Source organism: Salarias fasciatus, chromosome 11 (assembly GCF_902148845.1).
Source record: "Salarias fasciatus chromosome 11, fSalaFa1.1, whole genome shotgun sequence".
Lineage (NCBI taxonomy): Eukaryota > Metazoa > Chordata > Actinopteri > Blenniiformes > Blenniidae > Salarias > Salarias fasciatus.
The window spans coordinates 20,874,843-20,946,931 of record NC_043755.1 but is presented as its reverse complement, the minus strand read 5'-3'; the positions used below and the strand labels follow the sequence as shown (position 1 = coordinate 20,946,931).

General features: G+C 45.7%; 1 protein-coding gene across 1 annotated transcript; it reads right to left on the bottom strand.

The window, feature by feature from the left end:
- Positions 1-22,146: 22,146 nt before the first annotated feature.
- Positions 22,147-69,017, bottom strand: LOC115396298 (zinc finger protein 516-like). Its single transcript, XM_030102100.1, is given in 6 exon segments — positions 22,147-25,544; positions 30,649-30,753; positions 33,554-34,894; positions 38,623-40,017; positions 40,020-40,829; positions 68,769-69,017. Coding segments are annotated over 5 exon segments (3,420 nt in total). The 5' UTR covers positions 40,387-40,829; positions 68,769-69,017; the 3' UTR covers positions 22,147-25,332.
- Between the last annotated feature and the right edge of the window lie 3,072 nt (positions 69,018-72,089).

Here is a 72,089-nt window from a genome sequence, read left to right as displayed (position 1 = left end):
TCAAGCACTTACTTCAGACAATGTGGGCAAGATAAGATAACCAGCCCTGCTATTGGAGGACAAGCTGTACTCCCCACCTGCTGCAAAACAAACCGTCAGGAAACAAACTGAACGAATCTGAAGTGATCTAAAGAGACACAAAGCAAAGGAAGGAGGCATTTTTATTCATGAAAATGAGCTATAAGTCTTTATATGTTTGAGCTGGAGCGTTTTGTTCTGTGATTTTCTCGTGTAGAAAAGCAAAGAAGAAGACGAAACTTTTCTGAAACGAAGGCTTGAGAAAAGGTTCGAAGGTCGAGTAGAGTGTACTAAGGACAGGTGTTGGTAGAGTCTGCTGCATAGCCTGTATTGATGATACATCTGCTGATGTTTCATTGGTATAATGTTCTCCTGGAGAATAAAAAAAACACTTGTGTTTCTGCTCCTTTCAGCAGATTCCCTCTAACATCCCTGTTTTGGAGCAGTGAAAACAATGTTACTTGGCAGCGCGAACACAAAGAGACAGAAAAGAGACGGGAAGAGACAAATACAACAAATAAGCCTTTGCCACAACACAACACAAACATGGCTGCGCGTCGTCCCCAGGAGGTTGTACACAGAGGCCCCCGCTGCCGGCCGGCCGGCCAGGTACGCCGCTCCGCTCTCAAGTCTCGGGGTGATTAATGAAATCTTAACGGCAGGCCAGACACAAATATTCATCACCTGGCTGCCCCTATTGTAATGCATGTGGAGAAGCCGGAGTGTGACAGAGGAGAGGGGAGACGAGAGCCGGCCCAGAGACAAAACACAACACGGGGCGCGGGGATTATTACCGGGCCCACTGAAACAACGCTTTTTGTTCTCCTCAACAAAATGCAGGCATGTGATTTATGGACAGCCGGCATCTGTTTGGAGCAAGGGGAGACACAGATTCATGTCTGCTATTATGGGCTGTCCATGTTCGCGGGGCGAGAGTCTGAAGGAAAAAGGGGCGTTCGGGGTGGGGAGGTGTGTGGTTGCAGCCAGTTAAGAGCAAGACCTGCTGGGAAAGAACGACGTGTGGATTTTTTTTTTTCGTGTCTGACACCGGACTGCTCCGCTGAGGTGTTGCGTTTCAGCGTATATCACAAACAGATGTGGGCCCGAGCCACCACCTGGGACGCCGCCGGTTTTGGAAAGAGTGACGAGTTTGTTGGGTGGCTTTGAGAGCACGATCAAACACACACACACACACACACACGGAAAGTTTGATACACCGGCTGATAACGTGTTGCCGAAGAGAGCACGAGGGAGGATGAAATCTATTGTATCATCACTCCTCGCAATAAATACGGCTTTGTGCGCAAGACTGATATGATCATTTTGATTTACGACTCACATGCAAGACTTCCAGGAATCCCTGAGACTATATCTGTGTGTGTGTGTGTGTGTTAATGTGCATGTGCACGTGTGTGAATTTCACTGTCTCCTGGAGGAGCAGAAGCCAAGGGACAAAGAGACATACATAAATACAGAGAGAGAGGAGGGGGGGGGGGGGGGGGGGGGGTGAAATAGCCAAGCGGCAGAAGAAGTGAGACAGAGTGCAGCAGACAGTGAGGGAGATTGTGTGTCGGTGTGTGCAGTGTAGCATTGACTCCTGCATGCTCCCCGTGATAGATAGTGTCAGGTTAGGCTGCTCAGTGGCAGCTCTCACACTGCCGACGCCGCGGCTGTGGGGAGAGCGGCGCCCTGAAATGTTTTAACACCCATCGCTGATCCCTGTCAACATACACACTAACACACACGACAACAGGCGGCCGCCGGCTCGCCCTCGGTCTGTATACGTGCACCTGAGTGTGTTCTTTCTTTCTTTATTTTTTTTTCTTATTGGAGGGAGCATGTGTAACAGACACACTTCACCTTCTTTTGTGCATCATCCCTGCTAAAAAAGAAACAATACTTAACATATCCAAATCCAAATCACAGCCTTAGAAAACAATTACACCAGCCCATATTTCCCTTTTTTCATTGTTGTTGTGTTTTTAAGGTGCTTTTTTTCCCCCCTTCAGGCGGCAACAGAGAGAGGAAAAAAGACCCTCATTGTTCCATTGTTCACATTGTGTCATTCTTTGCCTTGGAACGGCGATTGTTTGCTGCACAGTTAGGAACACAATGGTGTTCACATAAAAATGAGCCACTTAGCTCTCACACTAAATTAGCACTGCAGAGGAGAGTCGGGCTTTTCCAAATTCGCTTATTCACATTTTCCGCTCCTTACCAAGCAGCACCCCCCCCCCCCAAACTATAAAACCAGCTGCTTCTGCTGAGGTGGACAGAAACGGTGACAGCCGGAGCGTACGCCGTGTCTGTATCCGCCGTTTTGATAGAGTAAGAAAAGGAGGCGTTCGATTGTACGAAGGTGGGGGGGGGGGGTGTTATCGTTCGCCATAATCGTTGCAAATCGAAATCAATCGCCCGTTGCAAATCATACGCAACAACGAAAAGCGCGGGAGCTCGCCGAGCCACGCGAACTTTGAGGAGGAGGGATGTCGGCGCTGACAGATACGCCTCCGGTGGGAAATCGCGTCTGTTTCTCTGAGAGTCCTGTGCTCACTTTTACTGTAAATCTAAACCGGCAAGTGTACGTCCCCTCCCTCGCCTCGCCCGCCCCCCTGCCTCGCCGAGCAGAAGATGGCATGTTGCACCACTGCAGCTTTAAATCTGAGAAGTGGCCATGAGGTGCCGGCGGTGACGAGTGACTGGAAAGTATTGTGTCATCTGTAAAGAAGAGGGGAAAAAATGGTGCAGAGGAGTGGGTGATTTTTCCCGGCGCTGTTAAAAAATAGTTTTGCATGGGTGCCTTTGCTCTCCTGTTAGTAAAACACGTCTCTGAGCCCTCCTGCCGCCGTGACCAAGAATGAAGTACTCTCCTGGGCCAGACAAAATCAATTCCTCACTCGGGCAAATTTCCTCCTTCCCCGGCTTTTTTTTCCCCCCTCCTGTCCAGCTATTTGTTTTTAATGCTGGCACAGACTTATGGCTGGAGGAAGGCAGTTATGCCAAACAGTATAAACTGCAGCTCCTGACAAACATTCAGAGCACCATTGAACTTTCATTCATTTTTTTCGGAGGTGTCAGCCTCAACTTTCCAAGGCTTTGTTATGAAGAGGTAGCGTTGTGAATTCCGCCGTTCCTCAAACGCAGCTCACACCTTTTTCTTTTTCTTTTTTTTTTTTTTTCCAGGATGGCACATCTGTCTCTGTCTCTCCGACGCCTGCATTTATCATTGAGATCTGTTTATTTGAATGATCCCACGGATGAATCACTTGAGCTGGTACATGCCCGGCATTTACAACAGTTTTTTTTTTTTTTTTTTTTTTTTTTCCTGTGGGAAATCAGAGCCACTGATTCTTCACCCAACATCCCCATTAAATCAAGTATAATCCCATGTTTACAACCCAGCACTTATTTCTGAGGACAACCGCTGTGTGTTTAATTGATGGTGCTCATTCAGTCACATGTTGCACTGCTTTCGGCGTTTTTTTTTTATTATTTATTTTTTTACTTTTCGATATAAACTAATCCATGTGTCTTTCCTTTGTTTTATTTTAACAGAGCACATGATTAGGAGATGATTTAAGTGTCATCTCATCAACCTGTTCGCCAGACGTTTCCTCCACTCTGACCTCATCTGCCAATTTACTGGCTATAGATTCCCAATATCGAGGCAAACATTGGCGGCCATTGTGCCCGGCACAATCCTCTTTTTGATAGCATAAAAAAAAAAAAAAAAAAAAAAAAAAAATCCCCCTTGTGAGCAATCATCTCTGTGTATTTGGCCCGAGTCGGTTTCACACGGTTTTCGGGCTCCTCCTCCTCCTCCTCCTCCCTTTCTGCGTCGACCCCGGGTGATTTCCATGAGAATCAACTCGGTGATTAATCACAGTGTTCCCGCACTCCCAGATGTCATTCAGGGGCCTTTTTTTTTTTTTTTTTTTTTTTAAAGACATCAGCTCTCTGTGATGTTTATGGGAGGGGAGAGATATGAGCCCCGGCCCGGAGACCCTTGTGCGAGCTCCCTGTGGGACGTCCATACAGTCAGACGAGCGACTACTGTCCTGGATTGTCCCAAGCAGTCACAACTTCCTCTATACTCGCAGAGAGACACAATCAAAGCCAGACCTGACAGACAGCAGGCCTCGAGTCCCTGATGGAGGATGTTTACAGAAAGTCTTGAGAAAGACGAATCCCACATACATACTTTGAACTGTTTCCCAAAATGAGCTAAATTTACTGTAAACCGCACCGAGAATTTCAAAGAGTGGCACTTTTATTCCTGGAAAGGAAGACATGACGAGTCTCTCATTGCCGTTTTTATTGATTCAGCTGTCTTAGCAGACACTTTGTATATGAGAGACAGATTACTGGTCATTCAAACTCTAATTAATTGTAAATAGCCTCAAGATAAGATAACTTACAAATGACTAAACCTCTCTAGGATTCTCATTTTATACTTTTTGGGGAAAATGAGCAGCTACCCGCATTAGTTGTACTCAACTTTTACAGATTTTATCTGAAACATAAAGGTGAAATCTGACTTTTTTTTCTCGATTTGAACTTCTGATATGTTGTTTGTGTACAGTTCACAATGGAATATTGAGATGAGTCATTTTTAAATCAATTATTTCTGTCCATATTTAGGTTTGAGATCGTGTCCCATCTTTTCTGAAACTTAGGATGTTATTTAAGCCCTGTGATTGACTGATTCCACACTTTGCTTTACTGAGTCTTCTGGAAAGATGTCTGAGATGATTTAATTTACCTTTTCCCGCCTAAACTGTAATTTAACGGGTTCTCGTGAGGCCTGATGGAGGGAAAGCGGGAAAGCTGAGTTTGCCTCGAATCCATGGAAGTACAGCATGAAATAAGTGTGACAAAAAAAGTACGCAGAGGGGGAAAATTCCCTCGCAAGACGTGAGCTCAAAGGTTAGAGAAGCGGGAGCTGTAACAGGTCTGCGGTAATGAAAGGGAAAGCTCGGGGCCTGGAGTGACGTGGGTGGAGGGGTGAGCGCCATTTAAAGAGTCTCATGAAGTCAAAGACGTGTTAATAAACAGTTATGGAGGGCCCCTGGGGGTGGGGGGGGGTGCCTTTCAGGGGTCGCCGGGATGGAAGGAAGCGAGAATGGGGTGAAGACGCTGGGGAGGACGACAAAAAAAAAAAAAAAAAAACAGGGGGTGCTGCTGGAGAGGATGGGATGAGACGAGGGGTGGTGGTGGGAGGGGGTCAGGATCATGGTAGTCAAACGGCTGTTTCCTCCTGGGGAGAAGAAAGGAGTTAATGACACCCTAGCGCTTCCCACCCCCACCCGCCGCTCCTCCCTCTCCTTTATGGAGGCTGAGCGACGCACACGGCCTCTTTTCTCGGAGGTGAGGAGGCCAGGGAGACAGCCATGCCGTCCCACCGCCCCGCTAGCGGGAGGCTCTAACAAAAAGGAAGAGGGAGGAGGAGGCGCGATAACTGTGATTATTACTAAATATAATATAAAACAGTCAGTGCGGGGGCACGGCGAGCGGGGATCCACCCATCCGCCCACAGCCGCACTGTTCAAGACTGCAGCCAAGACGCGGGGACAGGTTTAAAGACAGCGCCTTTTCAATGCCAGGGAGTGGCGGTGGGGGGGTTAATGAGGGGCTTGGTGAAGGAGCTTATGGCAGGGTGAGGGGTGAGGGTGGCGGCGTGGGGGGGTGGGGGTGGGGGGGGGGGGGGGGGGGGGGGCGGCGCTGCCACAGTGTCAGCGCAGAGGAAGCAGACCTGGAGACAAAGCTGGAGACGGGGGTGACAGTGAGCGCGTCTTCCTCCCACCTGCAAATGAGGGACAATCAGCAACAAATATGTCAGCGCGCCTCCGGCTGTAATTTCTGTCAGCCTGCAAGTGTAATTTTTTTTTTTTTTTTTTTTGAAAAGGTGAGGAGCGTCGTTCCTCCGGGTTCCGCCGAGGGTGTCGGGTAGGAATCACGCGTGATGGAGAGCGCAACAAATAGCTGGTGATATTTTGAAAATACCAGAATGCGTTCGGCGTGGGATGATGCCTCTCGCTGTTTCTCTGACTCGATACATCACCGCCGCCCCCCTGCGCCGCAAGTTTGGTGGAAAAGTGGAGCAGTGATGACAAAAAGCCAGCGAATAAACAAATAAAGCGACGCGGGATGAGAGGACGAGGAGATAGCTGACCTGACAAACGCCCCGTTTACACAGTTTTCAAGTGAAAACGCAAAACTTTTCTGAAAACGCTTTGACTCCATGGATTCCAGTCAAGGTCAGGGGGAATCAGCGGAGGAGACAGCGGCTCGGGGCCGATGTGCTGTGGCAGCAGCTCTGAACAAAGGGGGACGGCGACGTATGGGACAGTCCAGGCCGCAGTCCCAGGGCTATAAATCCCTCTTCTCGCTGTCCAGAATTCATTAACGGCCACACAAAGTGGCCGGTGAAACCAGATGGAGGGAGAAATGAAAGGAGGGGAGGGGGGGAATAGGTGCGCTCGGGGTCCGGGGATAAGGGGATAACTGCTTCTACTCCGGTGTAGTGTGAAATTATAAAGCGTTACCTGCTTTAATTTTCCAAATACAAATTAAATCCTCAGTAAGCTGACTTTAAATCAATACTTTCATTTAAGGGGCCACGCGATTTAACAAAAATGAAAACTAGCTGGTCTGGTCAATGGAGCCAGGTCATAAATCACAGGGCTTTGGGAGGCAAAAAGCCGATTTGACTTGTATATGGGGTGGTCGGTGGGGAGGAGGCGGGCGGGGGGGGGGCAGCAGGGAAATGAACTCACGCTTTATTAGGACTCATATTGACCTGCCTCTCTCCCACCAGCACCACCTCCACTCGGTGGCATTACAGCGTCATGCGGCGTACTCCCTCCGATTAGAAACCAAGAGCTGTTCAGGTGGAAAACAGCTATTCCTAAATTCATATGCAGCGCCGGCTGGATTTTTCTGGTGACTTCTTCTGGTTCAAGAACAGAAAGAAAAAGAAAAGAGGCAAAAAAAAAAAAGAAAAAAAAAAGAAAAACAATCCAAACTTTTAAACAAAAGGGGGAAAAGGTAAAACTTGAATCGAATCCGGATACAACAGAAACAACAAATGTATTGTCAAAATGCAAGAAGGGGAAGAAGAAGAAGAAAAAAGAAAAAAAAAAACCCTCGTGTCTCACCGGTGAGGGTTTTATTTGTACATCAGTTGTGCGTGCCAACATCAAACATTTAATGTCAGCATTCTTCAGAGACGCAGACGAAAGGAAAGAGCGATGCGAGGCTCACATTGTCATCAAACAATCAAACAGTCATCCGCCTCTCCAAACAGCTTGCAGCTCAGCTCAGCTGGCACCAGACACTCACATTACAATAAACATCTCTGCTAATGTTGTGCTTTACGCCACGCCATGCTTACACAGACACAAAACACGCGCATGAAAAAATAATACGCCGTTTAATAGGTCAGGCTGACAGCTGGAGAACAGACGTCGGGCGGCGTCGACGCTAACGGAGCGCTCGCGCCCGGCGGAGTCGCCGCCGAGGCCGCCGGGAACGGATGGCTGCGAATCCATTATCAAGTTGTTATGTCATAGTTAAATTCTCCCCCAAAGTGTCCCCATATATCTTGTCAGCGGTTCATTAGCCGATCGGACAGGTAAAGCTTCCCGAGCTCGGCCCCCAGCTGACCCCCACATCCCGCCTCTGTGTTCCACTTTAAAGTAATGGACATCCCCCTGTCCCGCATCCATCAATCACGGCGGCGAGGATCCCCGGGCAAACGGTTCGGAGGGGGTTCGGAATTACACTTACAGTGGCTTTCTGACTGCGGATAGATTAGCCCGGCATTAGCAGTGTTTCATTAACCTTGCGTTAAGTGACGTCCTCACATGATTAATGGACATTATTAACAAAAGGGAGATTGTATTTGGGAAAATGAACCTTTTGTGGAATGTCTGCCGCATTGTTAATAGGTTTGTTTATTAATCATTCATAGCGGAGGGCCTCCATTTCTGAGCTAGTGATACAGAGAATGGCTATGAGGGAGACTGACAGCAGAACAGAGTGAAGTGTGCAGAATGCAGGCCGCCGTCCTCCAACACACACCGCTCGCATCCAGAGTGCACATCCGCCCTTTGCATGCAAAGCGAATCCGTTCATGAAGTATTTTCTCTAAGCTGTTGATTCTTTTGTGTGTTCGAGCTGGAGGCTTTACGTGCAGACAACATGATGCAGGAAGGAAAACACTTCGCTTCATAACAAGAAGTAAAATATGTTGCTTATGTGACGGACGGATCAAGTCAAGACAACTATGCATGTATATATATGCAACTATTTCTGCAGCATTTGAATCAGTTTCATAGAACAATGAGTTAACAGCAGAATTTTATCAATCAAACGCAGGCATTTTGATTCAAATTAAAGAAACACAAATAATCCTGTGCATTGAATTAACAGCTAGAGATCTCAAAGAGCCTTGACATAGATGTATTTAATCACCATGTGGCTCTCAAGAATCACATTTCTACAGTGCCCACATATTTAATCCGTTCTTGCTTTGTGATTTTTTTGTAAGATAAGTGTTTCTCTAAACTTTCTGTTCAACCTGTAAAAGTAAAAAAAAAAACAAAAAAACCCTGTTCCATTATCTCCCATATTTCCTTTCTTGTCCTCAATGCCGGTACCTTTTACAAAACTCCACCTGCAGTAGAGTTCAAAGTAGCTGTCAAATAAATTGGTTGATAAATAATCTGAGAACAACTTTTTAGAGATATCTAGGAAAGTTTCACTCATTTTGGAAATAATCTGAAAAGATTTGGACAAGTTAATCACTAATATAAGTTTCTGAGTACTTCTTAATCTGCTAAACATATATTCATTAACTCTCAATCAGTCAAACAACAAAAAGCTCAATAAAGATCAATATTTTAGATAACTGGAATAAATGAAGATTTACTGGGTGGATTTGGAGGATATATCTTCCACTAGTTTACATATCCCCCCTTACCCTGGATTATCTTTACAGGATTGAATTCATTTTATAGATTTTATTGTTTTCAAACAAACTGTGAAGTGGTAAAGCTTTGTGTTTACTTCAGTTCCAGCCTCTTCCTTCCAGCCCGTCTTTGAGGGTTTTGTTGTGAACAGTAAAAAAGACTAAAAGTGAAGTCAAAGTCATCCAGAAGTTGGAAAAGACTCACAAACAAACAAACAAACAACAAAAAAAAGCCCAAAGTATGTGGAGGATTACCACTTAGAGAGTGTTTCCTTCTCGGCTGCCTTCTGTCACAGCGAGCTGTCTGTCCGTGACGGGGCCCGGGGTCCACACCGGAGACGGCCTGTCCGTCAGCGCTCATCCCGCCCGGCTCTTCCGAGGGTTGCTGTCCAGGTGAGGAAGGAGGCCAGGCTCGGGAGGGTGTGTGTGTGTGTGTGTGTGTGTGTGTGTGTGTGTGTGTGTGTGAGGGGGCGAGAGGGCGTGAGGTGCTGCTGTCCAGGCCTCCTCTCGCCCTGCTGTCTGGAAGCTCTGCGGCCACATGGGAGCTCACGGCGCTGTCAGACCTCCTGACAAACCGGTGCTGCCGTCACACCGCCGGGCATGAGGCGCAGCTCCGTCTAACTGTACACCTGTGTTCCTCTACGTGTGTGTGTGTGTGTGTGCGCGCGCGCGCGTGCACGAGCCTGTGTGTGTGTCCTTGACTGTCATGTATGAGTGTTAGTAGCCGGCTTTATCTGCGTTCCTTCTGGCCTGACATCCTGCAGCTCAGGCTAAGAAAACATAAAAGGTAAATGTGAATAAAATGAAATAATAAAATGAAAGTGTGACTGGATAAGCTCAATCATCAACTTGCCAGCTGTCAAATCCTCGAGCACGCGCACACACACAGAGTCAGACACACACACCTTTCCATAGCTTCTGAGGACATTGCATTGATTTACATTAATTTTTCCTGCAGAATGACTTCAAACTCAGCGGTACTACTTGCTCAGATCTAACCCGTAACTCTAAACCTTGAGCTTAGCTTGACTTTAAAACTTCTCCTCTCTTCAGATTTTTTTTTTGTTTTTTTAGTTCATTCATCTTTTTCCTTTGTTTTGTCCCTGTGGTTGCAGGTGTCCCCACGGGTTGCTGTGCAATGAGCTTATGTCCCCACCAGTACAGATAACCAAGAATACACACACACAGATACACACACATATACACACCTTCCGGGGACATGATATTGACTCACTTCCAGCAGACTCGCTCTAAACTCGACCCAGCCTTAACCTTTGTCTAACCTCAGAAGGTGTCTCCCAGTATTTTCCTCCCTACATTGTGAGCATTTAAACACACTTCGGTTCCCAAAAGAGTAAAAAGCAGAAACATTCTCACACAAACACACACACGGAGAGATTAGTGAGCCACGATAGGCTGGTTTAAAGTCAGTTTGTGTTTGTAACGTATTACATTTAAAATTAGTAGTTTTGTGACATAAATGAATTAAATGCGAGCTCACCTATTTTTTAAAACATAAAACATCCAGAGGGCTCTGTGACCCCCGCCCCCCCCCCCCCGGTGGCCCCTCAGCTGGGACTCACGGCTTCAGAAGAGGCTGTAACCTGAATAATTTCAGCTGCAGAAATGCAACATGAAACGTGTTTGCTCTCTCCAGCTGAATCAGAGACTTCTGTCCCTTTTTCCTGGCGCTCTCATCCTCGCCACCTCCCAGTCAGCCTGGGGTGATCGAGGTCTACTCCCCCCCCCCCCCCCCCCCCTCCTTCCCCTCCTCCTCCTCCTCGTCTTCCTCATCTCGGTCCCGCAGCCTGCTCCTGGGCCTGGAGAGGATGAGTGACGCTGTCATAACGTCTGGCAGTCAAACAGACCCGCTTCTGACGGGTGGCGGCAAACGCAATGTGACACAGCCAGCAGTATCTGGTTTCTCCTGCACCGACTACATTTCATATGGCTCAGAGGGGCTTAGAGCGGCCACGGGGAGGGTGTGTGTGTGTGTGTGTGCGCGCGCGCGCGTGTGTGTGTGTGGCTGTAGGAGGTAATCGAGCAGATGTCAGGAGAGAGTCTGAGAGGGGATGTGTACACTGAGGGACGACTGAAACCTGTCACATTGATTTTCAGTGGTCTCGTAGCCCGGCGCGCGCCGCGTGTGTGTCTTTGAAGAGTGTGTAGCGCTCAGAGACGATGTCCACATCCAGCGCGAGTGCGTTCAGTGTTTGCACCACAGCAAATGTAATCACACACTTCCATTCACTTGTAGAGTTTGGGGAAGTACAATGAAATTTAGAAAGAAAAAAAAAAAAGAGAAAGAAGAGGGAGACGGCGCTGTGTGGCTGTTAGAGAGGGAGATAAAACACAAAGCTTTGGATATTTTTAAAACATTCATATCAGCTTGTGCTCATTACATGTGTGAATATAAACTGTAATATTGGCACATCATGAATCATAATCTATTCTAGGAGAGCCCGTTTCACATTCTCGCATGTTGTATTTTTGTGATAATGATAATGTAATGATTCCCAATTAACCCGCTCGGAGGAGGAGGAGGGAGGGCCGCTGCAATCGCTCACGTCTGGCAAAAAGAAATTGTTTGGTGGAGACATAAAACTGCCGCGCGGGCATGTGCGCAGATTAAACAAAATCAGAAGCACCCATAAAAAGACAATTTTTGCCAGGATTAATGGGGTTGCTCGATGACAAATGTGTTTAAAGATGATGTATGAAATGACTTTTTTTTTTTTTTTTTTTTCTGGAGATCCAAAAAAATTATAAACAGGCAGGACACAATCCATCCTACCTGCTGCGTTTATTCTCACTGTGAGTTGTTGGCGACATCAGAGCGGCCATTATTTTGAGGCGTGTTCACAGATTTGCGGCGTAACTCCACATGTTGTGCAGACAAAATGAAAGCGGGGGACCCTCGGATGAAATGTCACAGCTATATATCCCCGGGCTCATTCCGGGCTAAAAAGCGGCGGCGGTCGCTCGCTTGTTGGAGTGTGACATCCGCTCACCCTACCTGGCTGCTTCTCCTTCTCCCTCCACCTCCCCTGAATCCTGGAAGCTGAAGATTCCCAGCAGAGGAAACACAGGCGCTCTCCAGGTTCGAGGTTAAATACAGACAGCAGCGGCAGCCGCTCCCTCTCCATACATAGTGTGCCATCTGTTGGCTGCTCGCCGAACTGCCTCTTTTTTTTTTTTTTTTTTTCTTCTTCTTCCCTTTGCAGGAAAAGATCATAAAATCAGTGAAATAAAGTGAAATGGTTGTCTGGGGATGGATATGTCCCTTGCAACGTGAAGTGGAACTTGAGGAAATCGACGGATCTCCTGCAGCTTTGCGGAGGACTATTGCTGCGGGGCTCTTTTTTCCTTTTTTTTTTTTCTTTTTTCTCCTTTTCCTCCCCTCCTCTCTCCTCCAAACCTTACAATTTATGCAAGGCTGTCTAACCATAAAAAAAAAAACACACATTTCTGCCTTCTGATGTCTCGCACGCTCGCTCCTGATGAGAGGGCCGACTGAGTGACTGAGGCGAGAGTCGAGAGTAATTATGGCAGTTAAAAACAATTAGAGATAAATATTACAACTTTGTGTAAATTCGCAGGGACCCGGCGCGCGGGGCGCGTGCGCACACACACACATCTCCACGAGGCGAAATACAGAGAGAAATAGAGATATTCACCTTCCAAGGGTCACTCTCCTCTTCCTGGCTCATTAAAAACAGCCCCATTAGCAGTGTTCCTTCAGAGCCTGACTGCCGACAGATATGTGAGTGTGTGTGCGCGCGTGTGTGTGTGTGTGTGTGTGTGTGTGTGAGTGTACAGTGAATGGTAAAGACATGCAGCGTTTTGGAGGCCTCTGGGCTGCCGAAGAATACATTAAACAGCAAAGAGCCCCTCTCCTCTTCCTGACTGACTCCTGCTGGGACTACTTAGCATTTCTGGGGTGAAAACTTCTCCAGCAAGGTTGTCAAACACTATATACAAATTACACACACGCCAAGTCGCTCCTGTGTATAGTTACTTAACTTGTGTGTGTGTGTGTGTGTGTTGGGGTTTTTTTTTTGCATGTGTGTTTGTCTTGGCCTGATGAAGACTAGTATTCCCCCGATGCACTACGGGCAATGTCGCTAGAAGAGAGAGAGAGAGAGAGAGAGAGCAAGAGACAGAGAGAGAGAGAGAGATCTGTAAAATTGTGAAAGAGACATTCAAAGCTACAAATCCCACATGATCCCAAAACAACCTCACGATCGTTAGCTCATGAAAATCCGAGCTGTTTTAATGTGTTTTTAGGTCACAGATGGTAAGAGGAAGTTAAAGAAAAAAAAAAAAAGAAAGTCTTCTCTGTGTTTTTTTTCCTTCACTTTGCATCATGATCCGCAGAGAATTAAGCCTAAAAATGAAGAAATATAATTAAATGCTAATCATAATCAGACCTCATGCGAGTGTGTCCTTGTTGCTCCACCAAGCAGATGACTGGCACATTCCTGATCTCAGATCAGTGCCGAAAGTTGAAGGAAATGCCCCGGAAGTCTTCACCTCTCGTCTTTTCCTGCCCCATTTGACCCGTCCTGCTGGTGTAATGAGGGGGAGGTAACCTGTACTCACAGGTTTTGAGACATCTGAACTTCAGGAAACTGGTTGTACCGTGAGGACTTTGCTCCTGTCATTATCACTGCAGCCACTAGAGGGCGCAATGCGCTACTTGTACAAACACAGGGAAACTTCTTTCAGGGAAAACTGACATAAGTTCAAATTTGCGAGCAAATATTCACACAACTACAGGAAGCCAACTGCACAGTGCTGTTTCACTGAACCTGATTGTTGTCCGGTTAGGATGGAAATTTCTGCAAAACGCTCATTTTATGTGAGATGATGTTCAACTAATACATCGTAGAAGTCAGGAAAGATGAAACAAACAAGCATATTTAAAAAAAAACATTTAATTTAGTCCTTATTACACCAAGTTCAACAGAGACTTTTCCCACAATTCCAAAGGTGGTGGAGCTTTGTCAAAAATGTCCACCTTGGATTTTGCATCTTCAGTGATTTAAGGCTCAGTTTTGCATTATCACTTGAAAAGATTGTCATGTAAACATGGATTGAGTATAAAGACATGCAGGGCAGGGATTTAAACCGGCAACTTTTATACTTGTAGATAAGCCTCTAGGCCAGTGGAGGAGAAATCAAATTAAAAGGCCACGTAAAACTGAAATAAACCACAATCTTTAAGTTGAAGGGTTTCATGTACTTATTGATATTATCTGCTTTGGTTTGATATAAGGTTACCTAAAATCAGACTGTAGCATATGAGTTGTGTCAGCGGAGGTCCGTGCGTGCGTGTGTGTGTGCGTGTGTGTGTGTGTGTGTGTGTGTGTGATAAGAAATGGTCCCCGCCGCTCACTGCCACCAGTCATCCATTAAAAGTGAACCAGGATTCAAACACTCCTCCCGTCCGAGGTGCCAATAACAAGAAGCGCCGCTGAAAATTAGGGGGGAATTTAAGTCTGCTGGCTAATGGCATTGGCACCGACACTTTGCCAATACACATTTAGCGGTGTGGTGGTGCGCCTGGCCCGAGGTGCCGGCCCAGACTGACACGTCTCTCTTGAGTCTGTCCAGACGGAAGATTGGCCTGTCTGTCAGCGGCCGGGCCGCCGCCATTACCCCGCCATCACCGCCAGCTCTTCTTACCCTTTCAACCCCCCCCCACCTCCCTCCCTCCCTCCCGCTCGCCCCCCTTTCTTACCACTGCACACTATAATATCTTCCCTTTCTCCTTTGTCTGCAACGTTTCTTCTCCATCTGGGTTTTCTGGTAAACAAAAGAGGTGCTTCAACTTACTTTTCCTCAAAACTGTGATTTCTTTAAAAACTTGCATTTTTCTGATGTTGCCTCACATTTTTTTTTATTATTTTAAGATTTACTCTTCCATCACTCACCTGAATACAAGAAGGGCCACCAGTTACCTCTGAATTACGAGCTATACTTTTTGTCTTTGTGTTGTTTCAAAGTGGTCATTTAAATCGCAAACAAAAAAAATGTTAAATCAAAGTTCAAGCAGCCCAAATTCTGACTTCAACGCCTACATTTGGTTAAAATTTTTGTCAGTGATTCCATTCAAGATCTTTTTTAAGGACAGATGACTTCCAGAACTGCTCTCAGGAGCAAAGAAGAGTCCATTTTTATTTGAAAACAGTTAACTCATACAAAACATTAATTTTTGTGTATCAAACATCTCAACTAATGAAGTGCAGTGGAATAAGATCAATAGGTTAGAGTTAAGTATAAGAGTTTATAATTAAACACACGTTTAATACAGAGTTAAACGTGTGAGTTTAGAGTTCAAAGGTCAAAGCTTAGACTCACATGTGGGGTTAAAGTTGTGAGTTTACAGATGAACTGTGTGAGCTGAGAGTTTGAGGTGTGAGTTTTGGTTAAAAGTGTAAGATGAGAGTTTAGAGTTCAACTGAGTTTAGAGTCAAACCTTGTGGTTATATAACAATGTAAAAGACAAACGGACCGACACAAACATGTTGAAAATAGACATTCAGCAAACTGAACATTTTTCTGTTCAGGATTTGTGTCACCAGAATAATTGTTGGCTGCGTTTAGGCTGTAACGATGGGAGAAGGAGTTGAATGTGTGTTTTTAATGCAATGGCTGCTGGGTAAAAGTGTTTTCTGAGTCCTGACCACTTGTTCCCCGGCGGTGAACCCGCTCCGTCGCTCTACCCCGCCACCTCCCCACAGGACCGTGTGACCCCCCCCCCCCCCCCCCCCCTCCACACCTCCCTCACCCCCCACCAGGAAGAGAAAATCTCTGCGCCCTTGAGCGAAGGTTGGAGACCGCGGGCTAATCACCAGAGCGGAGGGCGGAGAGCGGCGTGATGGAGGCACAATGCGGAGTTTTAACGCGGTAATCTCCTCCGAGAGGGCACCGACACTTTGTTATCCTCTGCGATTCGGCTTTTTTGTCTGCGGGAAACTGCGACCAGAGTGAGGTTTGGAGGAAGAGATGAAGGGTATCGGACGGCTCCAACAAGAAGCCGCCGTCACTTCTTAATCTGGCCCGACGCTCGTGTCCATTGATAAAGAGGACGTGACCGATAGAATAGATTCCAACTTAGAGGCTTTACTCCCTCCTCTGCTTTAATTCTTCCTCCTTGTTGTCTTCACATTAAAAAAAAAAAAAAAAAAAAAAGAGGGTACAGAACGATTTCTGCCAAAAGTGTTGGGGGGGGGGGGGGTTAAGCTGCGAGGAGGCAGCAGCCACCAGCATTAGCAGCACGGAGGGGGTAATGAATGTGGAAGGGGAGACATATGAAATGTCATTAATGTTAATTCTAATCACTTTTTGGCTATTAAGCACAAATTAGTGAAGCCGATGTTAAATGTCATGGTCTGTCCTGGGATTCATATGAGGGAGGGGTGGGGGGGGGGCTGCTGGAATAGGTTCTCATTTACATACTTAAGATCCAACTTAATTCTCAAAAGGGGTGATGGAAAATGAGGCCGAGCCGTAAACCGATGGCGACGACACGCACGCTCCAGAAGAAGAAGAAGAAGAAGAAAAGAGGACGAAGCAGAAGGAAAAAAAAAACACACACACACAAACCTTTTCTGGCGGCTGATTCTTCATTGTTCATGCTCAAGGTTATTTTCTTGAGCTTGTCGTCGGACGTCATTCCCTTGAATAATTCCGCTCAGGCTCTTTCCTCCCTCTGGCTTTTAAGGTTTGTGCTATTTAAGACCAATCATGTCAATGTGGAAAAGAATTAATCCTGCTTAAAAATATGTTACATGACTAGAATGTATGTTAACATCCCCCCCCCCCCCCCCCCGGCCCCCCCTCCTCCTCTGATATCTGTCTCTGGATATAGACTTTAGTTTGGAGGAGCAGCAGATAGTTGAAGTAAATAGTCGTCGGGGCAGCGATGTGAAGAAGGGTTCATTGTCGGGTTCGCTTAGGAGCCTGGCGAGTTTTCAACGCAGGTGCTCCGTATCTGTCAGCCGCCTCAAATCCGGGCGAGAGAATCAAGGCAGCGAACAACGCAGCATTTTAAGAGCGAGTCGAGCCAAACGCCACACATACACACACATACCCTCACACACACACACACACACACACATAACAAACCAAAAAAAAAACAAAAAACATGTCATGTAATTCAGTGCGATGGATAGATTAACCTCAGTGCACCGCAGAGGCCTCTGCATTCTTGTCCACATTGTTCTAATGGCAGCCCACGGTCTTTGGGAATATCCTGCCTTTTCTCCCCTCCCTCTCTCTCTCTCTCTCTCTCTCTCTCTCTCTCTCTCTCTCTCCCTCCCTCTCTCTCTCATCTCTTTCTTTCCTCTGTGGCTACAGTTGACTGTGGGAGAGTAAATAACATTTGATATGCATAAACAGCCCCTTCCTATTCATTACTGTCAGAGCGTTGGAGTGCAGGAGGCGGAGGTCAGCATGTGAAGGTCCTCCTCAGGCAGGAGAAACGCCTGTGGTAGCTGTCACTCCTCCACCCTCCTAACCACAGCGCCCCCCCCCCCCCCCCCCCTCCTCCTCCGCCTCCCCCGCACCCCCCCTCCCCTCCCCTCACTCCCCCTATTAGCACAGGCTCCAGGTCATAACCTTTCCGTGGCATTTTGCGATTCCACAACCCTTTGATTAGTGCAATATTTACATATTTCACAGTGGAGAGGGCGTTCTTGTGTCGCAGACACTTGAAGTGTTGTAAATGTGTTTGGCCTTTTGGCTGGGCGATGCGGAGGAGTCGGACTCTCCGGTGGTAGCTGTAGTCAAGGCTGCCGCGCTCGTACACGCCGCGCCGCGTTTTTAAGTGTATTTACCCGACGACCGACGAGCGGGCCGCTCGGTCTGTGATGTGGCCTCGCCGCCGTCCTCCGTTCAGCCGCCATTAGAGAGAGAGAGCGCTCCCTGCTGGCAGATGGGGATCAGACCTGCACAGATACACAGAGGATAGCGTCCCAGAATCTGAGTCTGCGTTTAGTCTTTTTTCAGTCGTGAAAATCAAAGTGCAGGATGTGTGCTGATTCCTGGCGTTGGTTCGACCACACGGCGGCGCCACCGCAGGGGAGCTGGAAACTTTGGGCAGGAAATAAAAAAGCAGAGTTAAGACAAATGTTATTTTTTCACCTTATGAAGTAGAATTTTCCTGAACATACAGTGAAATACAAACATATATTGAGTAAACATCAGAAATTTGGCATCGTAACTTAAATTTAACTGTCACATTGAGCAGATATTTATCTATTTTGTCGGACTTTGGCGGCATCGGGGAGGTTTTCATGTCTGCCCGTTGAGGTATTTCTATACTAATGTGTACTAAAATTAAAAAAAAAAACCTGACATCTTAGATATCCAGCAACATTATTCTCTCCTGTCGCACAACTTTCTGTCACTCGTGTATAAATCTTGTGCTAAAGAGAAAAAAACACACGATCCGGAGGGACGGATGACAATCAAGAAGATGAAATCAACACTAACTCCACTGATGAGTCAACGGATGAATTGATTATTAAAACATTTGAATTTTTTCTCCATATTCCAATTCAGAAGTTGGATAAAGTGACGCTGAGGATGGATGAAGGAGTGTTCAAACGGTGGCCCGTGGGCCGGCAATGGGCCAGTGTTTATTTCCTGCTGGCAGTGGAAGCTTTACCAAGGTGACTTCGACTTATAAAGGTACTTCTTCACATGTACCTTCACACAAACGACCTGTGTATTTGGAGTTTCAAATCATGTTTATGCCAACAAATATTTAAAAGACTGCATCCTCGTGACTCTAAATTCTCACTAAAACAAGGCTGATTGATGAAAAGTTCATCAAAAAATGAGAATTTTATTACATCCTATATGTTGGCTTAACAGTAATGTAATAATTTTGGTCTTTTTCAGCATAGTAACCTGCTAATAGAGCAATAAGTTATTTGATCTATTATAAATTTGTTATTGAAATAGCTTTATCAAAGCCCCTCAGATGTTATACCTGAAGCCAACAATGTAATAATAAATAAAAGCAGCATTTTTGCAGGTTTTTTCCAGGGAGTTTCATAAAATAGTCATTGGAAATGTGGCTGTCATCACTTTTATTCAGTGAGGATCTGTATTCTGCCACAGTCTCAATAGTAAAACATCTGTTTGACTCAGACGGATTCTCCGCCGCTCAGATCAGCCGAGTATCAGATGTTAAGGTGTGTTGATGGATAACAGTCCGTCTCTGCTGCACTCCAGCAGCACTGAATAAAGGTTATTGCAGAAAAAGCTTTCTGAGCGTCGCTTTATGAGGTGTGTGAAGTCGCGAGCATCAAAAGGATGCTGCAGGAAGCTTTCCCTTTCTCCTCCGCAGCATTGTGTCCGCATGCTTTCCGTGTTTCCATCGGAGTCCAAAGGTTTTCGGCTCGCCATCTCACCTCAGAAAACGCCTTATGAAAGTCATTAAAACTGGCACACAGAGTGATATCCACCACAAATGTCAATCCAATAATCCTGTCTCAAAGACCTTTACCAGTTTGATCTGAGTTAAAGCCAAACAGATAAGCTATAAAGATGTTATGAAGAAAAATACAAGGAGAATCCTGACTGCGGCGGCGTGCCGCCCCCCCCCCCCTGTGGTTATACCTGTGTCAAGGTAAAGACTTCCAACAGGAACAGCAGCTTCTCTCATGACGGCTGGAGATGTGAGGTGAAAAAAAAAGAACATTATTCGGCGTTCTGCGGCACACCTATCCATCAGACGCGAGTCGGCCTGACGTTGGGAGTATTTTCCACCCCAGTCAGTCAGTCAGTCAGTCAGTCAGTCAGTCAGCCGGCGTCTCGGCGCCGTGACAGAAAGCAGAGATGTCAGCGAACAGGTTTTTCCGGGAGCTCAGGGCCGTCACGTCTGCCTCGCCGGTGACTGATGAGGTTGGGAAGAGTGACGGGCGGCTGCAGTCTCCGCTCCGCCCGCGGGCCCGCCTGGCATTACCGCTGCGTGCCATGTTCTCAGAGGGAACCCGTCACTCAGCCGTCACTCAGGCCGACAGACAGATGGCGCGCGTCGACGGCGAGCATGAAAGAGACTGGCAGAGCGGCGGCGGCTCGTCCCTGGGTGGTCCCTCCTGGTTGGAGGCGGCGGGTTTCTCATCCAGCCCGGCCACACGTGGACATCAAGGCGCCGACGGCGCCGGGCATCAAAGTCCGGATCCATCAAACGTGTCAGGGAAGCTATGAAAGGCAGCAGCGGGCGGCGTGGCTCGGGTCTGATCTGTTTTCACCTCGTCTCATCAGTCAGGACCGCCTCCACCTCCTCCTGCAGGTGATGAGCTGCTGTTAGAGACACAACCCTCTGTTCAGCGACACTCAGCACCTCCCGGTTATCAGCGGTGAGTTTCAGGTTCTGTACGTTTTACAGGAGATGAGCGAGAAATGACAACACGAGTGAGTTTTTAAATATCTATTATGCTGTTGACGAAATGTTCTTTTCAATTGACTCTTCCACTAAACTCCTGTTTACTGGAGGAGACTTTCTTTTCCTGAAATCCAGCTTGACTTTGCATAGACACACACACACACTCATTAAGCAGTAAGAGCAGAGTATTGAGGACCTGAAGCATTGATCTGACAGGAAACCAGTTTTTAAGGTTCTGCTCCGGTTCAAATTCATCAGCTTGTTGAGGGTGCTTTGCTTTAAAAGTCCCCTCCAGTTTCATTTTAAGGGCGAGCGACCAAAAGACAGGAAAATATCATAAAACAACAATAAGACATTCTCTTAAAAGTCGACTGACATTAGAATTCTTCAGTTTCCTGCTTTTTGCGTCCGTATGGCGCTCAAAGGGATGTGGCGCCGCAGTTTTATTCTTTTATTCTCTTTTATTCTTTGGTCCTATTCTTTTTCTCATATTCACTGTGATGAGGGGACAGAGAGAGAGAGAAGTTTTCTCCCTGAAATCCCCTGAAATCTCCGGTTTTTGAGACGTTGAAGCAGGAAGGACTCGGAGCTCCACCGATGGTCGTCTTCCTCCACTCCAGTGGTCAACGTCACCTCACCCGGACACATGATCCAAATCTCATAGAAAGCATTTAAAATGGATAAAAAATGAATTGTTAAAAAGCGAAAAAAGCTAAATTGTGTGAAATATTGTGAATGGGAAAAGTTTTCGGTTGCTATGCTGCTGGGATAAAACAACATGATGGGTTTAATGCTTTTGTTTCCCAGAGATGATCCGCCTCTTTAGTCACTGATCTGTCTAATAAGAATTGATTTTGGTGAAAAAATGACTCCGACCATCGGTTTAGGGAGTTAGGTACAGTTAGATTGTCTCACATTGAACTTGGTGCGTTCAGGTTCCCTTGGAATTCCGAGATGTTTTTATTTTTGCGGAGCTGGTAATCCTCATTCAAACTTGAAACAGCCTCAGAAACAACTTCCAGACTAAGTAAACTAAAGTTTTAAAGTAATTTTATAGCATTTAGGAAGTTGTTTTTCTGCGTGCAGCTCCGACTTGATTCTTTAAAGGGAAGTTACAACAATGATGAGTGGAGGATTTCAACACTTGTTGAAAATACATAAAGACCTCCTTTTTCTTCACTTCTGTGACTCTTCAGTCAGCATTCAAACAGAACTGAATAATCTTTATGTGGAACAACAATGATGAAAATGGAATTGTGCTGTTTGTATGGCTGAGAGGTCAAACTTCAGAACTGAAATTTACAAGGTTTTTATTTAGCTTTAAAAACTATCTCCATTTTTAACATGGCTGCACTGCTTTATGCTGTTTTATAGCATTTGAGAGCTCTTTTTCTTTGTCTTCCTATTTCAGTAAGTTGTACGGTGTTTCGGTGAAAATGCTTCGTTTCAGCATTTTATTGACAGAAAACTTTCACATTTACACGTTAATGTTGTGAAAATCATGTCCGTCTCCATGGAAATAGAAGGAAAGTGTGTTTTTTTTTTTTTTTAATTACCATACCGTATTTAATCAGTATGAGTGCTGATGGCCCTCGCAGGCCCCGGGGCCTTATATTTGACACCCTTACTGCAAAGTAACTGTGGCAGAAAAAGGAAGCATGAGACGCAGAAGCATCTGAGCTGGGTTTGTTAAACCCCGTCAATATTGCGGCTCTTTGCGCAGAGACCAAAAAACAAAAAAAGCAGTAAATGGTTTTCATCTTAATGTGAAGCAGATCAGAAACAAACACGCCGGAGGCAGATGAAACAGCGCCAACAGGTGCTATTTTGTGTGTCTTTATTGTGGACATGACATTACATCTGTTTGAAATGATGTACAAAAAAAAAGTGTAACAGAACTGAGAATGGCTCAGACGAGGTAGAGCTTTCACATCGGCTTGCTGGCTTGAAGAAGAAAAAGAAAAGAGAAGAAGAACTACACAGTAGAAAAACAAAAACAGCCCAGAGAAAAGAAATCAGATTAAAACAAACACTCCTGTCTGCCTCCGTCCTCTCATCCTTTTTTTTTTTTTTTTTGAAGTGATAATAAATACAGATATCAACCAAAATACATTTGGAATAATAAAGTCTTCTAAAAGTAAATTAATCATGAAGTTCATAACAAAAAACAAAAAAAAACAAAAAAAAAAAACACAAATAATACAACTTAAAGAGATGAAAACTCAACCGAAGAAGAGAAGAAGAAGAAGAAGAAGAAGAAGACCCGCCAGCCCCTCGGGGAGGACAGCCACCACCAGCTACTCAACAAACCCTACAGCTTAGCAAAGACTAAAAAACACACTCTTAAAAAAAGAAAAAGCACTAAAGAAGCTGTGCCGTCACAGGACGAATCGTTCCAATCTATATCATCACTCTAACGAAAACAAAACCAAAATAAACCGATTATTACATCGAAGTGTGTCAGCCGGCACCATGAGAAGACATTCCGACAGAAACCTCGGCTGGAGCCGGACAAACAGGAGGATGGTTAAAGCACTAACCTAGTCTAAGTGCACTAGTAATGCCATTTGGTTTCTACCGCTGTAGATAAAGGGTTTGGTAAGAGTGGGTTACAGATATACACTTTATGTTACAGACACTCACTCCTGCTTCATAGTCTCTGTTTCTCTAAGTCACACTTCGGAGTAGAAATTCATAACTGAGGAGTTAATCTTAAAGGGAATTCTGTACAACATTGGTATTAGTACTACACTACCTCAAAGGCTAGAAGAATCCGTTTCAAGTATTTTTCACTACCCACACCTTCTGTACACACACACACACACACGCGCACGTGTGTGTGTGTGTGTGTGTATAAGTAGGCATAATTAAGCACAGTCCTGCATGTTTTACCCAACAAACCGACTGGTGGAGCAACCAGAGTCGATGGAAAGTACAGTACTCTGAAAAACTGGTGGGAATTTCATCTGCTCTGTGTCTTCCGTCCATCCGTCCGTCCGTCCGTCCGTCCGTCCGCCTCGTCCAGCCCGACTCGGCTTTTTCTTCATTTTGGTAACAAGTATAAGGGGCTCCAAGCAAACAAAGCTAACAGTCGGAGGTAGAAGCAAGTCCACGACGCGTCTACAGAGATTTAGACAACCACAAAGAAAATGCCTAAAAACACACACTCTCTCTCTCTCTCTCTCTCTCTCTCTCTCACACACACACACACTGGGTGTTAAGGCCGTGACAGCTAAACAGGCTTCAGAAAGTCTCCAACCTCATCTGTGTGTTTATCCCTGATCCCTCTGAGAGTCTGACCTCCTGACACTCTCTTTATCCTACCCAGAATGCAAATCTCCACATCGCCATTCAAGGACCTGGACTGATGGATCATTAGTCCGGGTAGACGTTCTAAAGGGACTCAAATCGGCTCTGCATTGACGCTCAATGCGTCTCCTGTTGCTGATGGAGGGTTGGATTTCCCCGGCTCGCAGTCTTCCGTTCAGAGTTTGTGACATTTGTGCAAAAACGTGGAGAATTGTATCAAAAATCAGTCGGCCAGGAGTTTGAAAGTCTAAATGTCCGTCTCATTTCATTAAACTTGACACACACACACTCATTGGGTCGAGGATCAATGTGACTGACGGGTTTTGGATGGACCAGAACTTCTCCAAGTCCTCCAACGATTTGATGGAGTTCAGTCCGATTTGGCACCAGTGTCCACTCAGAGAACAAAGAACGGTCGGGTTCACTGGAGTCTGCTGCCGCAGACACAATCACGAGTTGGTATTTCTGCTCAGGCCGGGGTTAAGCTGAAGGAGCAACGTTCAGTCTGGTCAGAAAAACAGTTATCTGAAGTGATTTTAACCAACAGGAGCTCAGAGGAGCTCTTGATTTCTTTTAAAGTCTTCTGAGCGAAAATAGCGAGTATTTGGATTTCAATCATTATTTGTTTGCTTTATTTTCTGTGATTTATTTGCTGAGCTCCTTCAAAGGCTGTGTTTGGTTGGTGATGACCAGGAAGTGGCGGCAGGAGTTTAAACTTTAAACAGGACGCGGTCTGGACCGGGCCGGAGTGGGAAACACTCGAACATGACTGAGTCATGAAAGGAAAACCTCACTCAGTCCCTTCCTCTTAAATGGACAATAACTGAGCGGCCATAAAACCGGTACGCTCATTTATACTGGCTATTAAAAACGCACACTTTTTTTTTCTTTTAATGAGCACTAAAGCAGAAACCCCCATTAGCGTTGTTCCTCTCTCTATCCCTCCTCCCTCCTCCTCCTCCTCCTCCTCTTCCTCACAGCCACCCGGTGGTCACTGCACTCCCACCGCTGCACCTCGGAGTCAAGGGAAGTCAGTTTAACACACTCCAGCTTGAAACACACACACACACACACATTCACACACACACAGACACACAGGCAGAAGAGAAGATGCAAGTTTTCTATGGACGCGCCAGCCGTCTGCTGACGGACGTCTCTTTCTTGCTTGTTGTTGGTGTCCTGAGGAATGCACAAACTTGCACAATAAAGCTAAAAAAAAAAAAAATTAAAAAAAATTAAGGATTAAGGGGGGAAACTACAGCAGCCATGCATCGCCGCAGTCTTTGATTAAAATGCATGTTCACTTATTGTTTTCTCGACTTCTTAAGGTAAAGCTTGCACTCGGCAGCTTCACTTCTGGGTACCTCCAAAATGGCAGCAAGAGGCGAGGTGAATTTTCAGGGCTTCCATGTTTTTTTTTTTTTTTTAAAAAAAGAAGTATCACTGGTGATCTCTCTTCTTTTTTCCTCATGTCCGCATCAGACCCTCGCGACGCTTTAATAAAAGTCCGTACGGTGAAAAATAAACTTCCCAAAACTACAAGAACTGTTGAAAGAGTGGGGAGGGAGACGCTGGGAGGCGGGAGGTTTCGGGGCTTCGATCCGGACGAGGCGCGGCTCCGTCAGTGTTATCAGTCACGGGGGTCTCCGGGTGTCACTGTGGATGTGGTGGGGGGGTGACTGGCCGCCGGTCCTCCTCCCGCTCCCCGCTCCTCCAGGCTCCTGCCGTCCGGGTACTGGCTGTTGTCAAAAGGCATATGGTGGACGCTCTGGACGTGCGTCTTTAGGTTCCCTTTCTGAGAGGCTCGGTATGGGCAGAGCTGGCAGCAGAATGGCCTTTCCCCTGGAGAACACACACACACACACACACACACACACACACACACACACGCAAAGGTTAGCAGGAGGCTCCACACACACATCCATTATGAAAATACAGGGAGATTTAAAAGCCCACAGATGAGGTTTTTGTTGCGACGGGAATAGAAGCAGGAAGGAAACGCAGACGAACAGAAAGCGAGACACGTGACGGCGCGCAGCGAGAAGCCGGGAGACGCTCTGCAGGTCAGCAGCTCAAGATTTCCACCTGATTTCACTTCAAAAGTTCTGAATCCTGACCCAGATGGAGGATCTCCTCCACCTCCGTCCCCTGTCTGAGCAGTCCTACTTTTACCTCCTTATACTTCTCTCAATCACACACACACACACACACACACACACACATATACACACTCTCTTCTAATTAGACTGACCTACAATGGCACAGACACCTCTGCAGAAAATAAAATAAATAAATAAATTAAAAAAAAAAAAATAAGCCACACACACCTGAGCAAAACAAATGAGAGTGCCATTTAATTGCACCTAATTATCATTTTGATAAATGGAAGAATATCAAAGCGGCAAAACAAATGACTCCCCGTGCCCCTCCCCGCACCCTTCTCCCCGAAGAAGAAACGGGGAAATATAGCTGTTATCATACATCATCAGAAAGCAACAGAGAGAGAAGAAATAGAGGGGAAGGAAGGGGGGAGCGAGGGAGGAAGAAAGAGATAAAAACAACAAAAAAAGGTCTAATTAATCACGCAGGGGGGGGAAAAAAAACACACCTCAACACACACACATACACACACAAACGAAACAGCTGGAAAGACGGCGAGGGCGAGACGTGAGAGGAAAGCGAGAACCTCCACGACATCGTCCTGCGAGGGAAACGTGGCTGACGGGCCCGCCGCACTACATTATGCTAAAGGTTATCGTCACCGTAAAGCAGCGTCAACACTACATCTAATTGGACCCCTCCGCAGCGCCGCTCCCATCATTCATACAGTGCGGTAAATCCGAGTGTGTGCGTGCGTGTGTGTGTGTGTGTGTGTGTGAGATTAATTAAGACGGAGGCGCAGCGTGTGGATGGCAGCTCCCTCCGAACGTCAAAGCAGAGCAGATTTAGATCCAACTTCCCATCAATCCCTGTTCCTCAAGTCTGAGAACACTGAGGCTGACGTCTAGGTTTGTTACAGGTGTGTGTGTGTTTGTGTGTGTGTGTGTTTACCTACACTGCAGTAACTTAAAAGTTGGCCTCTAATTCTCGCTTTGATAAAGTAAAGTCCCTCCCCCAACTGTAAAGTAGCGGCGATAACCTTCAACACTCACATAATGTTTGATTTGAGCTTTTAGTTTAATCTGAAAAACGGTTCAAGGCTCTCACTTCCAAATAAAACATATATTCAGTCTTTCACTAAATACTTTTTTTACTACTGTCTACGACTACTTTTTTATCATGTGTTCAAAAGCAAATCTCGGAGCAGGGAGCAGTGAATTCGCTCCAAATGTGAGCAGAACGGTGAAAGCATGAGCAGAAGCGCAGCCTACGGATGTTTGAGCGGCTGAACCGAGCCATGAATCAACCCGTCACGTTACCTCCAGCCTCCCGACGCTCGGCGCTGAGAGCTAAAACCTACTTTTGACTTCTGATGAAGTTTGATATGTTCACCAGGAGCCGCTGAAGAGATACAGTAAATTCTACCAAGGAAAGCCAGTGTTTCCCTGCAGGGCAGGGAGGATAGTTTAAAGTGATGGTTTACAGGCCGCAGCTCATATAATCCGCCCATTAGAGAAATTCACAACCACCTGAAATGATGTCTTTTACCTGCTGGCTGGACTGACAAGCTATTATCACAAGATCCACTTCTACAGAACTTCAGAAAGTAATAAATATGGTGTGAACAGACAGCGCCATGGTCGTTAAAAATTAAACTTAAAGTCTTCAGATAACACATATATATATATATGTATCAGGGATCATGTTTACCAGAACTTTACCATAAATTCTGCTCAATTTTGACAGTTTTCTCAACAAACCTCAACAAAAAAGCCCAATGTTTTATTTGAAATTTTTACAATTTGCTTGGCGGACTGGTTTAGACCCTCTTGCGGGCCGGTTTGGACCTACGGGCCTTATGTTTGACACCCCTAACCCTAACCCTAAAAAAACAATATTTTCAAGTTAAACTATGGAAATAAATGTCACATAATCCTAAAATAGAGCTGCTTGGCTTCACATTAGCAGCTTCCCTGATTTAATTGAGTGTCTTTTTAACTGGAGAGGGGTTCAGCCTGATATTAATGCTCACAGAAAGCATTCCATTAGCCAACAAAGGCAAGACGGCGACAGAAATACTCAAATGAATAATCATCAGGTTTATTTCCAGCGACTAGTTTGAGTGTTAGACACTGGCAGCAGACATCATTTCAACCACCTTTCTTGATTTTAACAAGTTCAAAAACGAGCTCTGAAGTAGCCACGGGTTAAATTTCATTATTTTTCTGAAGTGAAGAGATAAAAACACGTCTGACGAGGGAAACGCTCGCATATCAAACCCATCCTCAGAATACAATCACGAAGGAAGAAGTCAGTAACAATCTGAAGCTTATCAGAGTGAAGCGGGACGTGCACGTTGGTGTCAGGAGTGATCCTGCAGCATGGGAGGAATGCCAGGCGAACAAAAGGAAGCGACAAAAAAATAAATAAATAAATAAAAAAATCATACAGAGATGGGCATCACTGTGTAAACACACACACACACACGAAGACACACACGTGCAGAGGTGAGACAGAGTCAATCAGAAACATGCAGAAGCGATGAGGGAGCCCGGTGATTAGCCATTGTGCCACATACTTGTCTGGGAGCTTCAGAAGCGGTGGTGGTGTGAGCGTCAGTACCTCTGTGGAGTCCGTTAAAATCAAACCCAACTGTGGGGGGAGAAGGAGGAGGACGAGGGGGGAGGAGGGGGAGGAGGAGGAGGAGGAGGAGGAGGAGGGCATTTGGTTAAACGCTCTACCAGATCCACACAAGCATTTGTTGTTTTTTTTTATTTATTTGTTTGTTTTAATGTCTCTCTTCCACCACCACCCGCACACAACAGCACCAGCACCCTGGTTAATAGAGGCGAGCTGGCAGTGACGATGAGGAGGAGGAGGAGGAGGAGGAGGATGGCAATGATGATGATGATGATGATGATGATGGAACCTGGTGGAGGCGAGTCCTTTGATTTAATATGACGCATGTTAATGGAGGCCTCGGGGTGGCTGGCCTTTTCTGCACGTGCACGTCCGTGCTGACGACGACCGCCGGTGACAACATTAATTACAGCCAGAGCCGGTGTTTACAGAGGCTGCGCGTGGCAGCACTGACTGCGTCTGTGTCTGTGTGTGTGTGAGTGTGTGTGTGTGTGTGTGTGTGTGTGTGTGTGTGTGTGTGTGTGTGTGTGTGTGTGTTTACAGCGGGGCTGGGGGGTGGGTGGGGGTGGTGGAGCTGGAGCGCTGCATCACTTACCATTTGGCCTCTGTCACTTAGAATCACTGGCTGTGCCACATATCATTCACACTCTCAATAAAGAAGCTACTTATCTCACTGTCTACCGCCATCACCGCCAGGCCCGACTGATGGACGTGACAGGACGGGAGGAGGAGGAGGAGGAGGAGGAGGAGGAGGAGGAGGAGGAGGAGCAGGCAGCCGGGAAGAGGAATACAAGGGAGAGAGTAGAGAAACCGAGAAACGGCAGCGCGGAGGAAGGAGAGGTGATATGCAGCAGGATCAGAGAGAGGTCAGAGGTCAGGGGAGGGAGAAGGGCTGAAGAAGCCAGGATGTCTGAATCGGGCCGTTCAACGAGTGGCACCGGGATGCATGCAAATGGACTGGGGAGGTTTGGCGTGGACAAATGCTGTTCTGCTTCATTAGAATGCACAATTCCATCTCTCTAATTGACATGTGATTAATAATGTATACAATTTGTCACAGGTCAGTATCCGGAGCAAATCACGTCTCCGTTTAAAAAATAGAGACAGCTGCCCGGCCCAGGGCGGGGAAGGACTCACAGACCGCCTGTCACACTCAGCCCAACAAAAAAGATCTGCTCTGATTTATTTGGGTGGTGTGTGGGGACGTGGCGGACGCACACCGAGGCAGACCATGAAATATTGTTGGGAATGTGATAACCCCCCCCCACACACACACACACACACAGCCAAACTACACACACACACACACACTCTTGCATATATTTTCTACATCTCATGTCGGGGTTTGTGTGGATGGAGCTGCGAGGGGTCTGACGTCTGTGCGCAGAAAAACGTTTACACCTCCATTAGCCAGCAGTTCTCCTCTACAACAGGGTCTCCGACCCGGGGTCAGGCTGCAGGGCCCCACGCTTTGCCTCATCTGAGGTTAACAAAAGTACATTTGCACATGTCGAATAAAAGTACACAGACTCCAGAGTGGGAGTATGCTCCTGACTTTCTTACAGGCAATCTGGGATTAAAGTCTCATCTAAAATCAACAATGATGATAATAATAATATTAAAGCAATCAGAGCAGCTTTGGTATCGCTAGAAATCCAAATTCAGGTATTTCATGATTTCAGAAGTGAAAAAAATGTGAATGGACTCATCCCTGATGACAACAGTAATCAACATGTGGTTATCTATTCTGTAGCTGTTCATCTCCAAATATTTCAGGTCCTGCTGCACAACAGTTCAACAAGCGAAAACGCCTCATTTACACATTTTCGCTTCAGAAAATTTTCACGTGTACATGACAATGTTTGAAACTGACGTCTACAGAGGCACAAACACTGGAAATGATGTGGTTGCTGTAGGTTCACATGGAAGCAGAAAACAAAACGGTACTGCATTTGTGGAAAAAAACACTGCGCTTTCGTTTTAAATGTCGTGTAAATGGGGGAAATCAAAATAGTAAAAAAAAAAGTATATTAATCAAATAGTGATATTTTGAGTCAGAGAGCAGACGGGGTCTTAGAGGAAAGTTTTCCAACGTGTGTGTGTGTGTGTGTGTGTGTGTGTGTGTGTGTGTGTGTGTGTGTGTGTGTGTGTGTGTATGTGAGCGTGCGTGCGTGTGTGCGTGCGTGCGTGTGTTTGACGTATTTACCTGTGTGGGACCTCATGTGAGTGCGCAGGTGGCTGGGCTGACTGAAGCTCTTCCCACACTCGTGGCAGAAGTACTGCCCCTGCCGCATGAGCGACCGAAACATTCCTGATGGCACAAACAAACACAGGAGACACACACACACACACACACACACACACACGTGTCAGCGGCGCTCCTTCACCTTTCAGTGGTCATAATGCAGTTCAGATCAACAGGAGAAGGACACAGAGGAGAGATTTCATCAAATCATGTATCTGAATTCAGCCATATTTGGTCTCTGGTCCACGTCAACACGTGGACGCCGGCTTCTCCGGCCCTCTTTCGCAGCGTCTGCAGGCCGTGGACAGAGACTGAAAGGTCAGGGATGGTGCGTGGGCGCACGCCGGCGCCGAGCCCGGCTGCAGGTAGGCAGCATCAGTAGTGGACTCGCGCAGGCATCATTAGTATGTCTAATGTGTCATTATGAGCGGCTCGCTCCGGGGGCTGGACTGCAGCTGTCACACAGCATCATCTCAGAGTCTGACAACCAGACACACGCGGCACACACACACCGCATAAATTACAGGCAATTAAAACGCCCCGGCTGTGATGTGCCCGCTCCGCTGCCCGTGTGTCACATGTCAGGTGTGTGTGTGTGTGTGTGTGTGTGTGTGTGTGTGTGTGTAGGCATGTGCATGTGTTCCAAAAGTTGCATATATATGTGTGTGTGTGTGTGTGTGTGTGTGTGTGTGTGTGTGTATGTGTGTGTTCCAAAAGAGATAGTGACGCACAAACTCCACATTTACACACACACACACACACACACACACACACACACACACACACACACACACACACACACACACACACACACACACACACACACACAAACATACAACACCGACGCCACAGTAAGTCCGGTCACCTTTACTTGTTATTGGCAAAGAGAGGTAACTTGTTGAATTCTGATGCTCTTAAAGGTTATGAATCCTGTCACATGACAGCAGGAAATGTTAAAGCTGCAATGTTTTATTTGTTTTTGTTATTTTGTTTTAACTTTCATGAACTTAAAGTTTCCTTCGAGTTCACCTGATATTTCAGACAGATAGACAGATAGATAGATAGATGGATTTAACTTATAGATCTGAAACCTGAGAAGAAAGAAAAAAAATCTAAAGCAAGTTTTAGCTCCTCGCAGGCTAATGAGAGCTCTGAAACTATAATGAGGCGCTATAAGAGAAGTGCCACCGGGAAATTAATTGTTAAGGGACGGGAAGCCCGACTGTGTTTGGCAAAGCAGATGCAATGCATACTGAGAGGCTAACAGAGCAGACTCTCAGCGTAATGAACGCTCCGTGGAGGACGGCCAATCCTCATAATTTAGATAACTGTGCAATGAAGACACGTCGCTCATGTACGTCTGCAATCCGTCTTCCAGGTCCTGTGTGAGCGCTGGAGGAAGGAGGCATTTAAAGATGGCCGGGTCTAGTTAATGACATTCGGACCATTACACACACACACACACACACACACACACACACACACACACACACACACACACACACACAAACACACACACACACACACAGTCCTCTGACCTCTCTTGCTGACAGATAACAAGCCTCGGGGATTGAAGGGGAGGTGCTTTACCAACACGAACACCCAGAGCACAGATGCTGGCATATACCTGGGCACGAGTTGTATGTTTGTGTGTGAGGTTTGTTTTTTGTTTTTTTCAGCCTGTTGGGGGAGGGGTGGGGGGGGGGGGGGGTGGGGGGGTGATACGCAGCAGGGACAAGGAGGATGGGGGAGGCGGAGGAGGTGACAGAGAGTGTCTCTGGCAGCCTGGCTGCTGGCCTCTGGATACTCCACTTGTACTGCGGGCCGCCAGCCCTTCTCACTGATGCACTAATGAAAGACAAGACAGAGCTGGACGGCGAGCACAAGCCAACGCGCACATACTGCGATTACAGAGAGAGAGAGAGGGAGAAAGACTCAGTTGCTCAAAAAAGGTCACTTTATAGCATGTGACTCAAAGGGCTAAGGCAGCTCGTGACGATATGCGCCTGGACGGCTGACAGCGATGTCATGCGTCTGCTCTGGGGCTGTTGTCTCTGACCCCTGGCTCCGCGCAGCCCCACTTGACCTCGGAGACACAGCCGAAAATGGGCAAATAATACGGATGTTCGGTAATGACCATTTCCAAAGCAGCTGGTGGGGTAATTATTCTGTCTCATCTCGCTCTCCCCGCCGCTCCCGTCCGCTCCCTCTCCCTCTGTTTCGCCTCCCTCCGCTCGCATCTGTGCGAGGCCCTCGTCAGGCGGAGCCCTGACCTAAACAGTTTGTGACAGCTTTCTGGGAGAGTGGAGCTGGAGACTAGGCATGCCTCGCAGACCTGAGAGTAGCAAAGGTTCTCGCACGTCTTTCATGTAAAAAGCGCGCACACATACACACACACACACACACACACACGCACACACACGCACACACATTCCTTTTGAAACACCCAGCACATATGGACAAACATGCTGCCCCAGATACAAACACATGTGCGCGCTCATTTAATGGATCTCCTCTTCATTATTAAAACCCTCATCAGAACAGAGCGGCGCCCGGGCCTGTCAATCACTTCCTGCCAGATGGCGAGCCGTAGCGTGTGAGGCAAGGCCGGTACCTATTCTACACGGCTCCTACATTTAGGGCCTGCTGGTCTTTTTTTCCTGCGTTAGGCTGTCAGGCGCGATCAGCTCCGCTCAGAAACGAGTGGCTCAGTGGCTGGAAAGCATTCCTCTACACCTCCTGACATCTGACATTTCCTCCTACGCCGGGACGCCGGGCTATCGTGCTCACTGCCAGAGACTTTCCCGAAAGGAGCTCTTTCAGATTTTCATCAACGAAATTCAGGAACTTTTTTCTGAGGGCTCACCTGTGGGGTCCAGCAGGGCGTTGGCGGCGCCCCAGCGGTGGTACAGCGCCGCCAGCTCGTGCGGGCTGTAGTTTTTCAGGAAGCTGAGGATGTCGTGCTGCATCTCCGGCGCCTCTGCGATCGGCTCCTGCTTGACGTCTCCCCGGGCCTCTGCGGGCAGCGACGAGGCGGAGGAGGAGGACGACGACGGGGAGGGGGAGGGGGGGTTCTGCGGGGCGCCGTAGCCGTGGCTCATGGCGGAGCTGCTGCTGACGGCGGCGCCGGGCCTTGTAGTGTGGAGCCGGCCCAGGCCGTGGGAGTTGGGAAGTGGCTGGTGGTGGTGGTTGTGGTGGTGGAGGTGCGGCGGGCCGCGGGCCCGGCTGTACTCCGCCAGGCCGTGCTTGCTGGACAGCATGAAGCCCAGACCTTCCTGCGGCATCGCGTAGCGGTCGGGCCCTCTGGAGGCGGCAGCGGCGGGACTCGGGGCCGAGGACCGCGACGGGGCGCCGGTGTGCTTCTCTAACGGGCCGGACGAGGAGAGGGAGCTCCCTCGAGGGTAGGCGTCCGCTTTGGGTCTGAAGCGGGCCTGGTGGCTCTGCTCGTCCGCGTGCCTGACGGCGCTGCCGCCCGGCCGCATGGGAACCCTCCCGGCTGAGGTGGAGGAGGAGGAAGAGGAGGAGGAAGAGGAGGAGGAGGAGGAGGAGGAGGAGCCTCGCGAGGGCGTCGAAGACGACGACGGTGTTGCGGCGTGAGTGGCCGGCCGGCTCTTCTTCTGGACCTCGGCGGAGCCGGCTGGAGGCCGGGTGCGCTGGGCGCGCGCCAGCGGGGGCAGCGGCTGGCACTCCTTCCCCTCCAGGACCGGCGGCGGTCCGGTGCGTCTCCTGGAGGACGACGAGCCGTCCCGGGAGCCCTTCAGGTTGTTTCTCGGAGCCCATTTGGGAGCCAGGTTGGAGCTGCTGCTGTTGATGCGGTGGGCCACGGTCTGGTGCATCCACAGCACCTCTGGGTAGCGGGTGGAGTGGGAGCAGAAGGAGCACTTGTGAGAGGGGAGGCTCTTCCTGTCCGACGCCGACGGGGCCACGCCCCTGATGCCCTCGGCCCTCACGCACAGATCCACGGGGGTCATGGCGGGGTCCAGAGGAGAGGATCGGGCCGAGAGGTAAGCGGGAGGGGAGGCGGAGTGGTTCATCCCCTGGAGAAGAGCTTTCTTCAGTTTGGGGTAGTCGGAGGGGCTGCCTCGGTCCGGCCCGGCGCCGGGGCCGTCTCTGGACGCCGCCGGATGATGGACGCGGACGTGATTCAGGTAGACCTGCGACTCGGCGGTGACGAAGTCACACAGGCTGCAGACGTAAGGCTTTTCATCTGGAGGGACAGAAACAACAGGAGAGTCAAGAGTGAGAAAACCACCTGATGTAGTTCAGACCAACGGCCAGCAGGCTGCAGTATTTCTCAATGATTCAACATCCTCTTCACTGAATAATCCTCTACTCATCAGGACTGGAAGTGAGCAATTCGGCAGCATTTTAGAGTACTTGTAGTTTTATGGGTAATTTTTGGAACACGTTTCATTTACTGAATTTCATTTTCTTTGCTGCTTTAAAACCAGATGTCTACACTGAGACGTGTCATGAATTTTAATTTGTTTTCAAGCCTTTTGACAAGCGTGTTTCCAGTTGATGGTTTAATTCTTTTAAAAGAGAAAAATCTCATTTATATTAACAACCCTAGCCTTGAATGTTTTTAAAACCTGGGACTTTGCTGTTTTTCTGGAAAATCTTAACCTAACTTTCTTTATACAGGTGAATTGAACATAATATAATTTATTAACAAAGTAACAATATGAGGTTAAAAGGTAACTAATAATTATTTCACTTGTACTCAAGTACAATTTAAATAAAGCAACATTTGTTGCAACTCATTACAAATTGTCAGTACTCAATATATTGGTGGTAATTTTACAAGAAACATACATTTTGTCAACAAAAACGGAATACTGCTGCAATACTGCTTCACATTTGTTTAACAAACAAACTGTACTTTTGAGAAGGTGTGCACTGCTCAGTGTGAAAGATTGTCTTCATATCAGTTATATTATTTTATTATGATGCATCTGGTGTGAAGCAGTGAAACGTAAGCGTCCATCTTTCCATCACAGGTTAAAGCTGCTGTGTTAGAAAACAAAACAAAATACTACACCAACAGAATCTTGCAGTTTTAGAAAACAACACATTTTTTAGTTGGATTATCAAGTCTAATGCGGCGTATCTGATTTATTCCTTGTGAGACACATGTTGGAATTGAATTATTCTGGCCTGTGCGTCCACCTCCGAACACATTAATCATCTTTAATGTGCAGCTGTTCAAACTTCCCACCAGATGGCGCTGTAGGACTTCCAGTTAATTTCCTTTCTGTTGTTACTGGAAAACTTTGTGCTCATTTTCTGCAAGAACTGAGAGAAAAGAAATATTTATATCAAAGTTCAATGGCAGACACACCTGCGTGTGGAGGTTTCCTACTGCTCAGATGTTTTTATTATTCTGTTTTAGAAGGTTTGAATGTTTTCTCATGTTATAGGAATTTAAAGTGCCACGTTGATGGAGCAGTGGTTGAACCGAGCAGAATATAGTCTCAGGCTTTCAGGTTGGAAGCCATGTACTCCTGAAGAGGCATCATGATATGAATTCCTAATTTTTCAGTATAAAATCAGACTCCTGCATCACCACACAACCATCATCCAATACTCAATGAGCAGTAGATGGTTCTGCTCTCCAATACCTCCTCCCCTCCTCTTCATCATCACAACAGCAGTAACCTGCCATCTGTTTTTCATTTGACTTCCTGTTGGCAGCAGGGATGAACACACACAGCTTCACACACCATGCCAAGGTCAGTTTACTGGCAGGACCTGTGTGTGTTTTTTATTATTACTATTATCAATTTGTATTATTCCTGTGTTTATCTGAATTACAAACAGGAACATAGATGTGCCATGAGCTTTACACAACAAATAATTCAAATGTTTATCCAGATTACACTTGTAATTCAGACAAAAGTATTGTATTCAGAGAAAAAAATGCAACCAGCTTCAGTAGCGGTGAAATATTTGATGATTTGAGAGGTGTCCTCTGAGTCTTCCTCGCCAATCCCTGCATCCTCCTTCCAATGGGAGGTGACACTATAAATAACCAATCCCTCAGACATCAGGCAGCCAGGCGGCCTCGGATGTAAGAAGAGTGGATGAGTGACAGTGGAAGTGTCACAGGAGGTAACCTTAGAGATTAGGGAAGAGCCAGCGGGGGACGAGGAGGGACGCTAACCACAATCTGCACGTGGAGAAGACAGAATATCTTAAGACGAGTCATTTTAGTCATTTCTTGTAGTAGTGGGAGTGAATTCCTCACTGTGCTAATAAAAAAATAAATAAAACTAACGGTGTCGTAAGAGTATCAGACTGTCGAAGATGTTTTCACACATGCTCCTGATTGTTGAAATGTGTACGTGTCATGGCGGAAAATAGAGGAAACAAACATATTTTCATAGCTGAGACATAAAACAGAGAGCAAAAAAAAAAAAAAAAAAAAAAAACATATTCACACGCAGTTAAGGGGGGGCAAGGGGAGTTTCCTGAGACAGGAAGACCTGAAATAGCACACAGCTCGATCAGGCCTGAAGAAATGCTGCTCCTATTTTTGAATGTCTGTGCGAGCAGGGAAGAACAGAAACAATCAGTATGAGTCTTTGTTGTTGACTGTTCTGGTCTGTGCGAATGGAGTTTTCAGCGAGTTCAAAAGATGAGACAGAGCGCTGTAAAAACACAGGGAAGCCTCCCTGCGTTTCAGCTGTGATTATGGTGGTTTGCCCTTGCATGGTGAGGTTTTCGTCTTTTGCTCCACAATGTTTATTGGTTGTGGAGGTGAAAAAATGATAGGTATTCCAAAAATGCTCCCCGCTTTGCTGCCATGCTACTGAAAGGCACAAAGTTTCATTTCACTGCTAACTACAGTGTTTCTGTGACAGACAATAACAGCACCGCCGTAAACGGGCTCCCCAGTGGCGATCAAACTTTATTGACCATATTTGATGGCATTTGTATTCAACGCTCTTTTTATAGGCCACTTTGGTGTAATTCCAATACATAACCACACGGGGGCTCCACTTTCCACTCCATCTCATGAGCTGCACCTTCACAAAGCCCATTTCATCAACAGATGTTTACTACAAAGTGACAGAGGCCTGAGTGGGAGGCTTGAAAAGGCCGGCAGTCAGTTCTGCCACCAGCACGCCAGCAGAGCGTTTCTACACATTTTCCTCTCCTGATTCATGGCATCGAGTAGCATCGAGTCACAACGGTCAGAAACAAACAGGCATCGACTAAAGCTGTGGTTCCCAACCTTTTTCTTTGAGGGACTCAAATTTTTCACACTGTAAATCTAATGCAACCGCGCCCACACCTCACCCTGTACAGTGACAAGACAAAGTTGAAGGAACATCATAACACATTTTATATGAAATAGTTTCTTTGTTATATTCTGTAACAAGGAGTTCTTTTTCCATGAGGACAGACTTGTGGGGTTTACGCACCGTCTCGGGGTGTTTGGCGGACTGGTGTAACTTCATCTGCAGTTTCAAGCTCTCATCCGCCAGTTTTACACCACAAAAGATTAATTCAGTTCTGATTTTTTTTTCTAAATAAACTATACACATTTAATGTAAATTTGTAAACTTAGTTTTGTTACACAAACGAATGAAATTCTGATTCATCTATTTTCAGTGCATTCTAAAAAAGTCATACCCATTAAAAACAAGACAGCTTCATGACCCCCATGTATCACTGGCATCTCCCCCGACTGGGATTTAGGCCTCAATGTTGATGATTAGTAAACAAAACTCCCCAAAGTAATAATCCATTTTATAGCCTTCAACCCAGTTATTTTTTTCTAATCATTTGAGATCCTGAAAGCACAGAATTTTTTTTCCATTGTCTACACATTGTTGCCCTGATTGCAATTTTTGTGATTATTTCAAGGCAGTGTAAGATTAAAAAAAAGAAAAAAACACAAAAAAAAGATGAAGTGAGTCGCTCACTGACCTGCCAGCTCTCCAGAGTTGGATGTTCCCATCTCAGAAGCCTGGTCTCCGAGAGTGGAGGCCGGTGGAGAGTCTCCGTACCCCGGGGTGCTCGGCCGACTGGGCGAGCCTGACTCCGGATCGCTCGTCGATCCCCATCGCTCGTCTCTTGGAGTCCTTTCCTTGTCCCCCAGCGACGCCCGGCCGCCGTCCTTCCTGTGGACCCGCTGGTGGACTATCATCTGATGCCGACTGCGAAACACCTTGCCGCACTCGAAGCATTCGTTGGTCTTGGAGGAAGCTTGCGACTGGGACGGCCTCCGCTTGTCCTGCCGGGACGAGGGTCGGTACTCCGAGTCGCTGAGGCTCTCTGGCGTCCGGTCCCCCGAGGACGCGTGGCTTCCCAACCCCGAGCTGCTGCGCCTGCCCGAGCCGCGTTTCTCTTGGCCTTGCAGGACGTACCGGCTGCTCTCCTTCTCGAAGACCACGGCGGCTCCGGCCAGTGCCTCCTCCCCCATGCTTCCTCCCCCATAGGAGGCCTTGTAGCTGGGCTCCACTGGCTCCACAACCTTTCCTTTAGTGGCTAACTGCCAGGCCTGGTAACTGCAAACCGGATCCAGCTCTGGGATTCTTTGACCCAGGATCTTGTTCTCACAGTCCTCCTCTTCATCCGGGGTCTTCCCTTCAACGGGCTGGAGGCTTAAGTAGTCTAGCAAACGTCTTTTGGCTGCTGGGGAGTCTTCGTCGTCGCTCGGCCTGCACTGGCTGAGGGGTTTCCGGCCATAGCTGAGACTATGGACTTTTTCATGGGCTCTCAGGCTCTCTCTGCAGTGAAACAGGTTCCCACATTTGGAGCAGACCTGATAAACAGATGTAACTGAGTTAGCCACGATATCCGGATCTTGGGCCACGTCGTTGATGGTGACTGGATGTTCAGCCGACTCCGCCTTCGACCTTGACCTGGATTTGGTATTGTGCGTCTTCATGTGAGATTTGAGAAACCAGGCTTCGCGGAAACGTCTCCCGCAAATACGGCAGCAGTGGTCGAGGATCCCCGCGTGTTTCTTCATGTGCGACTTCAAGAACCAAGCCTGGGAGAAGATCTGTCCGCAGGTCTCACAGGGGAACGTCCCGTCGCTCTGGGGCTGGATGGCGTCCGGCTCGGTCACCGCCTCTTCTTTAACGGCCGTCTCCTCCTCTGCGTCGGCCGTTATGTGTACCTTCTCGATGTGGCTGAGGAGCTGGTCCTCCCGCTGGGCCTCGTAGCCGCACAGACGGCAGCAGTAAGGCCGCTGGTCAGACGCAGACTTCTCCCGTTTCATGCTCCTCGCTGGCATTTTCCTCCGGCTCTCCTCGCCGCCGTCCCCGTTGATCATGCGGTTGCAGGCAGAGCTGCTCTTGGTCGGGCTGGTTCCCCGTCGAGGCCCTCCGACACCCTCATCTCCTCCTCCTCGGCCCCGCCCTCTTCGTCCTCGTTGGAGTGGTGGCTGGACAGCGTGCCCAGTTTGTGGCTGCGGATGTGGACCTTCAGGTTGCCCTTCTGCGAGGCCCGGTGGTCGCAGTAGGGGCATTTGTAGGGGCGAGCGCCAGTGTGGCGTCTCATGTGCTGCGACAAAGAGCTGAGGAACGGGAAGCTGCGTCCGCAGATGTTGCAGTCGTACGCCCCGGGAACCTTGTCGTCCTCTCCGTCCATCTCTTTCCCGGCGTTGGCCTTGTCCACGCTCAGCTTCTCCTTCTGACCTCCTGCCCGGGTCTCCATCACCGCCACGCTGTCTCTAGCGTTCATGGTGTTTAAAAAAAACTACCCTGTCTACCTGGCCTTTCGCAAGCTCGCTAACTCTTGAAACTACTGCTATCTGCAGCTGCACATCTAGGGAGATCTCGAGAGGCTTTTGCTGGTCAATTAAAATGTTCTCTTCCTTCAATCATCCAAGCTGCGTACAAAGCAGCGGGTTTAGTCGAGTTAATGACTTCCACACAGCGGATCCATCGTCAGCTGGTCAATCCATAAAAGGTAGAAACACCTTGCACATAATCTATAAAAGAGATTTCACAATCTCTTCAAAAGATTTCCCACTTTCAGGACATCATTGTATCAGAGACGGGGAAGTTTTGAGAGTTCTTTGCTTCAGAGTTGCCCCATTGTTGCTTTTAATCCTGCGGGTTTCTTCATATCAGGTTTTGGTTTGTATCTCCAGCTCTGGCAGGACTTGCATGAATATCATCCACCTGAAAGAAAAAAAGAAAGACAGCAGGATGAGAAAAGATACGGAAAATGTCTTAATAGTTGAAGAATAGTTCTCAGAGACAATCAGTGTATGAATACACACAGCTGGGGTGAACTATATGTGTCAGAAGAAGGAAGGTGTACCTTCATTATGGTGATCATTAAATAAGACTTTAATTGAATTTGATGTTTTTATAGCTAACGCTGCCAAAAACAACCACAATAACTCTAAAGTAGTAAGAACAATGTTTACGATATCTGGACTCTATTTATCTGACGGATTCCTGAACCGCAACATCAACTGCAGATGTAGAAAACTTGTTATCTCTTGTAAAAAACAGTGTAGCTACTGTTGCACCAGCAGCAATGCACATGTGCCACACTCTGATTCTGCATGAGTCGTACAGAGCCTGTCGGTGGGTGGGGGCGGGGGCGGGGGCGGGGAGGGGTGCTCTGAAGCCACAGCGGCTGAGTCGACACTTTACACAATAAGGGTGGTAGTTGAGGTGGAGGGGAGAGACGGCGGCGGCGGGGGGAGTCGTGTTCACATCAGCAAGATCAGCAGCGCCACCATATTCCCTCTCCCTGCAGCGGCCTCCCGCCGCCGCTGCAACCAACACTATCACATGACAGGGATCTTAAGTACACAACAGGAAGTGGCTCTTCAGACAGTTTGCTTTGCTCCGTTTCTCAAAGTGGAGCTGAATGTGGTCGGAGAGACAGTCAAACAGAAAGAGAAAGAAAGAGAGGGCCTCCGAAGATGAGCTCCCTCTTTACATTACAATGCAAGTACACAACAAGTTGGAGTCGTCACATTTTTTTGTTTTTTCACTTTATAAAGTGTGCTTTAATAACATGACTGACAGTTTTGGTTTTTTCCTCTACCCATCATGATTACTCCTTCATTACAAAAGGAAAAATATCATATTCCACCCCACAAACCCCTTGTGTAAAGCTCAGTTTGAACATTTTTAGCCATTATGAGTGCCACACATTCACATCCTATATCCTACCCATTGTTTTTTTTTCTTTCTTTTCTTTCACAATTGCTACTCTCTTTGCTGATTTGGTATTGTTGCTACACAAAGAAGCTGGAACTGTCCCCTTTCCAACGTATTTCCCTGTCTACCGCACAAGATTAAAGATTAACTACACCTTTATTCCTAACTCACCGTCGACTCGGCTCTTACTGTCATTGCATAAGACACATTTGTTGATTAATATGTCACATTTCTCTGTATAAAATTAACAGGAGCGTACTATCACAGAACTCTGAGGGCATTAAAAGAAAATTTCCTTTGCAAACCCGCCTGAAAGTGCGGACTATATGAAATGTGACTGACAACATTATTACAGGCCATTACATAAAGTGTCAGAGCCCATAAGCTGAGTTACTGCCAGGCCCTAATTATAAGTGGATAATTGATCATAATCATAAGAGGATAGGATGGTGGAGGAGGGACGTTAGCACAAGAACAATCATATGTCTTAACTCTTGTGCTGGAAATGACTACCCTGCGCCAGAGCCACCTATCTATCCAGGATGATTTATGCTATTGAAATCATGCGTGCCTCGTCCTGGAAAGCTCACTGAGCGTCTCTGAAGGAGCGAGGCTGCAGCCGAAAGGCCAGCTGTGGCTGACACCACTGTAAAACAAAGCCTCAGATTTACACCGCGGTAGTAAATTCTACTGGAACAAGGTGGGGAGGGAGGTTAAATAGCAATAAACTCCATTTTTTTCAAAGGCTGGGTGGGGTTAGTTACAAGCAAATAAAAGCAAAGTATGCAAGCATTCAATAGGTAAGCATTTTTTTTTTTTACTGTCATATAGTTCGAAAAAGTGAAAATGGATTTTGTTTTCATTTCAGAAAAGTTTCACGTTTGCAAGGCAACGTTTTGAAAATGATGTCTGTTTATACAAAAATGGCATCTATTTGAGCATATGCAGAAAAACTATTTACAGTAGCTGCGTTTTCAAAAAGTTGCACTTTCCCCTGTTTACACGAAGACAGAGCTGTAGAGTTTTCTGAAAGTTAAATTGGGAGCCGTTCTCAAAAAGTTCTCCGTTTCTACTTGAACATTTATTCAAGTAAATGGGGCCTAATTCTTACTAGTTGTTCGCTTAGTAAAGAGACAAGTTAAAAATGAGACGCATGGTGATAACTGAACAGATGCGGAAGTTTTCTGTCTCGGTTGGTCGCATTACACAAAATTCAGTAGAACAATGTTGGAGAGATTAGAAGGATACCTGTTTATGTGTAACAGAAATGCTATTATCACAACAACAATAACAAGAAGACGATAGGTGCCATCAATTAAAATATCAACAACATTAATGGAATCACAGTTTACCAGTCAGTTCGGCAAAAATTCATTTTTTGACTCACGGTTCAGCGCAAACCTGAATAGAAGGATCCACAGGTGTTGCCTGTCCCTCCGTCTGCACGTTTCACACAACACAACTAACCGACAGTTGTTGTGATCACATCTGGGACCTCAAATGTTTCCACACAACTGCCATGACAGCAGCACGAGTGTGATTGGCTAAGGGGGCGACTGGGTGCGTTTCAAGCTTCCAGTAAAAGGGAAGTTTCTAAACGTTTTTGGTTCAAAACTGTTACCTACTTCAAATGCAAACGTGCTTTACACCTGATACACACTTGTTTCATTACGTCAAACCCATGCCCTCAAAGACAATGAGGTGGAGTGAAGAGCTGAATAAGAAAAACAAAGCCGTCCTTCCTCCGTAGTTTTCCCCTCCATCTGCTCCATCTGTTCTCCGCCTCGGCATCTTAATGCCACTCATTAATACTTGGTATTTTCTTCCACTTGTGGCATTAAAATAGAGGACGATACTATTATTTGCTGTGAAATGGCCTTGTTGGCTGGGGCTGGGGGAGTCAGGAGGGCTTAGGCTGTTTAACAGTAAGCCTGTCATCCACCAGACAGTCACATGTGCAAACTGCAACATAATAAGATTAAAGCAGCAGAAGGGAAACAATGCAGGCTCCTCACCAGCGGGGCTGAAGGGGGGGAGAAAAAAAATTGACAAATTGGCTTAAGGAGGGAGAAACTGCCCGGGAGATTACCAATCATCGAAGTCATCAAAAAGAGAGGAGGCTTCAAAGCTCCATTAAAGACCAACATAACCCCGATAAGTGGATACGCTGTCTTTTCCTGAAGCTACCAAGATCGGCCCTCTTTGTAAACCTTGACTGTCAATGACATCCTCCTGCTAATTAACCACACACACACACACCCACACACACACTGGGAGAGAGAGAGAGAGAGAATTAATAGGACTGGAGACCGTGATCGTGCACAGCTGTAACCAGAGCATAAATTGCTCTCTGGTTTGTGTTCGCTTTGTTCTAATGGTTCACTCTGATTAAAACTGTGTACATTTTCCATTTTCATCACGAGAAAATTGTCTCCCTCGTTCACGTCGACGAGCGTCACCCTCGCTCTGACATGAGACATGCCTGTAATGGACACTCGAGCGGCCCTACTGTGAGTCACCGGGACTGAATGGAGGCCTACACTCAGCTGATAATGACTGCTGTGTCAAAGGAAAACACCCCCCACCTCCTCCCTCCCCAACACGCTCAACCCCTGCACCGGCCTGATGAAGAAAATGTGCCTCGATTTTCCCATCCTGGCTATTTTTGGTCCAAAGTGGTTCACATCTGGAGCAGATCTCTGAAAAGGAGCAGCGTTAAACTGTGCATGCTGGCTACACACATCAGGATCTCCGCTTTGTTTTCACACAGAAAAGCAGAAGGAGAAGCATCCGCAGGAAAATGTAGATATACTGTATTATGATGCCACAAAATTAAGAACCGACTCTGCCAGCTCACCAGCTCCCTCTAGAGGTCACAGGTCGTGCTTGCAAGACAACAGGAGGGAGCAAAGGTGGCATACACACACACACACAAACACACACACCGTCTGTTATTTAAGAAGCACGGCTTTCCAGACAGAGAGTTACCCAAAGGTTGCGGGGAAATGATGACAGGTCTCACTGTTTTTACCGGCCGGTGATCGAAAACAACTGTCACCGGGCGCAGGGAGCACCTTCATCACGGCAATCATCTCCGAGGTAGCCGTGACACAAATCTCCCGCACCCAAGGGTGCAGAGATTGGCTTTCGTAATGCACTGACTCACTCACGTTGTCACCTTATCACCGGTAATGACTGCAGGTCGCTCTCGTGTGGGACATCCTTCAGCGGTGAAGGGATCCGTTTCCCCTCCCACACACCCGGCACGAAAACCTGCATTTCGGGTTAAAAAAAAAAAAAAAAAAAAAAAAAAAACACGCGTGCGCGCGCACGCACACAGATGCAGACGTGCAAGGCAACTGAGGAACTGAGAAGCAAAAACAGAGGGAGCTTTAATGTTATCCACACACATCGATTCAAAGTCTGGATACACACACTGTGGGCTTTTAACACTGGTTCATACAGGCTGTATTGAAAGCTTAAAGGCCCATACAGAGAGGTACACACACTCTCACACACACACACACAGATACACGTGCACACAAGCACAGCCTCACAGAGCAAAGCAGACAGAGAGCACTTTACAAAAAAACCTCACTATCCTCCGTACAGTTTCTCATAAAGTGGAGACATTCAGGGCTCAGAGTGGGACAGAGGGGATGGTATGGAGTCCTACACACACACACACACACACACACACACACACACACACACACACACACACACACACACAGAGCAGAGCCAGTGTATTCTCAGACCAATCAATAATCCATTATGAACAAACTGCTCTTCACCTCCCACCCAGCCCTAAACCAGCAGACAAAGAGCTCTGCTGTACGCTGCACTGTGAACACACAGGCAAGCAAAGCACAGCTGGATTCACACACACACACACACACACACACACACACACACACACACACGGCTGCAGGCAAAAAAAACAGCAGCTCAAGATCTCACCCCTTTATTTTTTTATTATGATTATTAATTAGGTGGTGAATGTGTGGAAATCCACAACAAAAATAAAAAAGACCTTTCGACAAAACTTTGCCTGGGGCAGTGAACTCATTTACATCTCAACCATACGGCAGCTCAGAGCAGAAACATGCACTGTACTTTGTTTTTTTGATTATTCCTGTTGATTTTCTCATGTTTCCAAAAGACTGTGGAGCGCAGGGGTGTCAGACATATTTTAGTTCAGGGGCCAGTTTCATCTTGACTGGTAACACAGTGCCATAATAACCTTTAAAATTAAACTTTAAAGATTTCCTTTGTTGTGGTGCAGAGTATATGTGACAATTACTTGCAAAAATTACGACAAAGTCAACAGAAATCTGATGTAATGATACCTTCTGGTGCAAAATACATCAAAATGTCAAAATAAATAAACCTTCTCCTACAGCTGTTGTATTATGAATTATTTTGAGAAAAAAAAACTGTCCCTGACAGCATGGGTTTGTATTTTCATAATGAGGTAGCTCGTCATATCCAGCAGTCGGTGGAAACATAAACCTTCAGTCACAACTTGGTTTGCAACAAAACTTTTAACAGGAAGTTCCTTGATTTGATTCCCAGTGATCCCAAAAGTGACTTTACTGAGACTGTAGCACTGCTGTTTGAATCTAGATGAGAACAGCGGTGCAAAGTGCCGATACAAAAAAAAAAGACCCATGAAGTTCTGTTCTTGTCTGATGGAATTCGACCAGTCTGCCCTGATCTCCAGACTCATTTAGGTCCAACCCAGAACCAGTCTTGGTTACTTTGGGCCGAGTTATCCTCAAGTGTTCCCTTCAGCCCCTGTTCTGTCAGAGCGGGTCATTCTCATATGCAGAAAAAGCAGTGGGGGGCTTTGCGGCATTGTTGGGGTCTCCAATTCCCATCCTATCCCTGGTTCCATCCCTGCCTCCCCCATCCCTTAAACCCAGCCAGAACAATAGAGGGGGTCTGCGCTGTCTGTCCCTCCTCAAACTGCTCCCCCTCTCTGATAAATAGGCTGAGAAGGGGGATCCAGCCCGCCTGCCTCCATTTGCGTGTGAAGGGTCTTTTGGACAGAAAAGAGTCTGCTGGGTCCCTCTGTTTATAGGAGTGTGGGTAGGAAGTGGCAGGTGTTTGGGTCAACACTGTCAAGTTACATTTTGGAGACCCACCCATGCTAGTGGGATTACTGTGCTGATCGGGAGGAGAGGGGAACGGCTCGCGGGGCTCCGGAGGAGAAAACTGCACACCAGCAAAAACACACCAACGATCGGAGGCTAGACTTAAACAAAAGGGAAACATAAAATGATCGAAAGCTTCCTGACAGAGAAGCCACCGCATCTGGACTGCCTCCCACGTGCAAGTCACGCATTTCAACGTTCACTCAGTCACATGTGCAAAATCTAATGTTCAAGTAATTTTTGATTCAACTTGAAAGGTTATTTTAAACAACAGTGGAGAAAGTCAGTACTGGCAGCCACTCTGAGAGTCCAGAGGAAAGACGTCCGGGCGGGATGAGACCAAAACTCCTGCCACAGATCCACACTGTGGTGGAATTTCTTGTGGACACACATATGCAGTTGTGGTAACAAAACCAGGTTGAAATGACTGTTGGTAAGTCTCCAGACACAAACTGCAGTGGCCCTTTAAAAGAAACACTGCCTGCACTTTGTATTTTCTGTATTTACTTGTACTTGGAGCACTGAAGTGATCAACATGGAGCGAGAAATACCTGCCGCTCGTCTGCTCTCACGGGCCGACTTCAGCTCCCCGTGGGACGCACTCTGTGTGTGTGTGTGTGTGTGTGTGTGTGTGTGTGTGTGTGTGCGCGTGTGTGTCCCTCCCCCTCCTCGCTCTCAAACTCTGCCTGTTTTTCTCACACCACTCGTTAACCCCTGGGTGCTCCTGCCCATAGAGCCCACCCTGCCTTCCCCTCCCAGTCCCTCCCACAGCCCCGACCCTCTGCTAAACCACAGCAGCATTCCTAACACACACACACACACACACACACACACACACACACACAGACATACTATCAATGCCCAGATCGAGAATATTCACAAACAGTATGTACGGCATGAACACACCGCCGTATGCAGGATGGCTGCTGTTAATCGCTTGCTCCCAAACACACACACACACACACACACACACACACACACACACACACACACACACACACACACACACACACACACACACACACACACACACACACACACACTGCCATTAAACCGAACTTTAACCCTGACCTCAACCTTAATCTAACCGCAACACTCAATCCAAATCTTAATCCTAAACTACTGCAGTGGATGCAGCAATGATCAAAGCACACTTATGTAACAGAATCTCTCTCTCTCTCTCTCTCTCTCTCTCTCTCTCTCTCTCTCTCTCTCTCTCTCTCTCTCTCTCTCTCTCTCTCTTTTCTAAATCATTTTCCCTACAAGCACAGCCTTTTAGGAACACTGGAGCATTCGCCGCTTTGAACTGAGAAACAAACACGGCAGCGTTTTCGTGACGCCTCCGACTGAAAACGCAAACATCTTGTTGCGATTTGGACGCGCCACTTGTGCAACATTTAGAAAAGGCTGTGATTTCGTCTTCATAGCATATTGTTCTCTGCATCGTGTGGTTCCATTTTTTTCCAAAAACAGCACCCACTAGTGGCCCAACATGCTATCTGCATCGTTTCCAAAATGTTGATGCGTAAACACGAAACTTTCCTGACACGAAAATGCAAAAAAAAAAAATTCTAAGTGACTTAAAATGTTGTGTAAATGAGGCCTGAGTCATTTAGGAAGTCACAGTGTGTAATCAAAGACAAGACGTGTGGATCCGTTGACATGGCGGCTGGATCGCAGATGGATGTGACAGCAGAGTGGGCTGCAGACGGGTCGGTGGCAGAGACAATGAAACCGGCACAACTGCAACTTGTCGGTGCGACTCGGGCTGAACTGGAAGAGGCGCCTTCGTGGTGCTAGCGCTCGATTTAAATCTAAATGGAAAAAATCCTCTGTCTTCTTCTTCCTCTGCGCCGTTCTTCATCGTCGGTGCGGCGCCCCGGACAACCTCTGCGGCTCAACCTAAATCAGTCTCTCTGAAGTGTAATTAGACCGCTGACCTCCACCCGAACACCAGTCTCTCACACTGTCACACTTTCTGCCATCGCCGCTCCATTCCGCAGCGTGTTGGGAACCAGATCAACACACACACACACACACACTGATCGGTGCACGTCATCACACACACAACCGGCACAAATCAAATTCCAATGCTTCTGCGTGTGAGTTTTGCATCTTTGGACTTGCAGACAGCTGCACGGCTGCAGAACACTCAGCAGCCAAGAGTTCTGTTGAGTAATTCGGCTGACTAACAAAATTAGCATCATTAGGCTACAGCTGATAAAATCAATCGCAGTCACTCACAATTCCACACAGGAAGAATGATGAGAGAGCTCTGAGCCGCCTTCTTACTGGCAGGAGTGAGACAGAGAGAGAAAAAATGGATTTCTGCTTCTCAGCTTTTCTAAAGCACCAAGAAACTGACACGTCATGCACTCTGAGAACGCTGATGATTGATGCAATCTAAGAAAACGGACACTTAGCTTCAGGACCGTGTAGTGGTTAGCACTCATCTCTCACAGCGACAGTTACCTGGTTCAAGTCTGTATTTCTGTATCTTCACCAGCACCAACAGACCAACTTCAAATATGACAAAACAATGTCTTAAGGTGAAGATAGAAAAGTGGTGTTGCATTCTGGGAGTCTGTTTGCATGACAATGGTGCTCAGAGCCAGTGAAAAGGCTCCGACATGTCTCCATGTAAACTGGGGAAAAGCAAAAGTTTCAACGCTGCTGCTGCTGTTTGTGCATCACGGCCGGAGTAAATAGTCCTTCTGCACGCGCGCGAGCAGACGGACAATAACAACAATGTTTTCCTCCATTTTAAACAGCTGCTTGTCGACTGCAGACGGCCAGAAGCAGAGCACTGTGTTATTATAGTCTTCACATTATTTCTTTCCTGAAGTTTAAGGGTGTGAAGCTTGACCGTTATTTTTTACTCTCAATACACGAGTGCTGTCCGTTTTAATCGCATTGATCGCAATTTAATCGCATTGATCGCAATTAATCGTGATTAATTCATGGAGAACTGTCAACAATTTACTTTTTTAAAGTTGAGATTAATTGCAATGAAGAATCTAATCCTCATAAATCAGTCCCAATGTCAGGAAAAAACACTGTTATCCTCTGGTTCTTTTCTTTGACCCAATTGGCAGACCTCAATGGATTAATCGCGATTAAAATTGACAGCACTACAATACACACATTCAATCATTTGATCGCTCACACTTCAACGAGGCATTTAAACGATGATAGTATAGAAAGAAGCATCTCCAAAACGTGTGTTAACGCTTCCTTCACTGAAGCAAACGTCCAGGTGAGCATGTTGCAACAGCTGTATGCAGTTTTGTTCCCCCCCTTCGTCTTTTTTCATGCATGAGTAGACGCGAGTCTGCTCCAATTCTCGTTGCCTCCTCATTTACTCAGTTACTTGTACGTGTTGCTCTTTGTGGGCCTCCTTTTCAAACCTGCTTTTACCTCCAGGCGAAATCTGGGTAGTGCATCCTGTACGAGTTTGTCAAGAGGAGATACGATAACATTGGAGGCAACAAATCTGCTTTTGAGCTTTTCTGACTGCCTGTGCACACACACACACACACACACACACACACACACACACACACACACACACACACACACACACATACACACACACATATTCACACACACACAGAGGCAGGCAGGATGGGAGGGTTTCCACAGAAATCTCCTGATGGCTCTACTACAGAAAGACTGTGTGGGCTCAAACAGGCGGTGGTTGCTGTTGTTGCGAGGTGTTCGCACACTGATCTGAAGTGCACACTCACACACACATACACACACACACACACACACACACACATTATGAAGAGACACAACTCTGAACAAAGTGAACTGCAGGGGGAATTCAGAATCATCCTTTCGGCAGGGTGTTATTGTGTACAGTACAAATCAACCGTTGGACCACGCTGAGTGGATGTGATGCCACACAATAGAAAAATCTGCTTTTCCGGAGAAGAACTTCAACAATGTGTAACACTGTCATATAACATTTTTTTTAAATATCTACAGCTATGATGCTTTGCAGCTCACCACGCGTTAATTACACTAGAAATATGATATTTTAATTCACTAACTGGTTGAATATTCGAGCACAGCTGGGTGGTCAGATGAGTTCTGACTCCTGTACATCAATTACTGCTGATGAACTGATGAAGCTGGAGGACAGTTGCTACAGATGTTAGAAAATATGCTCTTTTTCACTAATAACGCTCTCAGATCTTTGCTCCAGAGACGATATCTATCCTATGAATCAGCCAACAGAACGCTGAAGACCTGACCTGCTAGATTCATCCTGATAACTTCAGCCCCAACGCTAACCACTCAACGCTAACCACAGGAGGTGTTTGTACCTGAGCAAAGAGCAAATCATATTCCAGTCACAAGGGATCGAGAGTTAAAGAAGCCGTAGTAAGATCGAAAACCATCGGTGCAGCTGCTTAAATCCACCTTTTTAGCTCGTTTTCAGCTGAGATGAACGATGGCAGCGGAGTCTTTCTGAGAAGGCATCAGAATGAGCTCAAGTTATCAACTTTCTGTGTGACTGTGTGCCTATAAAATCACTACAATGTCCTGCATCCAGCATATTTTCAGTCCCACTGGGGATTACAACAGTGGGAAAATGAAAGTAAAACCATTGAGAAGTTCACTGAGGTTACCGTCGACTCAAAACTGACCATCACGCGTCCCTGAAGGGATACTTTCAGTGTGTGTGTGTGTGTGTGTGTGTGTGTGTGTGTGTGTGTGTGTGTGCTGTGCAACATCTGCCCGGGATCATTTTTGGCCAAAAATAATAAAATCAGAAGCGCCACACAGGAACTTGGGCCGCTGGATGAGAATAACAAACGTCGTTAGCCTCATATGTGGGACAAAGAGGTTTTTTTTTTTTTTTTTTTTTTTTTTTCCTAAAGCGTCCGCTGAAGCTACGTGACACATTTCTTTCATGCGCGGGCTGACGGGCATTACCGTGAGAGATGGCTCATGAGGCTAGGTGCCCATGATGGATGGCCGTGTAACAAGAGGCCCAGATCCCATCTGGGTCACGTCTTATCAGGCTGACTGATTCACATTGATGAAATCATGCCGGCTTGTTAACTCGCCCAGTGGAGAAAAAAAAACAAAAAAAAAAACAAAACAAAACCTTAAAGGAGAGCAACAGAGATACATGTCAAGGAGAGCAGAAAGAGGCAGAGCAAATAATGAGAGGGAGAGCGGAGCGGCCCAGGGAAATGGATAAGTGGTAAATAGTGATGTGAAGTCACGGCAGGAGATGGATTTGGATAATACGAGCCGACGGAGAGGGAGAGAGAGGGGAAGACGCAGGCCGCACGCCGCAGGAAGTCTCTATCTGACAGACTTTTGCAGAATTTGGGCTACTGGTGACCACTTGCTGACAGAACTTTAATGAAAAACCAGCCCGACTTTCTAGTTCCTGCTCGCTCAGATGTTGTTCAAAGAGGCTAGAACCAAACACTCCATCCCAGACTACACAGCTTGTTATGACAGATATTATTTGCGGCGCAGCCACAGAACAGAAACCGAGCCAAGATCCACTAGCTCAACATTTACTTACACTCTCACACACCTCCTCTCCTCCTGCCCGAAACCAGGAGCAAATATACGAGTGTTCATCAGATTTCATGTAGGTGTGTGTGTGCAGATGTGATGATTTTAGTTACTGTACCCTTGATTTTGACAGGTGTTCTGATATATAACATATATTTGAACATAAAGTCAACAGTTTTCACCGCCGTTAGCTCGGAAGAAATGTGGAAGGTGAAGGGGTTAAACTGTGAAAAAATACCCCGCTAATGGTGGAAAACATCTGTCTGCGGAGGTCTCACAGGAAACGGTTACTTCAGCTGAAACAAATAATCAACGATCACGAGTGACAAACACGATCCTGCTGTGAAAAGTGAATGAGAACCACGACTGAAGCCGCTGTGATGGATGAATATTAAAAAAAAAAAAAAAAAAAAAAAAAAAAAAAAAAGCTCCATATTTGTGTCAATCAGCTGATCCTCCAGCTCCTTTCGTTTTCCTGCTGCAGATCGCAGCACCGCGTCGGCAAACAGGCGGCGTTCCCGGCACAGCCGCCCGTTACTGAGGGCGGAGCAGACCTGCAGCTGGAGGCTCGCTGCACCCAGACTCACAGGACGGTGAGGGAGACAGCACATCTGGTGGCGGGCTGCCGTGTGGTGTGTGTGAGTGAGACGAGTCGCCGGAGACAAACTGCCGTCGACGTTAAAACGTGTGTGTGAGGCCAACGTTTCAGTCCAGATGAGAGAGAGAGTTTCTGACACCATGTGTAAAGAGTCAGGCGTCAATAACACTCTTTATGACCACTTCTTCACAGCTGTAGGGCTTTCCGTTCTCTGAATATGTCAATAAATAGTAGTTTATTAATAAACAATTATTATCATGAGCAGAATAAATGATGGAGTGAATTCACAATGTTTTAATGTTATGGTTGATTTCTCTTTTCTCCAGATAACAGAACAATAAGCCATAATAATCTCTTCTAATGTCACATTTCAGACACAAAAAAAGTCAGATGGCATCAAAAAGGCAGTAACAACAAGGCTTGATATCAATGCTATTTGCATGTGTCATGAAATAGTTACGTGTCCTTTTCAAAACGAAGGTAGAGTCAGAGAACACATCCAATCAGCCGGTTAATCCTCCGATAACTGGACTGACTGGATTTATTTGCATATTACAGCTGTAGAAATGTCAAAGAAAAGTGTAACGTTTGTTTTATGTTGAGCTTTTAATGTTTGGGCAGTTCTTAAATGTTATCTGAGTGTTTTTGAGGGGGATCTGATCTGTGAGTGGACTGTCGCTCTTCAGCAGTCCTCTGGTCCTCGTGGTTTCATTATTTTAGCTTGAGTATGAGGAGTATGGCCGATAAATCCTGTCAGTAGGAATAAATGGAGGTAAAACGACTGAAATGAGCTTGTTGGATAACAGAGAACTGCTTCTTGGTAATCTGTAACTCCAGCGGAGGAGCTGAGGGGAGAGGGGACGGCAAACAAGCCGTGGTGTTTGTGCAGCGTTTCCCCCGGAGAGACGGGACCTCTCCGACGGGAGCTACCTGCAAACGGCCGCCGCTGTCACACATGAAATGAGCGGCGGAGGGCCGGGGATTACGTGCGGTCATTCTCTCCACATCGCACCAGTGGCCAGCTTTACACAACACACCGAGCCCGGGCCGCAGGGTGGCTGACTAAAAATGGAGAGGGCGAGCTTCTCAGGAGGCGCACACAGTCTGCTGGTAAACTTGTGTGTGTTTGCATGAACCTGAGATAAGATAACAGGAGAGTGTTTTGGATCTGGGCTGAGGGGGAAACACAGGCCTCGCAACAGAAAGCAATCAGGATTGTGATGACGACAAATACACTGCGAGACAGACGCTGCTGCAGGAGTATTAGCACAAATCCCACTGTAAATACTGTACGGGAGCAATTACGGCCTCCAATCGTGTCACGGTGTACACACAGGAGAGCGATGTGTTACAGCACGACCGTTCACATCAGATCAGAGCGAGGACGCTGCTCTGGATCTCATCTGGATGAGACCGCGCTGCTTAATTGACGACATGAGTGGAGCGAAATTAATCCACGCGGTGAAGTGATCCAAACGAGGCATTGTGAGGGGCTCAACAGCTTTCCAAAAGTTCCACCCTGGGAGCCGTTTCAAAAGAGAAGCTCTTTTTAGTGACTTCAAGCACTGTTGGTGTGTAAATGGATATATAAAAAAAACTATTTTCATTTGAAACGGACGTGGAAACGAGGCCTTTGCTGCAGCCCACTGTTTTACAATGACTAACTCTTTAATGGACTTTATTCCACATTTTTCTGGTTAGAATGTTTAACTTTAGTTAAGAGGACGACAGGAAATTCATTCCAAAGTGTTGAACTTTGCACATACAGTCGCAGGTAATATTTTTTCCAACACAGGTGCCATTAAATGGACGACAATAACAATGCAGGATTAACGAATTCTGTTTGTGCTGATCAGCCTTCTCAGTTTAAAAAACTGTACCTTTGCTACCATTCACGTGGCAGTGAGGGGGCCTGTATGACTAAAAAGGCCTTGAATGATTGCACTGCAGAAAAACACACCACTACATGGAACTATAGATGTCCAATGTTATAGAAATAGGAAGCAACGTTTAAAACATACAGGACAGGGGTCTGCAACCTTTATGACCAAAAAGAGCCATTTCAGTGGATTTCCGTCAAGTCAAGTTGTTCTGGAGCCATAAAGTATTTTCAACCATTAAAATGAGGCGAATGCAGCTCAGGAAGTTTCATACTTGGTTTTGATGAACAAACAAAAACGTTCATGATCCATTCATGAAGTTTTAACAGTGAATATTTTATTACACTGAACCAATTTTCTACCTGATTTTAACAGTTTTGTTCTTTTCAAGCTTTTTGTTGACAGTTTTGAAATTTTAGCTGTTTTAGCCATTTTACCTCTTTTTAAACACTTTTGTATGTTTTCTTTTCCTGCCACATTTCATTTTCTTATGTTAGAAACGTAGATATTTCAGGTTTTTCAAGCTGTTCTATCGTTTTTTTTTCCTCATTTCTTGTGATTTTTGCTATTTTTTTCCCAATGTTACTTGAGCCTTTTTTGAATCCCTTTTGAACCAAGAGTGACAATTCATACAATAATTTAAAAAAAAGTGAAATATTCATTCACGTATCATGTCATGAAGGCTTCATAGGGCCGCTACAGAGGGACTAAAGAGCCACATGTGGTTCCAGAGCCGCAGGTTGCACACCCCTGATACAGGACAAACACCGAGCTACCGGCTGTGATACAGTTTGGATTTCATGAATTTGGGTTTGACTGCATGATTGTTGTTCCCCAGTATGAGACAGAAAGTGCTACGCAAGAAAAGCAAGGCCACCCTGTGCTTTATCAGCTGGTGCCTCAAAGGAATAATCAAGTGAAGAGAAGCAGGAATCCAGCTGATCCTCAAACATTTACGTGCAGGAGATACACTCGGAATGGGAGTAAAGGACATGGTCCAACATCTTATCTATCTGCACACTGTATTGGTGCAACTAGTGTCACTTTGATCATCAAGTCGCGTTGCACAACCTGTCTATTGTTAGTAGCTCCAGCTTGTTGCACTGCAGAAAATAATCTCAGGTCGTCTGAGGCCACGGGGCCAGGACGTCTGCGAACACCTCCCGCCGTACGACGGAACTGCGCAGATTAGAAATCTCTGCAAAATATATCGTCACCACTGTCTAAATTTAGCCGCAGAACTAAAACCCTTCTTTTCCATGAAAGCATCGGAATTTGAAAATTGGCAGTTGCAAAGATAATCAAGTCCTTTGTTTGAATTAAAGAGCTGAGAGAACCAGCGTGAAAAAAAAGAAAAAAAATCTCACAAAGCTCCACCTTCAGATCTATCTGGCACGGCGCTGCCTGTGGAGCCCAGGTACTTAAATCCAAGCATCCCAACTGCTTCTGGGACCGGCTGTGAAAATCAATATGCATTTGCAAGGAGCCGCGATATGTGCAGCAGCCGGCCAGCGCCTTAAGAGATGCATCTGCAATCCAAGCTGCCCATTTACATGTGGGACGGCCTCGATGGGATTTACTGCACAATAACACACCTACCAGTATGAAAATGCAGATATGCTGTGTGCTGTATGTGACGGAGAAGCAGCCTGCCCCGTTGTCTGTTTGGGACTTAAGCACGAGATTAGGATTCCGTTAAATGGGTCAGATTTTTTTAATGTGATTTTTTTTTTTTTTTTTTTTTTCAGTGGGTGGGCGGGTTTGTTTTTTAGGGAGGACCGGCTTTTGTGGCCCATCTTTAAGACTATTAATTGGGTGATTTTGTGGAGTTGGTCAGGTATAATCTGATGGGATTAGCGGCTACGCTCTTTAAATAGAGTTCTGCAGCCTGGGATTAGATGATCACAGCCAGTCGTACTCAAGAGCAGATTTTCATCTCCGTGGCTTTAGTTTGTGAGGGGAGGTGTGTGTGTGTGTGTGTGTGTGTGTGTGTGTGTGTGTGTGTGTGAAAACTCTGAAAAGCAGTCACACTGATGACAAATGAGCGCTGCTGCGTGTACAACTCCAGACATGATGGAGAACTGAAATGAAAATCCAGAGTGTGCAGATAAGATTAGGGTCTCAGTTTTAGGAGGTGTGTTGGTATTGAGGAACAGGGAGTCAGTGCGGAGAACCAAGAATAAGACCCCCCCCCCCCCCCCCCCCCCCCCCCCCTCGAATATCCCCCCTCACATCTGGATACAATGTCGGAGCAGGGCACCGAGGCCGGGAGGATAGCTGTGGGGGGGCGTCAGCGTGCTGGGGGATTCTCACAAAACATCAAGAGAATGCTACTGCTCGTGGTGCTGGTGGATGCTGGGGCTGTAGGCTTGATGATGTGTGTGTGTGTGTGTGTGTGTGTGTGTGTGTAGAGGTAGTGGTGGGGGGAAAGGAGGGGAGGGCGGGTGCTAAAAAGCCTCCTATCTTTGGTCTCTTCTTTTCCTGTGTAGTTGACTGCGAGGCCCCCGAGCAACAGACGGACAGAGAGGCAGCTGGGAACTGAGGTGAGCAGCAGACAGCAGAACCCAGGAAACACGATGTGGGGGCAAAAAAAAAAGAAGGAAAAAAACTCTGCTGTTAACAGAAACAACAGATTTTAAACTTGATGTAACTTGACAATGCCTCCAGGTGTAGACCGCCATACATTCAATACACTTAATTCTGATTTTTTGCAGGTTGAAAATACAGTCCTGGAAACCAGAGCTGCCGGAGAAGAGAGGATGTACCTACTGAATGTTAGTGCAAAAAAATAATAATAATGTGGCAGAAACTTCATCACCGCAACTGTTATTGATCAAATAGCAGCAATCAGTTACTTGTGTGTTACTGCCAAAGGAATTCGCTTTATGACTTATAGCACATTATAACCAATACTGTTTACGACCGGGTCAGACTGCCATAAATCTGAATACATAAATTATTCACTTGTTCAATTTCCTACTATAATAGAGATGTCAGCGATGCAGAGCCCTCACTGCATCAGCATCAAAAACCACATTTGATGGACCGGGTTTCGTGGAACAACAGCAGGAAATCAGAGGAAATATTGGAAAGTTAAAATAATATTCCAGGTGGAGAGAAGAGGAGACTGATTTGTCTCCTTGTGATGAAAAAGATAAAAAAAAAAATATAAACACAAAGTCACAATATCACTCAATAGCTTATTTCTGTATGTCATATGTCTGCCCTGGGCCACATGGTGGCGCCGTGGTTAGCAGAATCCTGCTGGCCATGAGCCCCATGAGGCTCATTGAGTTTGCATGTTCTTCCTCCATAAACCTTTTCCAGACATTTGCAAATATTCTGTCAGTGTGAACATGTGTGTGAACGCGTTTTCCCCTCAATGTACATAAGAATACTGTCCTCTGCACATATGTGTGGGGTTTCAGTTTAAAAAAAAAAAACAACAACAACAGCACCCACTATTGGTCCAACATGAAAACTACATCATGTTCTGTGAAAACAGAAAGTACTTTCAAAACGCTGCAGGGTAAATGGCAAACTTTTCTGAAACAAAAATGCAAAAACGATGCATTATTTACTACAAACGTCATGTAAACAGGGTCTAAATCCCCATCTATGATTTGACACTTCCTCCTTCTCGGTGCGTCCATTCCCACGTCCCATTATTGTGTCACTTCCAGGTGCAACTTCCACTAGAAGGTAGCATGAATCTGACCTGTCTCAAAACCCAGCAGCATCCATTTAGTTAGCATGACAAACTAATGTAGCCCTGGGCTCTTGAGCTACTTTCCAACCTCATTAATTGACAAAGTTGTTGCCTTCAGTCTCATCTGCTGATCTGAAGTGATGAGGCTGGATATCAGACTTCACTCCATGGAGACGATAAAGCTTTTATCTTTCTTTTTTTTTTACATATTCCCCAAAAGTCGCATGCTGACTTTGATGTGTAAAACTGGTGTATTCTCCTTTCAATATTATGTAATTCTTCCATCTTGTGAAGGAAGGACGTTTAGCTGCAAAGTTAAAGTTTCAACTACACTGCGTTATTTTTATTTGTAGGCTAAAACCAGGCAGCTGTGTTGAATTTAGATAAAAACTTCGGATAAAGTTGATATTTGTTTCCTTACTGAAAAGATGATGGTGCATGACGAGATGCAGAATGACAGGATTTGGAATATGACAGAAAAGGTGTGAATGATCACAATCAATTCACAGACTGCGTGATTAAGAAAAAAAATTAAGAAAAAACAAAATGAACAAATGGTTTCTCTTCTGAAAAGCTGCTGATGAGAAGTGCGTGCAGCAGCATGCAGCTAAAATAAATATATCATATGCTGTTTAATGCATCCAGATTACAGTCATGTCTGGGAGTTGCAGCGTTCCTCTGAACCACATGTGGACCGGCTGAGCTGATTAGCCCCTGAGCGACCCCCCTCCTCCTCCTCCTCCTCCTCCTCCTCCTCCTCCTCTTCCTCACCTCTGTCCTCAGTGACCCTGAAGCCTGCTTGACCCTGCCCGAGCGCCTCCTGTTACCACTTCCTAAACGTTTCCCCTCGCTGGAGGAGCGGCTACATGTCAGCTTTGACAGCGGCAGCGGTTTGATTCTGAGTTAAATCGCAGATAAAGGAGCATTGTCCAAATTTGGGTTTGGTGTATTAAAAACTTTTTGGACAAATATGGTCACTTCTCCCAATTAGTCTGTCTTTCGGTTCATTTTAGGGAAGTCACCGTCTTTCTGAGGGAAAAGGAGAAGTCAAGCTGACCTCCGTATTTCCATGAGAGGGACTTGTACTCTTTTCCAGCCACGCAGGGTACACTGCCAGTTAAAAGCAGCAGCGCTGCTGCTGCTGCTGCTGCTGCTGCTGCTGCTGCTTCTTTGCTTTTGTCGTATGAGGTGTTGTTTTGATCTTACCAAATAAATGAATGGCGTATCTCGTCTCTATAATGATTGGTAAATGTTTTTGGGTTTTTTTTGGAGTGAGGGGGCGGCATGAGCAAAAGCCGTGTTTCCATCTATATGCAACACAAACACACACACACACACACACACACACACACACACAGTGAAAGCCATCGCGGCAAGGTTAGGCTGACATCAGCGGCTAACGATCAGTTCCTCTGTGGGCTGAATGATTAGCTGCAGTAGCCCGGAGACATTTCCAGCTTGTTTCCCTAAGTTAGTCAGACATGCGACATGACTGAGCTCCGCTCTGAACTAACTAGACGCTCTCGCTCGCTCTCATCCGGCGCAGGAAAACCGGGCTGGAGAAAGGGACTTCCAGGGATGAATGGATGAAGCTAACAATGCGGGGAGAGCGGGCCGGTCCATTTGGACGAGGAAGGCCGACAACAGACGTGAAGTTTGTTGTACTCGCAAGTTGTTTGCACAGACAAATGGAGGAACTGTTAGTTCTTTGAGAGACTATCAGGAGAACGTATGCGCTACACTAAATATTTACTTTTAATGAAGCGACCTATAGCGTCTTAGTTTCTTCCCATTAAAAAAGCTGGAAAGGTATTCTGTGCGCCCAAAGTGGCTGCGAGACTACAGAGAGATCAGTCCTTTTTGCCAGGTTCATGGACGGTTCTATCTCCCTTTCAGAGAGTGCTGCTTGAAAAAAACAGAGCCTCTCTGCTTAGGAAACAGTCCACCCCACCCCCACCCACCCTTAATGCCCTCTGGGCTGCTGTGAGTTTGGATTAAGTTTGGGTGCTGTGTCCCCTCCCTTCCAGGCACGGTCCTTATACGCCTGCAGAATGCACACACACTCCATCACCTACGTGTGTGTGTGTGTGTGTGTGTGTGTGTCATCTTGCACCATCAAATAACTGCAGGATAGAAGGAAAAAGGTAGAACGAATGAAAAGTCAAGAAGAGCTGGTTTTATTCGTCATTCTGTGTATTTCGTATGGTTTCTCTTGCACGTTAAGGTTATTTATTCTATCCAGCGCTGTGGTACGGGTACGTTTTGATTACAACAATAATCTACACACACGGGAAGCAGAACTGCATCTATGTAAGCAAACTGGCCCCTTCCTTCCTAAATAGCCGTTTTAATGATATCTAATTAAAGCATGACGCATTAAAGCAGTGGATCAATAATGGTAGACTACTACAGTGACATCTGGGCTGGACGAAGAGTCCTTCTCTCTCTCTCTCTCTCCCTCTCTCTCTCTCTCTTTCAATCCCCGATCACAGCCACGTGGTCTTGTGGGCTATTTCTCCCCAGCTAAGCTTATTTCTCTTCTTTAATCCCGCAGCAATCACAGCAACAATGCCGAGCGTCAGTTCATACGCACAGGCAGAAATCTATTAACTATGATCACTGTGTCAGCTCCAAAAAAGAAAACTGATAAGCGGCGCTAATGAATCGGCCACGCCGGGCCTCGGCGTGCGGCTCGTCTCATCGGATAGTCGATAACGGTGGAAAATCAACATGAGCGACGGAAACGGATGGCTCCTAAAGATGTGTGCTCGGTGAAGCGGTGTAGCTGCTTGTTTGCAGGACCACGGGCCCAGGCCGGGGGTCTTCTGCTTCTAAAGCGTGGCACTGATAAACGAGGTCGATACCCCCCCCACTGATTATCAGATTATCAGCCACTCAGCGTGGCCCACCTCTGATTTAAGTAATGGTTACAGCCTCGCAGCAGCTGGTAAAATATGATTTATTAGGACAACTAGTAGCGGCAGTAGTAATCCGGGCTGATTGTGAGGGGCTGAAGTGGCCTTCAACCTGGAAATGATGGTGACAGATTTACAATCATGTTTTTTAACCAGAATCTATATATAAGTCAATATGTGCCTGTGCACGTTCTGTTACTTCTAAATGTTTCCATGATTACATGTGCATGTAAACAACGTCCTGTCATTTTGGATTTATAGAGCATGCACAGTGCCCTGAAACCTGACATATGATTGAGACAACATGCACGTAAAGGTAAATGGAGTTTCCGTAACGAGATGAAGCTGATGGCCATCATCACTTCACCAGTGTCAGTAATGTGAAAATTATTCATGATGCTTCTGGAAGGCCGGGCGGTTGAAGTTAGCTGCAGCAGATGTATATAAATGTCCAGTCTGTGTTATTGTTCATGGTTAATTAAGGTAACAGCTTCCAGTTGTTGCAGCTGATGTTGTTTACAAAGAGGTTTTGAACCTGAGCAAACACGAACTTCAATAAGAAAAAAAAGGCTGACAAGCGTCAAATTCCCAACATCTGTCATAAAGCGGCAGATTTCACCGAGCAGCGTCCACAGAGGCAATACACCGACTCTTCCCTTCCTGCTCTGCTACCAAGGGTGAAGTCTAAAATGACCCAGAGCCTAAATCCCCCTCCCAGCACCTCCCCTGGCCCCCCATCAACTCTGACCTCTCACCCTTCTGCGATCCTAATCCTCTGATTACCACGTCATTTTCTTGAGATCTAATTTGAGCTTCACTTCAGAACCCGCTCGGCTCGGCTGTATCCAACCTCATGTGGTGGAGGGTGCAGGTGGAAGGTGCCCCCCCTCCGATGAAGGGATCAGATACACACTTGTTAGCCGAGCTTGAAGGAAACAGGGGTATCTTTAAAAAAAAAGATAATAAAATACAGGAGACTTTTGAAACATGTAGCATGACGAGTGACAGCGAATGTAAATTCTTTGTGATTATGTGAGGCAGTAAGCAATACGTTTCCCATGGAGGGCTCATTTATAATTTAATCCAGGAGCTTGGTGTTTCTAGGCTAACACAGAGAGATTGCCCTTTCAGAGTGGAAACCCCCACCATGCAACTGGGAATCAATGGCATCACCGCAGAGTCGACACCAGACCGCGTATTAAAATGATGTGGCTGTCTGGACGGCCGAACACGGCCTCGCTTCCCACATTCTCCTTCACCCTTTCTTCTTGTTGCATAATGATAAGAGAAGCAGCTGTTGAAGTAGCTTCTGCACTTCTCCCCATAATCCCAGCAAGCCCCGGAAAGTTATTTAAGATACGCGATTGCGTTCATGATGAAGGACCTGATAAGGAGGAACATGTACTTCTTCAGCCTACAAAAACAAATCTGTCTTGTGACTTGATGTCTCTCTTCTTTTTTTTTCCATTTCCATTACAGTTTAAAGCTGCTCAACATTAATATAAGCAGTTCAGACAGCGATGAGGAAGTGCACGCAGGGCAGGGTTGTAATTACAGAGAAAAAAAAGAACAAAATGGATTGATTTTATGACTGAACTATACATATGTATAACCCAATTAGGGAGCCCTGGAAAGTTCTCTTTTTTTTTTTATTTGGGGAAGGTGTTGGATACCACCTACAGAGACGTCGATCTATGCTAATGCTTGTCGGAACTACATACATAAAAAGGTTTCCTGAAGGCTGTTTTAGGAGATTCAGACACATAAACCTCTGCTGTTTTCCACTGGAGAAACAAGCTGAGCTGACATACGGTGCGTCACCTTTTCCTTTCAAGCGGCTAACCGTGAGCAAACAATCACTTATGTATTCATCCACTGGATTCAAAACAACAGAACTTGTGGTTTCTGGTTTCTTTAAGCCCAGCTTGTGTTGTACTTGTAGCTGTGTTATGTTCTCTGGCAAATATGTGGGTTTAATGGCTGCTAAGCTCTCGGAAATGCTGCTAAATGATGCCAAAAAAACACTGACACCCAACTGGAGTGAGAAATTTGAGAGCTGGAAAGCAAAATAACAAGCTAATAACAAGCTAATAACAAGCTAACAACAAGTGTATGGACTTAAAGTGAACTACAGTGTTAATGAATCTTATCCCAACAATCACCCCAAACACATTCTGAGTAACACCAATGCTATCAAAGGTGGGGAGCAGTTTACACAGTGTTTTGAAGTTTTCCTTTCAGAAGCGTTTCCAAAAAGTTTGTTTTTCCCTGTTTCCACTGAAACAGAGTCGAAACATTTTCAAAAAGTTCCGTTTTCAATAGCTCCGAGCAACGCTGTCATGCTAACAGACACAAAAGAAACACAAGGAAAGTTTTCCCTTTTCACTAAACTAAGTGAGGTTCTACATTGAAAATCTGCGAAATGGCATGAGAAAGTCATTCAATTGTTTCAAGCACACATACATCTTTATATAAGTTAACAAAACCCCACATTTATCACTTTTATTTATGGAAAGAGAAGTGAGGGTTAGCCGCTAAATGTGCTACCAGAAGCTAGCACCTACTTATGCTAATAGAAAGTTAAACTAACCTGTTAATTTCACACTGTATGCTGAACATAAAAAAAAAAACAACTGTGTGTCCCACAGTCAGTCAGGTGATTTTACCTTCAACAACCTACTGATGGAGGCTTTGTAGTGTTGAGTCAAGGTAAATGGTGAAAAGGCACAAGGCAGTAATGAGTAATGAAAACAGCCGAGTTAGTGCTGCCATTCAGTAAAAGGGCCTGCTGCTGAGGAATGTGAGGCGCCATTCATTCACACGGGTTAAAAATGCATTTCTGCCACCACAAAGCCCTGCCTTGTCCTCATTGTTTCACCACACGCCAATAAAACACTTCCACATACTGGAGAGACAAGACACAAAAAAAATGAAATTGCTAATTTTACTATTGAAGGAAATAAAGGACGGGAGGAAGTGAGGCAAAGGAGGTAAACTTTGTTTAAAAAAAAAAAAAAAAAAAGGAAAAAAGTCAAGACTTTGGGGGAGATAAAGAGTCGAGGTGAATGAGAGTTGAAAGTTTAATCATGATAAGCCCTGGGATGGAAAAGTAAGCACACAAGACAAACAGTCCTATTGACAAAAGCCAAATGTATGCAGCACTTATTCTGAGTATGAGAACACACACACACACACACACACAATGGTGGAGGACACACAGTCCAGACTCACTGCATAGTGTGTGAGCTGGTCAGGGATCTGTTTGTGAGTGTGTGTGACTGTGACACGCTTTTCAGCTCATTGGTCTTCACTGGGGTTCGCAACGTCCAAACAACAATCACATTCACACAGCTGACGGCCACAACACTCACAAGATACACACAGGAACTGCACAATATCAGGTAAACGCCATCTGATCCACGGTGTGTGAAAAAAAAAAAAAAACTTTGGGCATTTTTCACACTATTTTTGTCAATCATTGACCTTGAGGTTACTCGATAGTTGTAAATTAGTGACATATTGTGTAGCATGAACAAGTAAAGTTCTGACAATGCTCATAAAAACACCCGAAAAGGCCACTTAATGATCTCGTGTGAGTGACTTGTTGCAGTGTTACTGCACAAAATATCTCAAATAATGCATCATTATCACAACATCCACATCCGCAACAGACATATTTAAAAAAAATAAATAACTGCAGTAAGTTATGATTAATTGTATCGTGCATAAATGAGTGAAAATAAGAATGAAAACTATGACAATAACTTTGCAGCTATCAGATTTAAAGTTTACTTGGTGACAGCAGGTCTCTGCTTGTAAAATACTGTTTATGTAAACAGTGAAAGTAGGTGTGATAAAAGAGAAAGTAACTCTTTTCTAAAAATAAAAGCACATCTCAGATGCAGCAGGTACAAATATAGGGGAAGAGAAAAAGCTCTATTAGAGAGAATGAATCCTGAAGCATACATATCATGTTTTCAATGCTTATTTTAGAATCTAATTAAGAGTTTTTTCTTTATTCAAGAATATTGTAGATACTTCTTCATATACTTGTATACGATTTTATTCTTGTAACTTTTATTTTAATTTTACTCAAATAATCAAATGACAAAAAAAAAATGTGTGAGTTGGGCGTATTTATCATCAATCGTACTGAATCAAGCTCAGCATGTTTACGTGGTATCATGCAGAACGAATTCTCACCTTGTGGCTGCGGAGTTAATTCAGAATTCGATGCTTATTTAGGCCTCGTTTACATGACAAAGCATTGTCTCAGAACAGTCTCACATTTACATGGCAACGTTTTCAAAACGGCATTCGTTTCCATGGAAACGGCACACTGAAACACTGAAAACAATGGAGTTAGCATGCCAGGCTAAACTGATATCAATTGATAACATTGCTGTGTAAACAGCTTTTTATGTGCATTTCAAAAGCAAAAAGCCAACATGTTACTGCATCATATGTACATATTTAGGTAAAATCCTTTAAAGTAATTGTGATGAGCTTCCTTTTTTTTGTTTTTGCCTGTATTTGCAATCTTCCTTCCTCCTCTGCACACAGGTCACACTGCTCTTTATCCTCTCTCACCATTCTCAACAAGTCACCTCACACCTGACATAACCACTAAAAACCAAAATACTCCCGACCTTCAAATCTTCAGGTCGAGTAAATCCTGTTTGTGTCTTTCCTTCCTGTTTCGCCGCCGCGCGTGAAAGCAGCTCCAGTCTAAAGTCTGCATGGCGATCAGCGATCAATGCCTCCTGTTTTTTGGTGAGCAGGTGGAGAACAGCTCGTATTCGTTATGGAGGAGCGGATTCGGGGAAAGTTTAGGGTCGTCTGTTGTTGTCGTGCGGCGCTGAGAGGTCGCGCCGTGTTTCACCGCAGAGCGAGGGCCGGGGAAATGTTTAACATAATGTCTGAAATCTGACATGGGGGAGACAATGTAATCCTGTCTGCAAAACAACGCTCTGCCTCGCTCCCTCCCCTCCACTGCACTCCACTCTGTGTGTATGTGTGTGTCTGTGTGTGTGTGTGTGTGTGTGTGTGTGTGTGTGTGTGTGGAAAACTCACACCCTAAGATCTCATGTACACATCCTGTGTGCATTTTGCACATAGTTTAAACGTCTCTCCAGATACATGTGAGAAGCTCCAGGAGTGTTTATGTATTTATCAGTGAGGTTGCAGGTTTACAAGCATGCAGCCAAACAAATTAGCCTGTTTGTGTTGTTTATCTACTTCTAACAGCAGCAACACGTGTTGGAGCCTTTAAACAGTCTAGCAAAGTGGAAAACCACAATTTATAGCTTCATATGATCTGAGAGGGGTTTTTTTTCCTCGCTGTAGCGTTTTTAAACTTTACATTTGTAGCCTTGAGATAAATCATTTCGACTGCACCTTCAAACATCCAGAGTCTAAAAACAAACTCTGAATGAAGTTCTACCTGTTCAGTGAGTGTTCTTACAATCAATCGCGATAACGTGTCCAAAAAAAATAGAGGCCATTACAATCTTGACATATTTACAGGTTGAGTTTGCAGAATTAAGCAGCTAATCCATTAGTCTTTCCTGACAGCCACACAAGAGAACCTATGGCGGCCATAAAACCCACAAAGTCCTTACAGCGAGTGTTGGGGTTGTTCATTTTGTTTTTCAGTGGCATTAAGGGTTGGACTAGAAATTTACAGCAAGATATAAAAAATATACAGCAAGTCATTGAAGAGTTTTTACTCCAAAAATCAAACATCCAAACACGGATGGTAAAAGACTCAACAAGATGAAACACAACTTTTCTATCAAAAATTAAAGAACCTCAAAATGTCAGCGCTCATCACACAGCGGGGAACATGTGATCTCTTTTCATTTATTTCAAGCTTTGCAAGAATATGCTGAACCTTGGAAAATGTAGAGCATTCATCTCAACAATAGGAAACTTTTTGATAAAGCTCCAACTCCCAACTGACAGCCGTAGTGAAGAGTTATTCTGCACATGCACCAGTATGCACAAAAACAAAAATGGCGGCCCCCAGAGTGTCATGACTCCCAGTCCACATTCCCCTGGACTTGGTGCTTTTTGGAGTTGAGAGTCAGTTATAATAGCAAACCAGCGTCATCGTCCGTGTGTTCACTGTTTGTTTTATAGCTTATTGTTCTTTGTGTGCATGTCTGTGAGACTTCAACACAGAAACAACCAACAGCTCCAACTCCTGGCCCAACATGCAAACTGCATCCCTCCCCATGTAAACAGACATTGTTTTCAAAAACCTTTTTCACTAGAAATGTGACAGAAACGTGGCCGGAGAGTAGTGTATCCCTCATTATTTTCATTCTCCTCCAGTATTTCTGTGCAGAAACACTCTTGACGTGACGGCTGTCAGACACCACTGAAGCCAGACATGTACTCTGAGTAGATAATTGAACAGGATTAAAACGTAACTGCAGTATTTGTCAGGGTAATTATGCAGGAGTCCTCCTCTGGCTTTGCCGCAGAAATGTAAAGCTCACTCACACAAGTGAGCATTATAGTTGTGTGTTTGTGCAAACTGCAGCAGCACAAAGCCCTATTTAGAGTCAAAATTCCAACTACACCCAGAGACGACACCGCCTACTTTCTTTCACCCCCCCCCCCCCCCCCTTACTTTACTTTCGTTATCATGTGTTTTCAGCGGCGCGCGTGCACGGCAAAGGTGAGCTGTTTTGGCACATGTGCGTGCGCGCGCCTTGCGTCTCCCTGTCGATCCACTGCTTTTACATAACAAATCTCCTCTAATAATCCCATAATATTCACATTACACGCCCACAATGGGCGAACAGTGTGTTTGATATGCAGCTCTCTCATCCTGTCAGATCGCGTGTTTGGATACTTTTCCAAAAATAAATAAATAAATAAATAAATAAATAAATAAATAAATAAATAAATAAATAAATAAATCCCGTTATTTCTACTTCTTTCCCCTGAAGGCTCAACTCTTTTATCAGACATTCCTCAAAATGAGCCTTATCGCCACATGTACTACTTCAACGCTGCACTTTTAGAGGAAATGACAAAAAAAAAAGAAAGAAAAGAAAAGAAAAGAGCAGCCACCGTGCACACCCTCGTAATAACAAACAATAGTAATTATATGCAGTCACTTCCTTACCAGTTAAAGCTGCCGGAGGAAGAGGAGGAGGAGAAGAGGGGGAGAAGACCGGTGCAGCTCCTCCAAAAAGCAAATCGTAAAGAGATCCGGCGGAGGCGCGCTGGAGGTCCGCACGCAGCGCGCGACCCGCTCCGAGGCTGTGGAGGAACCAGCATTAATGTTAATATCACAACTATCACTGAGTGTGGAGAAGAAGAGCTGCCGTCTGTCCCCGGGTCTCTCTCTCTCTCTCTCTCTCTCTCTCTCTCTCGCTCTCTCTCTGTCTCGCTCTCTCTCTCTCGCTCTCTCTCTCGTGCTGCCTTCAGGTGACATAGGAAATGTCGCCACTCACACAGGAACCCATGAAATCTTTCACTCCTGAAGTCAGTTCAATAATGAAAAAGTTTCAGCACGGATATCGCATATACACACATAAAATTTATATTTTAATGCATACACGTTAAAATTTCACCATCTAGAACTTTTAATGCCTTAGTAGGGAACAGAATCTCACATTCTTCACGTGAAAGTTGAAAAACTTTAGTAAAAGTACTATTTTAAAAGTTTTGAAACAGGAACAATTCTGAGTTACAGTCTTATAAACACACATTATGTCTTCTTGTTATGTCTGATATGCATAAATCACAAAAGTACTTGACTCAATGCGAAAACTTCCCCTTTACCATTTAACACTTCTCTTTATGACTTCTAACTAAATAAAGATTTCACTTTAATTTATCCTACTTTTCATGCGTGTCTTAATTGCTTTGTTTTAACTTATTTCATAATCCTAACTGCTCAAGATGTGCATTTCCCAATGGCTTTGTTTCAATATATTTCCTTAATTTCCTTGTAAAACACAGTGAATGGCACTACGGGGATAAATTCTCCTGAACACTTCTGTGGAATTTATGCAAAGTTGGCAAAAAATACTCACGCTCTTTACTGTATACTACAAAAGCTTCAGCAGAAATCCGATTTCAAGTTCTTTACTTAACTGAACGTTTTAACAAAATACAAATTCTGAGTTGAACTTGAATATAATAAACTAATTCTAACTGTAATGATAAATGAAACACGCAATAAATATTTTTTATGTGTGATAGTCATATGCCAAAAAAAACAAATATCTGCAACAGTAATTTTACTTAAAATTTACCACAATGGTTAAATAAAAAAGTACTTCAGTCAATTTCAAAGTTTATCCTTTTGAGGTGTAGTTTTACTTTATGCCAGGAGGAGATGAAATAGCAATTCAATAACATTTCTCGTATAAATGATATTTTATTTAAGAATATCATTTATCAAGTATAAAGTATACTCTATTCTAAAGCTATACAATGGTCATTTGTTTTGTGGATTTAGAACAGTAAAGAAAAAACATTTTGGGGCAAATTGCAGACAAAATTGTTAAATGTTGAAGTTGAGGATATTTAGTGGGAACAAGAGGTGAAGTGGATTACGTGGTGTAATCTGAAAACTAATTTTGAAAGCAGAAGTGTCCAAAAACACAACATAACGACATAAATGCAAATATGTGAAGGAGAAAACACATGGAAAATACTCTTAAAATGTAATTGCTGGGTGTACTAAGAGATTTTTAAACAGATAAAAGCAGAGATAAAACAGCATGAACTGTCCTCGAGACAATCAGTACATCACATTCAGTACAAGCAGGACTTCTTCAAACTCAACTATTTAATCCAGTTTGGTGAGTTTTCTTCTTCATGTGTGACAATGGTTCTGCTCACATTATGATTAATGGTGTCAGATATCACCGTTTGAGCACTGAAGGTGCTTTTTTTTGTGTCTCTAAACTAAACAGTCATTGCACACCTCCACCTGTATCCTTCAGGAAGTTAAATTTAAAACAACATGACATGTTAAAATGGAAAATACTGATCCTGCCTGCACGAAACAATGCCCTTTATTACATAAATCCTGTGTTGACCTGTAAATAACCTGGATCTATCAGACACTGCTCTGTTTTTTTTTTTAAATGAAAGTAGTAAAACTCACACATCTGAGACAACATGTATTTACCAGCTGTGTTTGGAGTGTGGGATCTTGTCATGTTTGTGTTGGAAACTGGTTAAACTTCACAGTTATTAATGGAACTGAATTATTTATACACTCCTAACACATAAAGTGAAAAAGGAGTTTGATGATCATCATATTGGTGAAAAACATCCATCTGCCTTGACTGTTACATTCTGTTGAGGCAGATTAGGAAAGTTTTTCGTTGTTGCCTCATTAATATTCATGACTTGTGACTTTTGTGATTCACACAATGACTGGGACTCATGCCCACTCCATTTCTCATAATCACTCACGTACAAAGGAAGTGTGAGAGGTAGGCAGAGGCATGTGGCTGTCTGTCGGTGGACTCCAGCTTCTTCCTCTTTATATCTCTGAAACCTCACGATCACATTGGATTTCATTGACGGAGGGGTGCACGTGAACGCGACGCGCTTTGCGCGCACGTGTGTGTGTGTGTGTGTGTGTGTGTGTGTGTGTGAGAGAGAGAGAGAGAGAGAGAGAGAGAGAGAGAGAGAGAGAGAGAGAGAGAGAGAGAGAGAGAGGACAAGATCGAGGGCGTTCAAAAAGGAGGAGGAAAAAAAAAAAAGTTTGTCCCTGCGGCGTTCAAGTCCTTGTCACCAAACCTCGGGACGCGCGGCGGCGCGCCTCCTGTTACGTTTTCGCGTCTCCATCGCTTCCTTTTCAGAGAACGAGGCGCGTTCACGTGTGTGCGTGCATTTAATTATAAAGTGTCCACAGCAGACGATCGCCACCCCCCTCCTCCCTCCTACTACACCCCCCCCCCCCCCCCCCCCCTCCTGGAGCCTCATTCATATAACGTGCGCAATTTGTTTCGTGCGTGCAGAGAGAAAAAAACGCACATACTGGTATCAGAATATCAGGTTTCAGACTGACTTCTGCACGTACACGCGCTCCGCCCTCCACGATCACCTGTATGTAGACATCAGATACAGTGGATTAACCCCCCCTCAACAAACACACACACACGCATGGATACGCATGTATACACACACACACACACACACACACACACACACACACACACACACACACACACACACACACACACACACAGCCAGCCGCAGTTTACGGTCCCATTGTGTCCCTTTAACATAACAGCAGGCTCACATCCTGTAGGTGCATCTTCACTGGGGGCGCAAAAAGTTGCCAGACCCCACCATCACACACGCAAACACACACACACGCACACACACGAAACACCCAGTCACACACACACACACACACACACACACACACACACACACACACACACACACACACACACAGACACACACACACACA